Source organism: Emydura macquarii, unplaced genomic scaffold (genome assembly GCF_026122565.2).
Source record: "Emydura macquarii macquarii isolate MOO-44397 ecotype Brisbane River unplaced genomic scaffold, CSIRO-AGI_Emac_v2 contig_2948, whole genome shotgun sequence".
NCBI classification, from domain to species: domain Eukaryota; kingdom Metazoa; phylum Chordata; order Testudines; family Chelidae; genus Emydura; species Emydura macquarii.
In genome coordinates, this window is record NW_027133085.1 from 2,349,132 (window position 1) to 2,421,220 (window position 72,089).

The following is a 72,089-nucleotide window of genomic DNA, read 5'->3' on the forward strand; positions in this document are numbered from 1 at the left end:
TCCTCCTTTCAGGACAGAGAGGCAAAGGGGAAAGGTCTCTGGGGGCTGCAGCCTGCTTGGGGCAGGGAACTGTTTGGTTTTATGCAACAGTTTTGTTTTTGGGCCCCCACAAGTGGCTGGTTCTTAGGAGAATATTCCTACTTATTTATTTTTTCCCAGTCTGACCACTGGAGCCAACAAGCCAGAAGGAAGAAGAGCATAGGGGAGGGGACATATGACCTGAGCCAATTTAAGGAGCCTGAAAGAGCCCAGAGACACATCTGAGCCCCACTGAGGGGGGAGCCATTCGATGGATACCAGAAGAGTGCATATGATTGTATTTAAACATCTGTAAAAATTCCTGTGAATGGCATCTCATTTTGTCATCTCAAGTGGGTGGAGTTTTGTTTGCGGGCAGGACTTTGAAGAGTTCAGCTTCACTTTTTTTCCAAATTGACCCCTGCTTTCAGTACATCTTATGCTTCTCTACACAGTGATAACTCATCTTGTCATGTCCTATTTCTCAACCTGTGAAAATACAATAGTCAAAGAGTTTAACTTAAAAATGTATTTGATCAATTGCATTGTGGAGACCCTGTATTTCCAAAGCAAATATACTGAAAAAGCTCTTAGATTCTCAGATTGAAACAAAGGGTTTGGGATCTTTAAATTTTATGGGCCAAATTTTCAGCAATAGCCTCACAATGTATGCAACTACATTTTTACGTGTGCAGTTTCAGGCACTGGAACTTTTATACCTGTAAACCGAATAGTTGGACATTTAACTATTTGACTGTCGTATGGAAAACCAAGTTCTTTGATGTCTAAAAATATGTGCGGTCAAAAGTGCATTCTGTTTTATGGAGACTGCAAAATCATAGGCATGGTTGAAACCACTTTGAAAATTTGACCCAGAGGCATCCTTTCCATCTTTGGTTTCTTTACAAATGTAATAGCAAAGGAAACAGATGTACATGTGATTTTTGTATATTTCCCTAGGGAATGATCTGAGTCACTTGTGTGTGTGTGGAAATATATTGTATCTTTTTAGTATGTTTTCCTTGAAGTCCTGATTGATGTGCCACTTAGGTATATTTTGCTCATAATGAAGCTTGGCAGCTGATCGCAAATATTAATCTCTGCATACCCTGCTTTTGATAGTCACCTTTTTCATTCTAATAACACTTTCATTGAAGTCACTTTTTCATAAACATTTTCCCCATAAACCTCTATTTAAAAAGAGATTATTCAAACAGCTTTTAAACAATTAGTCTTTTGAGGGGTTTAATTGGAGAAAATAAACCTGTAGAGAATCTAACTGAACCAAAGATCTCCAGCATCCAAGATTATCTATCTGTCACCTTCTGACCTATTTCCTTCACACTACCTTTTAATTTTTGTAGCAATTATAGTGTATATGGATAATACCTATTAGCATATTTATGGTCATTGCTTCATATTTATTGTCTGCACAACTCATTAATCTTCATCTAGTGTGTGGGGCTGACAGCTCAATCTATTTTGCAATCTCTGGGCAGCAGCCATATCCAAAAAGCCTTTGTTTCTCTGTAAATAAACTGTGTTCAGGCGCAGAGGACAATGGTGCATCATACAGTGATTGACACAAGCCATGGCTGCTAATCAAAAGTAGATTTTATTACCAGCTGAGTCAAGTGCGTTATGGGGCCATTGTTCTAGTGCTGTCAGGGCAAGAGCATACGTAGTCAGTCACCTCCTCAAGATGGGTTGATTGTTCTCCAAGATTAGACAGAGTTGCCTTATTATCCATCCTAGACAACAAGGCATCTCACCCAAACAGACGCCTTTGCAGAAACTGCCTGTACGTTGAATTGATTTGAATTGCTAATGCGTAATCTGTCCGGCACAGATGTGCAATGAATATTTGGATGTTGTTTTGCATGTCAGTTGAGAAGGCTGAATGATGAGGTGATGATTATTCAATGATTGGTACTGGACACTCGCCAACAGTTGAGTTTGAGCACTCACACTGACAGTAATCAGATCAGCTTCCAAAGTCTCTTTCTTTCAGTTCGGTGACAATTTATGTTAGAAGATAACACAACTCTCTCATTGCTAACAGAGTTGGCAGTAATTTGCATTTTTTCAAATAATTACATTTTTCACTTCACCCAAGATAAGATAGATATAGGCAATATGCAGCTGAGGTATATATTCCTAGACACTTGTAGACCGACTTCATTTGAAACAGAAAGCTGTTCTGAGAAGTCCAAAAATACATTTTCATTCTTTTTTCAGAATCCTAGATGGCATGTGTTTCGTTAGTTATGAAACTGTGTACTTTTAAAGATGCAGATATAGTGGGAGAAGGTAGGAAGATTGTTATGAAAACATACTAGAAAAGTCATCCAAAATGACAAAATACTAATCATAGGTGTTAAAAATGTGAATATGACACTATGCCTGAGCTAAAAGATTAAAAGGGTACCTTCTTGGGCTGGTGTGATACAAATAGTGCTTAGTGGTTTTTATTTCCGGTCTTATCACATGTCATCAGCAAGACTAACACTACACATGAATGAAAGTGGATACTTTATAATGATTCAGACCTGAAAAGCAGAAAAAAATGTACATTTAGGATACAATAGTTTAGCAGCTACTTTTAGACTATTGTCAAACTCAAACAGATGTAGACACCTCTGTTTTTTCAAGACACCTCAAGCTTTATTCTTGATACTTTTTGCATTAGATCCCTAGTCACAAGCTTGCACATAATGCACCTGACTGACAGGCCAGAGCTAGTAACTCCATCTGCTCAGTGTCCTCAGCCATGAACCCTTTCTTGCACTTAGGCACCTAAACCAGGTCAGTTTAGTTAGCCTGTGCTCTAGCAGCTGAGACTGTTCCATGCACTTTCTTTCTCTGTCAATAGATCATTTTCAATACCTCTCTCATGCTTTACCCTACGTTTCCCTCTGCCCATGACAGTCTTTTATGTGGGTGCTGTACTGCCCTCTCGCACCTATCAGTGGCTTGCATCCAGTCTCCTGCTGCGGGGTCTGACTGGTATCAGGTCATAGGCATGATCAGAACATGGCAACAGGATTAGGCCCCCTGGCAAGATAAGCATTCTTCTCCTCCTCCCCACTCCCCTTTGAGAATCCCACTTCAGGGCTTGCAGGTCTTTGGGTTGGGGCAGGGCTCCAAGCCGATCATAAGCCATGGGGCCACGTCACTGTTCTGGCGCCTTTGTGAATGTCAATTGGCAGAAACGTAGGTGCCTAAAGGACTTAAGTGTCTATGGGATTAGGTGGCACCTGAACAGTGGTTTTGAAAATGTCAGTAGTGCCTAAATGGTGGACTTAAGTGCCTAAACAGGCAGATAGGTACCTAAATACATTTGAGGATGTGGGCCTTAACACCCAGACTGTGTCTTAATCACAAGACCATTGTTCGTCCCTGAAAACGAAAACTTTTATTTGCCAAAGTATCATGAGCAGCACATGACTCCTGCCTTTAGGGAGGCTGCATGGGGAGGCACCAGCTCGGACCGTGGTCCCTCCCCCTACTCTACCCCTCCCACTGAGGCCCCACCCATGCTCCGCCCCCAGCCCCGCTTCCACTCGGCCCCCTTCTCCAAGAGACGCAAGCGGCGGGCAAGGAGGCCTCAGGAGACAGGTCCCAAGACCCTCCCACCAAAGACATCCAGAGCCTGGCTTGTGCCCGACCTTTCTGGGGCCTGGTGCTGGGTGCTGAGGGGCTGCACGGGTCACCAGCTGTCTGTACAGGACCAGACGAGCGTCCTGCACTTTGAAGCCGGAAGTCGAGCAGGTCCGGGAGCAGTGAAGCGTCCGCTTCTTGCCTGGTGTCCCTGATGATCCGAGGAACCCCGGTGCAGGGCTCACGCCACTCCTTGGGCAGCTGCAGCAGGACAGAGTTGGGGGCATGGCAGAGAATCAGTGTGGGGAAGTGCTTGCAAATGGTCCTGGAGGTGGGGTGCTCCTGAAACACCTGGGGTCAGGGACTGACTGTGGGGGCTCTCCTTAGATAGCGAGGAAGGCAAGGGTCACAGTGGGGATAGGCACAGGCTGAGGACGTTGGTAAAACTATATCATCTGCTGATTAAAAGTTCCATTTGGTCTCTGGTTTATAATCTTCCCACATGTGAAAATCTCTTAACTAACTTCCAGCCTTAAGTGATATGCATGCTTATAGCCAGAATATTTGAAAGAAAAAGATGTAATAATCAGTTCCTGGAATCTGCGGGAACAGGGGCAAAGACAGGAGTGAGACAAGATATTATGATAATAAATCCTTCAGGAACCTAGAGGGCAAGCTCATGAAGCCAGAAGATTAAGTATATATGCCGCTAATTGGTTGTAGCTCTCCCCCAAGACATCATAAAGCTTCCTCTGCAAGAAATGTGGTGGAAGTAAATATAAGCGGTGAAGAAACTGAATTACTAGGTAGAGTATTACTTACTTGTTACAGTGCTGAGCTCCTTGCTGCTATTCAAATGTATTCAAAATTGCTTATTGACTGTAATCCCACTGCCAAATATGCTAATTGTGAACATTACATAATGATTTTCATATATATCAAGCTTTAAAACCAGAGTTCATTGGTTCACAGACACTGGATGAGTAACTCAAGGATATGGCACAACGTAACAAACAATAGGAAGTTGAAAGGGAAGTCTGACTCTCTAGCGAAGGTGCAGGGTGTTAGTACTCATATACAGCAGGCTTAGCAGTGCTTAGCAATCATTTAAATTGAGCGATATGCCCAGGTACTTTTGAAAATTTGCAAGATGTCTATTTACATCTTTAGGCATCTAAATACAGTAGAACCTCAGAGTTACGAACACCTCGGGAATGGAGGTTGTTCGTAACTCTGAAATGTTCATAAGTCTGAACAAAAAGCTCTGGCTGTTCTTTCAAAAGTTCACAACTGAACATTGACTTAATACAGCTTTGAAACTTTCCTGTGCAGAAGAAAAATGCTCCTTTCCCTTTATTTTTTAGTAGTTTACATTTAACACAGCACTGTACTGTAGAGCATGAGGATTCTTTCCCCAAGAATCAGGCAGCACAGATAATACTGACGAGGTTTAGACACGGCACCAGGAAGACTGACAAACAGCTTCAAATTCATGGTATTACAATAGTCACTTATATATACTTTTTTATCAATTAAGCAATCCATTTAAGTTTCTTCTATCTATTCACTTATGGATACAGACATTGTTCCACCCAGAAAGAACAGACATGATAGTGACAGCTACAGAACATACGTACTGAGATACTCTAATTACATCAAAGAATCCATGACTACAATTGGGGTGGGGGTCAGGGTTGGGTGGAGGAGAAGGGTCCTTACAAATAGGAGGCTATGTGCTAGAGGGCTTGTAAGGAATGTGCTGTCCTCATTGTGAGACAGAATCACTGAGTGGATATCTGGCCTTCCGAGTTATCAGGTATTTACATTCGCCATTGTCCTTGAGGCTTTGGTGTGCCTGCCTGTTAGTTATGTGCGTTTCGGCCTGCAGTTTGCTAGCTGAAAATTGCCTCAGGCCTAACAGTACTGGATTTCCTTTTATTTATTTTTTTTGTCTCTGTTGCTGCCTGATTGCATACTTCGGTTCCAAATCAGGTGTGTGGTTGACCTGTCAGTTCATAACTCTGGTGTTCGTAACTCTGAGGTTCTACTGTACCCTTAGTCTCTCTGGTCCAGATTTGTAGATGTATTTAGGCACTGCTCTACTCAGTGTTGCAAGGCCAAATACCCAGATCCTCAAAGGCTTTTAGGTGCCTCTCTGCCTCATTAGACACCAAAGTCCTTCATTTAGGCACCACTGACATGCTCAAAACTGCCACTCAGCTGCTTCCTAACCCCGCAGGTGTCTAAATCTCCTAGGTTTCTGAGTTTCTGCCGGTTAGTGCTTGCAAAGGAGCCTGAGCCCAGATGCCACCCTACTTGAGCCACAGGTCAATCTAAAGCCCACAGGCCCTGAAGTGGGATTTTCAACTAGGTGGGGGAATGCGTAGCTTGTCAGTAGGGCCCAATCCTGTAGGCGTGCTCTGAGCATACCTATGACTTGATACTTGTCAGACTCCACAGCAGGAGGGCCAGATGCAGACCACAATAAGGGGAGAGGCAGCACAGCACCTGCACAAAAAATAGCTGGGGGCACAGGGAAATGTAAGGCAAGTGTAAGAGAGGTATTGATTGAGAGCAGGAGACAGAGGAAGACCGATGGCTTTGGCTGCCAGAACATGAGCTGACTGTGTGTCTGACCTGGCTTAGGTGCCTGCTTCCAGAAGAAGGTTCACCACTGAGAATCCCAAGTGGAGGAAGGCACCTAACTCTGGCCAACCAGCCAGGCCAACCAGCTCAGCTGCTTAGGTACCTAAGCCCTCCTCTTTTCCCATCACTTCTCCTTGGCATTCCACTCCTAGCTAGCATATGCAGCTCCCCACTCAGCTCGCTGGCTTCTGTGGCTCTCTTTTTTAGGCTCCTAACACTCCTTGTGCATTGTATGGGGGGCCTGTGGGCCTAGCTCAGGACTGAGGATCCCACTAGCCAGCAAGCCACCTAGGGGTTAGGTGTTGCAATGCTGAATGCAGCAAAGGCTAACTACCTTTGAGGAGCTGGATCCAAGTGACCTAGACATCTGGGTCTTATTTTCAACAGTGATTTAGGCACGTCAGAGGGAAAGTCGCACTGAATGTCAATGGGACATAGGCTCCTAAGCCTCAGATCCTCAAGGTATCTAGGCACCTCACTCCTTGCAATGCTGAGCAGAACAATGCCTAAATACTTTGTAAATCTGGGCCTGTCTGAAATGGAGATAATAGCACTTCCCTGTCTCACAGTGGTGTTGTGAACATCAATCCATTAAAGATTGTGAGACATTCAGATGCTATAGAAATGGGGACCTTATGGATACCTGCAGTAGATAGAGAGATTGCAAATGCTACCACAGGTAAGTACTTGTGACAGTATTCGCACTGGAAGTGCTCTTGTGGCCCTTTGAAATGGTGTTGATATAATTGACACTGTCATGCAGGAGGATGGGTGAAATCTCATTGAAGCTGGTGGGCGTTTTCACTGCCCTTCATTAAGGATAAATGTAAAAAATCATTTAAATTCCTTAATGGACTAGATAGCTGAAACAATAGGAGCCATCCCCCAAAACACAGGCCATGCAGGGCTGGTCGGGAATCTGAGCTATGTGGGTGGAAAGGGTGTGTGACATGGTGTGGGGAGAAAACAGGCTGAGTCAGCCCCTGCCACTGGAGCCCTAACCCCCATCCGTGACCCCACAAAGTCGCGGGACCTCCTCGTCAACCTCCTCCTTGTCTTGGCCAAGGCAGCCATCTACAACACCAGAGAGAGGAGATTGGCTGAGGAAGTGCTCTGTGACTGTGGGGCCTCCTTCCATTCCTTCGTCTGCTCATGTATCCGGGCAGAATTCCTCTGGGCCGTGTCCACTGACTCCTTAGCTACCTTGGAGGAGCAGTGGGCACAGTCTGGGGTTCTCTGCTCGGTGTCCCCATCAGGTTCCCTCCATTTAGTCCTTTGACCTTCATGCCTGTCCCTGTTTTTTTTCATTTGTTGTCCCCCGTAATTAGTTGAGGCCAGGTTCAGTGGCTCCCCACCTCAGGCTAGAGGAGGAGCTTTCAATGGTGGGCGGGCTTGTGCCCACCCATGCCCTGGTACTCAAATAGTACTGGAGCCCTAATTGAGGGGAATTGGAACAAGCTGAGTAAGCCTGCACGGAGTGGGCTGAGGAGGAGCAACTGCCGAGCTTGTTAGCAAGCCACTATAAAGGCTCACAGGAAGGAAGTGCAGGTGGGGGGGGGCAAACTGCCAGAAAAGGGAGAATCAACAGAAGCAGAAGGGTGAGCATCCCTGGAACAATGAGACCCCTAGGGCAGTTAGGGTGGATTGTGTATTGAGAGATGGTGGTAGGTGACAACCTGTAAATAAAGAGCACTGATGGGAGCATGAAGTTGAAGTCTGCGAGTGGTTTTTGGGAGTGGAGGACCTGAGAAGAGGGGGGCCTTGCATAAACCCATTACAGGTCTCCCTTGGAACTGACTTAAAACACTCCTATTTGATTTCTATTTCATGCATCTGATGAAGTGGGTTGCAGCCCATGAAAGCTTATGCCTGCAGAAATTTGTTAGTCTTTAAAGTGCTACAGGACTCTCGTTTGTTTTTACTGGAGGCTGGGTATTTTGGGATGGAGCTGTGTGTGTATATATGGCAGATAATCAACAAAAACATCACAGAAGCATAGAGGGAAGGCAGGAGGAAGCACCAGAGACAGCCCTAGAAGCACTTGTAGTGTGATCCTGAGGAAAAAGATGAAAGGTTTTGGTTGAGTACTTGTTGGAAAGAAGCTTCGAACTGTGAGCAAAGAAACTGTCTCCTGCTATTTGATTCCTACTGTGCCCAGGGAAACAGGACCTTTTGTTTATTTACAAAGAATGTATATAGACTGTCAAAGAAATACCTGATTTCATTGTTAATTTCTTCTAAAGGAAACAACCCTCTAGGCCCTGATTATTGGTTAACCACTCTGGTCAAAAGTGGAAACAATAGGTTTGTCAAACAATTTCAAATGTTTGTGGATAAATCTTAAGGAGAAAAGAGATCCCTCCCATTTATAAAGCTAAGGTCATCCAATCGTGGAGGAGACACAACATCTTTTGACTTGGAGTGTGTGATCAATCACACAGCACAAACTGAATAATTATTTCCATTGACTTCAGTGGGTTTTGAATCAGGACCCAGATAAACTATTTACTGCAAATACAGGGATAATGCAAATACAGGGATAATACAAATAGAGGGATAATACTGTCAGCCACTCATTGCAAGTGCAAAGGTGGCAGAGTTAAAATATTAGAATTTGCTTACCTATTATCAGTGCAGAGAAAAATCTTCTGCAATGTGATTTGGGGCTAGAAATATTATCTATATTACACAACATGAGTATTTCAGCAGAATGGACTATTTGGGTGTTAAAAACTTCTGAGAATAAGACAGATTTGTTGCCAATATGAAGTAAATTGGCAACACTTTCATAATGTGCATATCCCACAACCATCAGTATTTCTCCATGTCTGAATTTGACTTTGAGCAATCTACTGTGGGGTCCAATAATGGGATCCATCTAAAACAAAATAGAACCAGATTGCTGGCATGTAAAAGAGTTTTTAAACTAAGGGCTGGGGGAAAGCCAACAGGTGCCGAGGACCACACGGTTCAGGCAGAGTCATCTCTTAGGGGAGGATTTATTAGAATGGATGCACTATATTCTAGTAAAGAGGAGAGGATAGAAGCTGATAAAGGACAGGTGGGAATTGAAGAGAAACAGTCAAATGGGAAGAGTCCCATTCAATTACATCACATGAAGGTAGCCAACTAAATTTTGACAAATTTTATAAGTACTTATATGCAAATACTGGAAGTCTAAATACTAAGATGGGTGAACTTGAATGCCTGGTATTAAATGAGGATATTGATATAAAAGGCCGCACAGAAACTTGGTGGAATGATGATAATCAATAGGACTTGGTAATACAGGGTACAAAATATATAGGAATGACAGAGTAGGTCATGCTGGTTGGGGCGTGGCACTGTGTGAAAGAAAGCACGGAGTCAAATACAGTAAAAATCTTAAATGAATCAAACTGTACCATAGAATTTCTAATGGATAGAAATTCTGTGCTTGAATAATAGGAGTATAGCAGCAGCAGGAGCATAATACTGGCCACCTGACCAGGATGGTGACGGGGAATGTAAATTGCTAAGGGAGATTAGAGAGGCTACAAAAACAGAAAATTCAATAATACTCTCTTTTTTTTCTAAACTGAAATCTCAACCATACATAAAATGTATAGGATCTAAATTAGCTGTTATCACTCAAGAAAGAGATCTTGGAGTCATTGTGGATATCTGAAAACATTTGCTCAATGTGCAACAGCAGTTGAAAAAGCTAACAATGTTAGGAACCTTCAGGAAAGGGGTAGATACTAGGGCCATGTTTACTCTAGCATTTATGTCAGCAAAACTTTTATCACTCAGGGTGTGAAAAAACACCCCCTGAGCAACATAAGTTTTGCTGGCATAAGTGCTCATGTGCACAGCGCTATGTTGGCAGGAGACGCTCTTTCGCTGATATAGCTACTGTCACTTGTTGAGCTGGTCTTATTATGTTGACTGGAGAGTTCTCTGCCATCGGCATAATGCGGCTACACAAGGGCTCTTATAGTGGCACAGCTATATCAGTACAGGTGTGCTGCTGTAAGCTTATAAGTGTAGACATGGCCTAACACAGAAAATATCATAATGCCACTATATAAATCCATGGCATGCCCACACTTTGAATATTGAGTGCAATTCTGGTCGCCCCATCTCAGAAAAGGTATATCAGAATTGGACAAAGTACAAAGAAGGGCAACAAAAATGATTTGGGGTCTGGAGCTACTTCCATATGAGAAGACATTAGGACTGGGACTGTTCCCAGTTAGAAAAGAGATAACTAAAGGGGATATGATAGTGGTCTATAAAATCATGAGTGATGTGGAGAAAGTGAATAAGGATTTACTCCTTCACATAACACAAGAACCAAGTGTCACCCAATGAAATTAATAGACAGCAGGTTTAAAACAAACATAAGGAAGTACTTCTTCACAACGCACAGTCAACCTGTGGACCCTCTTGTCAGGAGATATGAAGGCCAAAATGGGTTAAAAAAAGAATTAGATAAGTTCCTGGAGTATAGGTCCATTAATAGCTATTAGCCAAGATAGTCAGGGATGCAACCCCATGCTCTTGTTATCCCATAGCCTCTGACTGCTAGAAGTTGGGACTGGATGACAGGGGATGGATCCCTTGGTAATTGCCCTGTTCTGTTCATTCCCTTTGAAGCATCTGGCACTGGACAGTTGGAAGACAGACTACTGGGCTAGATGGCCCATTGGTCTGACCCAATGTGGCTGTTCTTATGTTCTTAATAATACTGCATGAGCATTTTGTTTTGAAAAGAGAGGAATACATTTCACATTTAAACAAATATCCTCTCACTGTTCTTCAGAAATATTCCTGTTTTTTCCATGGCTTGCCTACTTCTGGACTGAAGTGAAAAAACTTGATAAATATATATGTGTTAGCACAGAGTAGAGTAGATTCTTTTCCTAAAATAGCATTTCCAGATTCTTCATAGTCTAAGATTTCATTTTTTAAAAACTAAGTGTCTAGCCCTTTCTGTTAATGTATATTGAAAATGTAAATCTTGACCTGGCATGCGAATTGTCACCACCTGAACAAGGACTCTTTTAAAAGGGTGAATTCATCTTTCCCCAACCCTGTTTATGACAGGGACATGTGAATTTAAAAGATACCGGTGCAATTTAAATAGTAACACTGGTTAGTAAGGTTATTCCAAATAAAACCCTACAATGGCAATCCAGCCATCTGTTAAAGCATTGACAAGGTCAGTGGGAGGCAGGAAGGCCAGGGGAGGGAGGGTGTGATATTTGCTTATCGTTGACCCTCAATGTAAGGGGACAGGGGCCTGAATCTTTGTCTACACTACAGAATTTTGGCACTGCAAGCACCTGCCATATTTGTATTACACCTCGGCTCCACATACAAAAGTGCTTGGAAGGATGAGTTTGGCCTCCATTTGCCAGACTGTGTTTCTCCTAACTGAGCATTTCCTGGCCATGGGCTCTCCTCTCTCCCATTTCTCCCTGTCTCTATTGAGGCAGTTAGTATCCGGTGCCAGGCAGGAATGGTCTTGTGCTTGTGGGAATGCAAAGACTGTAGTTGTGGCTGATTCCCTACTTAGGGATTATGAGTGGAAGAGGCTCTTGTCACTTACCTGTGTACACCCAAATGGGCCAGGCCCAGTCTGTCCCTGTGATGTGGAATTTGTACTATTGCAGGGAGGATGATAGGATTTTTGAGTCTGGACTGATTTACTTTGCATATAAGTCTTTTGGCCTGTTAACTGTCTAACTCCTTGGTAAACTAAGACCCTTTGAGACACCATAGTCTGGAGGAAGTAACTGTCTTAAAATCCACTGTGGAAGTCTAATGACATCAATCACCAGTTTAATGCTTTTAAAGATTTCTAACACTCTGAAACAGAAACTGTTTTTATCAGTTCTAATTAGCTTTCTCTGACTGTGGTAAACATCCTTTCCTTTTGTGTGGGTGAGGTATTCTGAGGAAAGAGAGAGAGACTGAGGGGGATTCTGGGAGAAGGAGAGAGAAAATTGAAGGATGTCCTGGAGGCAAGAGAGAAAAAAGATCTGAATGAAGTTCTAAGAGGAGAATAGATGTCTGTCTGTCTCTGCCTCCTAGCTTGTCTGTTGATCATCTATTTACCTATCTAGAGTGGTTATCACTAAAAAGTCAGCATTCATACAGTTACCACACATTGGCATCAGAGTTCCATAGAACTTTCCCTATATTTAGCATAGGAAATAAATGAGATATAACAGATACTATTGTGTTGTAGCTGTGGGTAAATGTTGACTTTCAAATGACAACTACTACTTGTCTTTAAAGTGCTCCTAACACCATAAAATGAAGTATTATTGTTGCCTGAGACTATCTTCTTGCTCCTGTCTTGGTTAGGTTATATTCTTACATCTCATTCTAGGATTAATACATCTAGGAGAGGAAAAATCTCACTGGCCATTTTGTTGCCTCCTTTGTTGAGTAACAATCTACAGAAAGAGGTATATCTTGCTTTGTGCTACAGAGCAGCTGGGGGATTGTTTGTGGCGAAGAGGAATGTAAACTGGAAGGAAAGATAGGGGGACCTGAAGGGAGAGAGAGACAGAAGAAAACATGACATGCTGATACAAATATAACAATTTTCCCTCACAATGTGTGTTTTGGGGGTACCCATTCACAATGCCATACTGACTACCTTTTGTGCATTGAATTTTTCTTTTTCTACCTCCTTTCATCTCACAAAACGCTTTATAGCTTCACTCACCACTGAAAAGCAACTCTCTGTATGATGTATATGGTAGTTGCCTAACAGCCTACAGCCACACTATACAATAGTGTAGGGTAGGAAATGAAGAACATTACAGTATCCAACTGAATTTACAGGAGGAATTTAAGAAAAATCAGACAAAATGCAATTACGCCTTTGGAGCTGAGTGAGACATTCCATGACAACACTCCAACTCGTTAGAATGAATTGAATATAAGTGTGGGCGGGTGTAAATTTTGGTCTCCATTATAGTGGTGTAAATCATGTGTAACGCCATTTCAATCAGTCGAGTTACTCCAGAGTTACACTAATACAACTGAGATTAGAATCATGTCCATGATCTTTAGTGAATTCATGTGGTTAAAACCTGTTTTTTTGTCCCATTTGAAAGACAATGCCCTCCTGGGCATTGGGTCAAAAGGAAACGTACCACTTATTGAATTACCCAAACCTCTTCCTGCGATTCTGTTTTTTTATTTTTTATTTATTTTATTTATTTTTTTATTTATTTACCTTTGAGATCTACACAAATAATGATCTGTCCTGGATCAGTCATATCTAAAAAATTCCAGCCTTTGGTGGTATTACTGTAGGCCAGTGGTTTTCAACCTGTGGGGGTCCGCAGATTATGTCTAAGGGGTACGCGAAAGGTGACTATGAAAATAAAGTTTCAGATCCCAAAAAAGGCATTCCATTTTTCTGATCAATCAAAAGTATGTGAATACCCCCACTTACAGGTCAAAACCCAGAAATGTTGTTGTTACCATAGAAGCCCACAGTTGAGCGCCTTTTCTCAGGCTGTGTCAAAAGCCATGCCAAGTATTTACAACATTTATAGCTGAATTCTGTTCATTCAGTTTTCAATCTAAGGCTTCTGTAGTAGGGTCTGCAGACCACAGATTGAATTTCTAAAGGGGTCTGCACCTCCATTTGGAATTTTTTAGGGGTCCGCAAATGAGAGAAGTTTGAAAATCACTGCTGTAGGCCATTGTGTGTCTTTCCAAATGCACCAGCCTTCTTCCATGGCTACGGATTTTAATACTTCTTCCCATTTCACCATGTTCACTAGATTTTTTACCTCCACAAAATTTGCTTCCTTGAAATTTACTATCTGAATTCACTCTTTCTTCTCAATATTTTGTAAGGGCTAGCTAAACAAACTAGTGGAACCAATGAATCACTGGTCTTTGATCTTAATTTTTGAAATGACTGGAACAGTCTCACTTCACTACATAATTTTTTTTAAGTAGCTTTTGGGGACAGTAGTCATATTCAGATCCAAATATAAGCCAAGAGAATCTAAAATGAATGTGAATATTGGCCTCTTTGCTGTCAACCCACATGCACATAAAGAATATGAAAGAAATGTTAATGCATAATTATTACCATCAGATTCACACATACTGTCTAACTCTTCTGCGTTGCCCCTACTGTTCTTTTAAAATGTATGCCTCCAATAATCCCTGTTCTGCTGCCTCTGTTTGAAATGAGTGCTTTAGTATTTGTTCAAATTTACATTTTACGGGGCAATTCAAAAGTGTAGTTAGAAACAATTTACCTGCTTTTGGCTAAACAAACTGATGTATAATGTAAGACTTTAACTGGTCAAATATGAGGATTGGACAATCTATTGCCTTCTCTTACCAGATGAATCGACTACATGTGACTTAAGCTTCTCACCAATCAAGGGAAACATTTTGTATTCAGTATGATGAGACATTTGTTCCAGCTTCTAGAAATGTTAGTCTTTGTTAACAACTCAATATAAGATTAGGCCTTCTTAAAAACATAAGAAAGTTTATCTGCTAAGAATCCTAAATGGGGAATAAGTTACTGCTTTTGTTACTCTTTGCTTACAGGAAATTCACACAAATGTGCATGTGTGTTTTGCTTTTCAAAACATTTTATTGGTGACAACCTCTTTGGGCTCTTGATGTGAGTGAAATGAGACCATCTGTAGTCAGAAAGCCTTACATTTTTATCTTAACAAAGAGAAGATTAAGGGGTGACTTGATTACAGTGTATAAGTATCTACATGAAGAACAAATATTTAATAACAGGCTCTTAAGTCTAGCCAATGACTGGAATTGAAGCTAGACAAATTCAGACTAGAAACAAGGCATACATTTTTAATGGAGAGAGTAATTAAACACTGGAACAATTTACCAAGGGTTGTGGTGGATTCTCCATCATTGACAATTTTTAAATCAAGATTGGATGTTTTTCTAAAAGATATGCTCTAGTAATTATTTTGGGGGAAGTTCTACGGGCTGTGCTATACAGGAGGTCAGGCTAGATGATCACCAGGGTTCCTTCTCACCTTAAAATCAATGAATCAGCATGCCCAGGTTTGTTTGTGGACTTTCACAAATATTCACTAAAAATACTTGAGATTTGTTTTATAGTCAGTGAATCTGGTACTGATCATTACCCCTTGGTATAACTAAGTGACAACAAAATCACAGATGACATGATGATATTTGGCATTACTTCTTGATCTGTTCACAGTAAGACATAGATCAGGACGTCAATATGATTTGGAGCTGAAGTACTGGAGAGGAAAGAATTTTCTCATGGACCAGGGCTGGTGACAGAGTATCCTCCTGTAGCTCATATTTAAGACATGTTTAGCATTTGGTGAATGAACATCCATTCTCAGATAAACAGTCTGTTCTAGAACCCTCCATTTGTAGCATTTTGTATGATGTCTAGATTCCCTATGAGAGGATCTTCTCAAGGGCATGCAGAGGCATTTCTTTCTTTCCTTTGAGATCTGTATGTGTTGTTTTGGGGTCTCATCCTACCCATTGCAAGAGGAATTAAAAACTTAAATGAACTGGTAACACTTCAATTTAATGCTAATTTTAAAATAGGGTTAATTTTCAGCATTAGTTGTAAGCTCTCTGGGGCAGAAACCATCTTTTTGGGGGGCTGTGTGTACAGCATCTTGCACAGTGGGGCCCTGGTCCATGTAAGCCACTGCCACAATAAAAATAACAATAATAATAATGTTAAAGAAACACACTGTGCTCAGTTAATGCACAGGTCTATGAATACATAAAGACTCTTCAGAATCCCTGTGCTTATCTGGGGGAGTCTTTGCATATGCTGCATTTTATTTTTTGCCAGTGTTCTGTTTTGGGCTGTTCACTTATCTACGCAAGCACCAACCTTGGAATGTGCACACTTATATAAGTGTGTTTCAGAATTACTGCGTTACAGGCTTCCCCCGCTGGTGCAGAAGGAGCTGGTCCCTCCTGTCGTGAGAAACAAAGCTATTGCTACCACCTTCGGAAGACTGTTCTGGATAAAAGCGTGAAGAGCCTTTGCTACTGGCTGCAGTGACACCCATGAAGCCTGCACTCTGCTCTTAGCCTTGCTACAGTTTGAGAAGCAGCTGTTCACTACCTCTGTTAGTTTTCTAGAAACTTAGAACTAAAAACGTATCCTGTTGTTAACCCAGAGCTGCAAAGTTCAGTGCAAGCTCCATTTGTGATGTTTTACACAAATTACTTAATAAACTCATTTGCAAGTTAGCACATTTCCATAATTATGAACTTCTGTTTTTTAAAAAATGGCACGGTTGTAGTATTTGTGAATGGCAACCCTGGTGAACAGTCTTCTGTTTCCTTGTGGGGCAGTAGCAGGGCATGCTACTCACACGCAGTGTGCTGCCCACGTACTACAGCCCTGACATGAGTCGGAGGGGACTTAGTCCAGGGGGAAAAGAGATTGTTCTGTGTCTCTGGCCCACACAGTTCTTGCTATCTCTGCAAGACGCTACAAAGTGCAGTGGTGAGTTGGTGCTGTGAGATGTTCATGGGAGCTGGAACTGAGACTCAAGCTCAGATTGAAGGAAAGGGAGAAAGTTTGAGGGAGATGGGGTTGTGAGACGCTATCCCAGTTCTGCCCCTGCTTTTCCATTATCCTACTTCATACAGCCACCCAAATTCTGTTCCAGTTTCCATTATGTCCCCTTTTTAACTTTGTACACTTAGGTGGAAAAAGCAGAAGAGTGTGTTTTGTAGGGAGGTGGGGGGAAAGATATTTTTTTGAAATCTGGAGCAGAGTCCTGTGTATTTCATAGTCATGGAATTTGCCCTGGAATTCATCCCTTGTATTAGAAGTATGCTCCAGAATTGCAGCTTTCATTACATAATAATTATAAAAAATTCTCTCTTGCTGTAATGTTTGTGAAGTTAATCTTGAAAACATGAATCAAGTGTAAACTGATGCAGTCTTGCCTCCCTGAATCTGCAGACAGCATGAAACAACAGCTCTAAGAAGCATGAAATCCCCCATTCATTTCAATATATTGCTAACTCTAAAATCTAAAAATGACAATTTAAATCCCAATGTTAACTGTTTCACTGTTGGTCACTTAGCAGAAACATTTTAAGGTTATGGTACAGCTTCCTTAGAAGGAGAGATTAGAAAGACTGGGACTTTTTAACTTGCAAAAGAGATGACTAAGAAAGGATATGATAGAGGTCTAAAAAATCTTGACTAGTGTGGAGAAAGTGAATAAGGAAGTGTTATTTACTCCTTCACGTAACACAAGAACCAGGGGTTACCCAATGAAATTAATAATCAGCGGGTTTAAAACAAACAAAAGGAAGTATTTTTTCACACAATGCACAGTCATTCTGTGGAGCTCTATGCCAGGGGATGTTGTGAAGGCCAAAATTATAAAGGTGTTCAAAAAATAACTAAATATGTTCATGGAGGACAGGTCCATCAAAAACTTAGCCAAGATTGTCAGGAATTCAACCCCATGCTCTGGGTGTCCCTTGCCTCTGTTTGACAGAAGCTGGGAGTGGACGACAGGGGATGGATCACTTGTTAATTTCCCTATTCTGTTCATTCCCTTTGAAGCCTCTGGCACTGGCCTCTGCCAGAAGACAGGATACTGGGCTAGATGGACCATTGGTCTGAACCAGTATGGCTATTCTTATGTTATGTTCTTAAACTTCCAGCTAACGTACATAACCCACAATCCCACACTGCCTCCCATGCCTGTCCAGCTTCCAAAATTTAGGTCCAACTTGCCCTGGAGCACATGGAGCCTTGACTTAGGGCAGCAGAAAGGGTAAAACCATCACTGGCTAGATCACTTTTGATAGGGGTTGAATTGGGGAGACAAAAGTAGAGGTATTCTTCCAAGCTCCACCCACAAACTAAGCTCTGCCCACTGGAGACAAGAAAATGAAATGTCAGGCAAGTTAGAGTGTGCTGAGGTTCAAAATATGATAATGTATGCTCTGAAGGGCTTTTCTGGGCTTGGTCTTCCCCTCAGTGGGGCTCGGATACATTCATAGGCTCTCCTGGGCTCTCTGCGCCTGGCTGTCCTTGGTGGGACTCTACTGCCCTGTTAGACTTCCCAGTTTGACGCATGCTTGGTGGGGCTCAGGAGGCATGCTGGGCTTTGCTTTGTACTGATGGAGTAAAAAAGTAAGTGGTGGTAATCTCTCTCCCAAGTACCATCCACCTGACGTATCAATATGAGATGGCACTCCCACTAGATTGCATATATCCTCATAGTATATTCCTCCCTCATCTTGTAAAATGTACCCAGTGTAGCTAAGGATCTGATCCTGAAAACCCTGTGATTGGATTTAGTGCTTACTACCAGGCATAGCCACATTGACTTTACCTAGCAATAAACCTGATTTCAGGATCTGGCCCTAAGCCAAAAACAAAGTACTGAATAGAAATGAAAAAAGGACATGACGCTCTTACAATTGAATTTATGCACACATGTAATGCCAAGATTTACACTTAATTCTTCATTTGCCATTGCCAGGGAATAAATGAAGATATCATTTTTCATACATTGTAGTTTTTGTTGCACAGTGCAGAAGTGTGTTCGTATAATTGTAAAAGTAAATTTGTATTAAATTAAAATATGGTATGTGCATTTAATTGTATTACTGATTGTTTGAATAAGTCCATGTATGCTTATTTTCCAGTGTCTTACTTGAATGTCTCATGTAAAGTTTTGAAAAATTAGCAATTGTGTGATTGTTAGATTGGCGTTTCTGTTTTTCAATTTATGATCAGTTCTATTTTTAATAGTTCTATTAGCTCACCTCAGATTCATAGGAGCAAACTTGTTGGCCTTTCCGCATGACAAGTAGTGCTAAAACCTGGACTCAACTTGGTTAATCTGCAAAATATACAGCAGTGTAGAACTGAACTTTCATAAACCAATATAAACTGACCTCTGATTCCTTTCTCTTCAAGTCACATGTGCTGCTTTAACCATAAAGGCATACAAAGGTGATTATAATTAAAATATCTTTCTGCTAGCTGTGCTAATGTTCTTGTTATTGGGTATGTTAGTTGAATAATACCATATTTTCTCTGTAGTCTATAGCTATTGTTTCATTGAAAAATCCCTCTGTAATATTAACTATATAATAAATTACAAATCAAAATAGAATATCAGCAGTTTTGAGAGAGAATAATAAAGAAGAATAAAGTTTAACAATATGATGATGCAACATGAGGTTTTATAGCCTCTATATAAATATTAAAATCTATAATTTTTTTATATTGTGAAAAGTATCATAAAACAGTAACGAAAGAAAAAAGAAATCAATGTTATGAGACTAGTTTAACCTGAGTGTATGGAGTGTATGGTTACTCCACGTTGCAATTTCTTTTCATGGTCTGAAAAATGGCGTAAAAAATTATTATTTTGAATAGTTTATTCATAATTCATCTTATTTACCATCAGTGGTAGAAGCAAACTAAGTAAAACTGCTGTTTTTCACTTTGCAGATTAGGATATTAGAAAGTGGAGAGACCGTAAAACCAAATTGCTCTCTCTCTCTCCTTTTGTTCACTTTCAGCATCCCCCCATACCCACTCAGTGAGAAAACATTTTCCTACTTCCCCTCCACATTGTTATCCCTTATTCTGCTTAATATGCTTTTTCTCTTCATTGGTGTCGTCTAATAAACTGGGGTTGTATGCAGGCAAGTATCTGAGTTGGAGGATTTCCCCTTGCAACCGCTTTACTCTGGTTTCATCTTCTCACCCATCAGCTCTTATATGGGGTGTGAGGTATGAATTTAAATCCTTTATTAAGGATCAGATCCTATAATTAATTTTCTCACAAAACTGCTAATGCCTTCCATGGCAAAACTGGGCCTTATTAATATCAGTATCTTCTTTAGAGGCTATCTCCCGTCATTGTGCCTCTGTCTTTCTGTGCCTTTACTCATTCTCTCTCTGGTACTTGGTCTTACTGTCTCTCCTTTTTGTCATCTAACAAATGTATATGGCATGTGTAAGAAGTTACTCATTTTTAAAACTTTAAACAAAACAGAAAATATGAGCACAAAGAATGCACATTTCTAACCTGTAGTCCTGGGTCATTATAAGGATCTGGGAACTAGAATCCAAGTCTGTAGAATCTAGTAGAGACAATATTCCCACAGAGCTAGCAGGAGGCTATGCAGAAGTACAGCCAAAGTACAAGGAGTACTGCCCAAGAGACCCAGAGTGATGGTACCCTGCAGCCCTATGATTGGCCAAGCACTCTGTTTAACCCCAGGGGTTGCCTCAGAAAGTTGTTTGGGCAACCACACAGATTTTGGCCTGCTGTAATGCCACATTCAGCTTGATCTCCTATTCACCAGTCTGTACTTACCTTGCCTCCTGATTCCAGCCTGGTACTACCTCTGATCTCTGATCCTGGCCTGACTCTGACCCTGACTCTTTCCATTTCTCCAACTTCTGCTTGGCGACTACTGTCCCTAGAGACTTCCTATACCCTGGCTCTCATAGTGCCAGTGATGTATGAATAAAAATATAAATTTAGGAATAAAAATAATACTTTAGAAATTGTCATCTTGGAAGCGCTACACTTGCCTCGTTAGTTTGTTAATGTAGTCTAGAGATAGCATAACAAACTGGTTCTGTGAAAATAATATTTCACATCTGTATGACAGGTTGGTTCTTAAACTGTGGTCCCTGGAGCATCTCCAGATAGTTCAGGGAGCTGTTTCTGTTCAAATGGCAAAGCATCTGCTAATGGAGCAGTGATGTTTCCTGCGAATGATGGCACAAACCAAATCTCTTTTTGGATTTCCAGGGGGAAAAATCAGTACCAATTAATGTATAGTACTGTACCAATGGAGAGGAAATAAATTGCACAGACACAAAATAAGGGGATGTAATCAAGCATTTGCATCATTCAAAACAGAGTTTATTTTAAACTTTTCTTCATAATGTTGTCTTCATGTTGTTTTTTTATGTTTTTAAACATGGAAGCTGCCAAGGGAAGGCATGGGATCGGGATGAAGAAGTATCCAAGAGAGCACCTCTGTTTTAAAAGGTGGTCCATAATCTGAGATTTCAGAAACCTTGTACCTTTAGTCTCAAAGTATAGGCCAAACATTATATACCTGATTCATCTCACCAGTACAAAGCCGAGTCACTTTTTGTCATGCACAGCAACTGTATTCAGTAATTTAGGATAGAAAATAAAGATGAATACTTTAGCCAGTGGAAATGCCAGGGGAATTTACATAGGCTAAATGTTCTAACCAATATTGGAATTCACCCAGGACATGCACAAACATGGCTTTAACCCTCAGATACTCTGGGTCAGATTCATCTGCCGAATGTGACATCAGTCAGAAAACAGTGAGAGCAGAAAATTTCCGCACATTAATGATGTCAGTGAAAGAGCGCTGACTCATATTTAAGTGTTTAATCATAATAAACAAATTACTGATTCACCTTGGAAAATAGATAATTCCCGTGTGCATTTCACAGAGGTCTTGTCTTCACTAGGAAAACAAGGTGTGTCCTTTACTCATTACCTCACTAAAAGTAAAATCCTAGTGAAGGACAAGGCAGTTTGCATATGAATTAGCAGGTTTGAAGTACAGACTGTGAGGGAGCCTACTCTTTCCCTCCATCTATTAATTATGTGTAAACTACAAATTGCCTCCTCTTTATTAGGATTATACCATGAGTGAGATAACTCAAGTTAAATATATCCCTTTTTATCCTAGTGAAGACAAGGCCCTTAAACGACTAGCTAATCTCCAGATTTTTATTTTGGGGAACTGGGCTGGGTAGCAGGAAAGTTTTCAATCTGCTGGAAGTTGGCACTGTGTTGGGACTCATGCTTGCACCCTGCTGCGATTCCCCCATTCTCTTCATATCTGACCTTCCAATATACCGTTCTCCCCTCCTACTAGGCTGGGAACCAACAATGGCTAGCTTGTGCACATCATGACAGACAGGGCAGGGAACAACTGACACAGAGCTTCCACCGACTGTGTGGGAAGACGGGGCTGGCAGCAGGGGAGAAATGAAGCTCTGTTTCAGATTTTCTTTGAGCGGGGAAGGGGTTGGAGTAAATCATTGTCTTTGTTGCACGGAGACATGGAACAAGACATGGGAAGGAAGGCAGCTCTTGTGGGGAGCAGAGAGAGGGAATCAAAGCAAACATATTTTTCCTCAGGCGGAATGAGGAGGACAAATTGCAAAGCCAGCTTGTGGAACTCATTGCCATGGGATGTTGAGCAGGCCAAATGTATAACTGGGTTTTTAAAAGTTTTAGATAACTTCAAGGAGGATAGGTTCATCAATAGCTATTAGCCAAGATAGTAAGGGATGCAACCCCACTCTCTAGGTGTTCCTAAACCTCCAGCTGCCAGATGTTGAGATGGGACAAGGGATAGATCACTTGATGGATGGATGGATCAGTTTTGTTCATTTCCTCTGAAGCATCTGGCACTGGCCACTGTCAGAAGACAGGATACTGGGCTAGACGGACCATTGGTCTGGCCCAGTATGGCATTCTTATGTTCAATTAAACTTGCCTTCACACTTCTGAATGATTTAGGATCCTTTAATAAGGCCTGGTAGGCAGCATAGGAACAGATCCTCAGGCTTTAGCCAGGGAAGTCTATGGCAGCTGTGGAGGGAGCATACAGCCCAGGACAGTGTTTCTTTTTAAAAAGCATACAAATTCTAAGTATTATATGATGAAATCTGCTCACTGTATAGTTTCATAAAACTACTTGTAAGTTCTGATTTTGTTTTTTCAGTGCTTATTTATGGTCCTGATCCTATAAACACTTATTACCAGTCACAAGTACTTGCTTCCAGGAGTAAAAGTCATGGTAGCAAGCGCTACATTCAGTAGTATTGGCTGGATTGTTCCCTATTTGCTTAACCCTAGAACTTGAAAAACCCATGGCAAAAAGAAGTTGGAGGTGATAAATGAGCTGACTGGGGCCAGATCACCTAGAGCTGCTGGCTTCTTCTCCTGAGGCAAATGAGCAAGCCTGTGAGTGCTGGTTAGGTTACTGCTTTTTTGAGAGATGGGGAGGAGGAACAAGGAGCAGAGAAGCTCAGGTGCTTACAGTTTTCTCACGAGGGAAATCAAAGAACGAGAGCAGGGAAGCTATTTCTTTTAATGGGAACAAAAAGCAGAGCTAGGAGCCTGTAAGAAGATGGCTGCAAACAGGTGTGAGAAACTGGGTGCATGTTAGTGGGTGTGTAGTTGGCATGCAGGTGTGACCGGAGCAGATGAATGTGAGGTGGAATGAGAGGATAAATTTAAATATAGGATAGACTGAAAACTCTTTGGGGAGAAAAAGAGACATAATGTGTAGGGGAGACTGAAGAGAACAGAAAACCACATAGTGGGGAGGAAAAGGATATGATGGGTGGAGAATGCAGAAAAAAATATATGCTCTGTAACAGGAAATAAAAAGCAGTGTGAAACACAATATAAGGATCAGGAGACAGAGAAATGTACTTTAAAAAATGTATTAAAAGAAAACTAATTGACAATGCTACAATGATGGAGTCCACAGATGTTTTGTTCCTTCAAATCACAGGGACATGGTATTTTGGGGGCTCAGTGATGCAGATGTTTTCAAGTGGGCTGGTAGGTGTCAGGGAAATTTTTCTATCCCTGGATGATAACACTATGTTAAACTACTTTAATCCCAAAAGCTTCCTGGGCTGAACTGGGACAGGTCCTCCATCCCTTCTAGATGGAATAGGCCTTTCCACTCAAAGGTAAGTGTGAAGTCTTTGGTCCATGCTCCATCCCAGCTGCTGTAGTCCATATGATTAAAAGCTCACCATGGACCATTATTGACTTTAGAAGTACTGCGTGCCAAAGACTGCGTCTGCTGAGCCAAATTCCACAATAGACCTTGAGGATGTGAGAAGCATCAAATAGTCTGGGTCAGCGTGGAGATGAAGAGCCATTCTTGTCTGAGAAGTGACAGCACAGAACAAAGGGATAATGAAGACTCTTCAGAAAATGTGTATGTATTGAAGTCCTCTTACAGGAATCACTGTAGCTACGAAGCTTTTCCTGTTCAAACCAATAGGAATGAAGTTATACCTGCTCACATCCATTGACAAATGTATTCCTCATATAAAAGCTTATATATAAAGCTTTCTAAAAGAAAAGGCACACAGAGATTTTAGATGTCGGCTTTGACAACGTTCTGAACTGACATGGGGTTTTTTCCTCCTCCTTTTGGCTTTGACGCTAAAAATACTAGTCCTTGGCATGTTTTTTCATTAGTGGCTTCATTCCTGGTTTTTGAAAAATACTAGCTGTGAAAATTTCCTTTTGTTTGAAAACTATGATACACTATGGTGGGAAGTATTTACTAATTCCTAAAATATAATTTACTTTAAGGAAATAAGAATACAAGAAAATATTTTTTAAAATGTCTGAAGTTTCTAATAAGCGGTTTAAAATCTCTTTAGCTGGAAAAGTGTAAACTGAATTTCCTCCAAAATTTCAGGAAAAAGCCCTTTTTCTCCTAAGAGTCTATCTTAAATTTTGAAAACATAAGTTTATATTTTTCTTTTTTTTAAAAAAAGGGGGCTTTGTAGTTAAACCCTGGTTACATTAATTATTCCCTAATGCCTTTGCAGTTGTCACAGAAAGAGGATAACAATCTATACGCAATACAGTACATCACCCCAGCAACACTGCAACTGTCGGTGATAAACAATTGCATCATTGAACCAGGGTTGGTGCAAAGTCCAGCATCCAATTTCAGCTGAGTATATAGACCACTGACAAGTTTGTATGACTCATCTTAAATTCAATAAAATGCTGATAATTTAAAGTTGAAACTGTCATTGATAGCAGCTATCTAGTAGGTATTGGTGTACGTAACACTCCATGTTATCTATTGTCAAGCCCTGTGAGATGTTAGATGTAAATTATGCAGCAGGAGGCCTGGATTTGTGTGGAAACAGGCACCAACCACCCCAAACTCTTTCCTCTTCAACTCTCTCACCATCCATATCAATTGGCTCCTGAAAGTCTATTCACTGGAAAAGGTGCCTGCTTAGCAGAGCATTAAAGTCCAGCTTCCCCTTCTTCCTCTTACTAGTCCTTTTTACTCATTCACTGTTACGTTAAGGTATGAAAAGTTTTTATCAAGGCTAGGCAATTATTTTCATCAAGGTCCAGATTTCTTGGTCAAGGTATAGTCAAGGTCCAGATTCCAGAGAAATATTTTTCACACTGCAATACCAATAACAATAAGCAAATAAAACATTTTTGCAGTCTGTTCAAAAGTATTTGGCCCATGTTCCGCCTATTGACCACCCTGCTTTACATGTTTAAACTTTGTCAGCTTAAAGAGTCAGTGAATGGAAAAGAGGTGAAGAAGGAAGGCTGAGGCATAAGGGACAGCAGACCACTGTCTGCATGGAGGGGGCTTACTGCAAGGACACACATCAATGGTAGAGTAGGGAATAGAATCCACGTCATCTGACTCCCATTCCAGTGCCCTAGCTCCTGCAGCATGCTGCCTTCATTGGATTATATTTAGTTAAAAACTGAGGAAGGTAAAACAAACCAAAAAACTTTACAGTAGAAGCTAGGCTGCAGTTTTAACAACTGAAAGATTAAAATTTCTGCAAAATTCAAACAGCAATTCAATTTTAAAATCTGAGAACTTCTACAGCCAGCTTGGAATAAAAATTAACTATCCCAAAAATGTACACACAATGTGGTACAGAGACCCCATATAGAATAAGTACAGAACCTTAACCTCAAAATATGAGGAAATTATGCAAATTACATATCCATTTACAAAATTAAATTCAATTTTATTACATTACATAAGATTATAATATTGTAGGTGAAAAACCATCTAGGACAACAAAGTTCAATAAAGTGAATTGAGCCTGCAAAGATCAATAAAATAAAATAAACTGAGGTATTTATAAAATCAGGTATTCCTTGTCCTGAGAATGAGTTATTGTATTATGGACTTAACATTATTTCCCCTCAATAGGATTTTAGACCAAAATACAACTTTAACTTGTATACAATGCATAAAATAATAACTTAGAAGCAAACTTCTGGCAAGCCACTACAACATCTAACAGAATATAGTCCCTTAGTATCTTTTCAAGTGATGTTCTGATACATTGCACTGTATGAGAACCAATACATACTAAACACAGCTAAGGCCTGCTCCCAACAGAAGTCTGCTTGCAGAGAAGCAAAATCTACATCTAAGGCTGTTCTTCAACTTCATGCATCTATTTGTTCTCCATATGTCTAATTTTCTAAAACCAAAAATGAGGCCTGTATATTTTTCTCATTATGACTTCATCCACCACCTTAGTTTTAAAAGGTGTAACTGAGCTTTTATGTATACATACATACATACAATCATACTACTTTCTCTTTAAAAAAACCACACAATTTTTGAAGTTTTCATGGTGGGAAATATTAATTCAAACTACCATTTTTGCACAACCCAGACTATGGGATATATCTTTACAAGGAATGGAAGAAAATTGTCAAAAATTTTTCACACATCTAGCTGATTATATGGGGGAACAGCAAAGGAAAACTGTATTAAGACATGCTTTTAATAGGCAAAATGAAATGTAGTACTTTAAATACATCTTTATTTGTTCCTGATTATTTTTACTGTAGCAAGATGCAAACCCTATTACCCATATAAATTTATAGGAAATATAAAAATTAGCAAAAATAATTTGTCACTGAAACTTTGGGGTCAGAAATTATATTTATATTTTAAAAGCTCTTAATTATAATAGGGTAATCTACAGTAGAAGTATTCAGTATGACATCTGATATTCAAGAAGCTTTCAGGGACTTTTGAGAGGGAGACGGGGTTAAATCCTGACCCCCGTTTTGTCTGAGGGATTTTGACTTTCTTGGTTTCATCCTTCTCTCGCCTCCCTCTACTACTGCTCCAAGAACAACAGCTAAGTACTGGGATTATGACATCAGAGGTGATCCGGTGATACAATTTAAGAAAAGTTCATAGACAAATATAGTTTAAGACTGTTCAAGATCACCAGACTAGTGGTTGGAAATTGAAAAAAAACCACACACTCTTGGGACTTTATTGTGTATGTATAGCTCATTGGCTTTTCAATGACCATGTCCACACCAGAATTGGTGGAGATCTGGCAAAGCCTTTCAGCAGAAATTCATTCAGATGGAAAATTATAGTTGAGTATTACAACAAAAGAATTGCCCTGTAAAGTTAATTTTTTTCTTTAAATTTTCTTCTCTACACTTCCTATGGAAGTTAATATTATAATATAATAACAGCATATAACAATATTATATAACAGTATCAAAAGTGTAGTTTAAAGATTAATTCACATTTTCTAAATATTTCAACATACTTGTGCTAGTCTATGTTTGTTTAACCAACAGTTTCATATATAAATGACAAATATTACAAAGCAGAGAGTTACACTATGGAGGGTATGTTATTGTGTTAATCTACATATGTATTGATACAGCTGTTCTGTAAATGCTTTTGATGAAAATTTTTCTGAAACTCTGGCTCTTCCAGCTGCTCCCATTGTATTTTTTAAGGCAGGGTCTTTCACAAATTTTTCCATGGCCTCAGAAAATCGTGTTGGAAGAGGGTCACACAAAAACCCTGTAACATTATTTATAACAGATTCCAAAGGACCACCTGAATTAACTGCTATGACTGGACATCTCATATACATAGCCTCCAAAGGAACTATGCCAAAGTGTTCATTGCTTGGTGTGTAAAGCACACACACAGAGTTATTAAGAAGAGAGATTTTTTGTTCATCTGTAAAAGATCTCACAAAAGTGACTTGCTCGCTAATATTAAGCTTGGTTGAAATATTCTTTAGCTCTTCATAGTGTTCCACGTTTTCCAAAACCCTTTCGTCATAACCACCGGCCAAAACTAAATGAACTTCATTCCACTCTTGAGCATCCAGTCTTCCACGAAGATCATGTAACCCTTCCAGAGCTAATGCTAGGTTTTTTTTCCTTTCAAATCTATTGATTGAAAGAAACAAATATTTTTTCCCTTTGGGAATTATATTAGCTATATCTGCAGGAACAATTGTTTCAAAGCTACTGACATGCAATGAAGGGTATAGGACATCTGGTTTAATGTGATTTAAGGTTTTAAATGTATCCTTGAAGACATTTGCTGTAAAATTACTGTTGACAACAATGCAATCTGCCATGCCAGTAGTGTACTCTTCCAGCCAGTCAAGCGGAGCTCTATAGATGCGTTTAAGGAAAGATTCTCTCTTGGTCAGAAGCTGATCAGGAAAGTGACAGTAAAACAAAACCTTCTTATGAGTTCTGGCCAGTCTGAGAATTGGGATACAAGCAGACACCTAGATAAACCAGAGAGGGAAGGAGAAAATAAGAGAAAATATTATTTAATCCCAGTTTCTACAATAAAATCTATTCTGGAGCTACACCTACGGATTCAAAACCAAAATTTTAACTATGGGGAAAACGTGGGTGTCTGGTCAGTTTTACCGAATCTGTGTTTACTATTACTGATGGGCTGCTGCAAAGGGTATTTCAGATGACGGCGACAATCCGTCTCTCATGTACGCTACCAATACGCACACACCAGCAGAGCACCTGGTCACAGCACTGTGCTGATGGGTCCCATACACGGGCTTGCACCCGAGCTCCAGCCCCTTCCTGTGTATGGGGCACACAGCAGCAGCCCTGCCCCAGCTCAGGGCCCTTGTTAACCAGCTCCCCCGATGCCGGGGTCTTCAGGGCTGCCACCCCCCAGGCTAGCAGGGCTCCTTCCTCCCCACCTGCCAGGTGACGGCCCCGACGGGATGCGGGAAGGCCTGGGGCGGGTGAGGGGCTGCGCCAGGCTGGCGAAGGGGAACCCGTTCTTCGCGCTGGGTCCTGCCCAGGAGCTCGGCCCCGGGCTCGGAGCAGCAGGGAGCGGGTCCAGGCAGGGCGCTGCTGCAGGGGAGGCCGCCAGGGCTGGGCCGGTGTGTCAGGGGCTACCTTCCCCCGCACGCACCTGGTCGCACACGACCACGTCCACCTCCTCCCCGCTCAGCAGCAGCACGTAGAGCGCCACGTAGGCCATGCGCAGCGCGGCGCAGAGCGCCTGGCCCCGCCCGAGGAGGCTGCGGGGCAGCCAGTCCCCGGCGCTGCGCACCGCCAGCCCCCGCGTCTCCGAGAAGCAGCGCGCGGGGTCGTAGTGCGCGGTCCAGATCTGCACGCGGCAGCCGCGCGCCCGCAGCGCCAGCGCCGCATCCACCACCAGCCGCTCTGCGCCGCCCAGGCCCAGGTCCGGGTGCAGGAACAGCACGGAAGGCCCCGAGTCTGGCCCCGCCGCCATGCTGCCGCGTGCAGCCTCCCTCCAGCCCCGCCCCGCCGGTTACTGTCTTCACAGGCGGCGCGCGGAGGGAAAAGAGGCGGAGCCCGCCTCGTGGGGAAGTGTCAAGTGATCCTCCTAGACCTGCCCAGCAGCCACGTGTCCCTGTGCAGCGCGCAGGCGCAGCTCCGCCCCCTGCCTGTGCGGACGGCTAGGGACACATCAGCCTTATATTAGTCTCTATAGGCCGTAGGTGTCCTGGCGCTGCCTGCTGCCTTAGCCCGTGCATCCTGCGGTGTCTCTGTTGCAGGCGGGGTTCGGGCAGAGAAAGGGACCAGGACTCTGGCGGCAGGAGCCCTGGGCTGGGATAGCTGCTCGGGAAACTGTCGCCAACCCTCTCTGAGCAGTCAGGCAGTGCTGTAGTCAACCGCGGGGGGGGCCTGGCAGGAGGCGAGCCGCCCGTGACGGTCCTGGGGCGGGGCGAGGCAGCTGCTACGCTGGACTTCTGCAGCGGAGCCGGGCCCGGGCGTTCTACTACACTGCAGCCGCAGCGAATTTTGGAGACTGCAGAGTTCTGATTTCTGAGCCCCGCGCGCGCTTCCCCGCCTCGAACCCGGAGTCGCTGCCATGGTGAGAGCGCGAGACCCCGCTCGCTCCCCGCCTCCCCCCCCGCCGAGGCTCGTGCCGGTCCCGTCTCACGCGCTGTCTGTTTCTCTCCGCAGCCCGGCCCGAACCCCAGCGGCACCAGCGTCGGCGCCTCCGGCCGCTCCCCCAGCAAAGCGGTGGCGCCTCGAGCTGCGGGATCTACCGTTCGGCAAAGGTACCGGCTGCGCCGGCCCCCTCCCTCCCTCCCGTTAAAGCCTGGCTGCGGCGGCCTTGGCTTTGTGGAGACACCCGCCTCCCCGGCCGCCCGGGGGACCCCGCGCTGAGGAAACCTTGGTGGGCCTCGCTCTCCCCGGTGCCAGGCCGTGGGCGGGCGGTTGGGGGCGGAGTGCCAGCCAGCTTCTCACCAGTGCTATAGACCTGGACCTGGCATAGCCCTGTGGCCGCCCCCCCGCTTTCTCCCCTCAGCAGGGTGCGTGGCTGAGCACGGTGGCAGCGGGCCTATGTCTGAGATGCGCAGAAACGTGGTGTGGGGTGGAGGGTTTCTTGGCCAAGTCGGTCGTTTGGGTGCTCAGCTGATTGTGGATGCAGGTCAGGTTCTGATTCCCCTGTCTCTCCCTCACAGGAAAAATGCCAGCTGTGGGACTAGGAGCGCAGGCCGCACTACTTCGGCAGGCACCGGTGGCATGTGGAGATTCTACACAGAGGACTCACCTGGGCTCAAAGTGTAAGTCAAAAAGGGAGAGAAAGAGTGACCGTGTTGTTTTTAATCTGTATACCGTCGTCCAGGCTCCATGAGTCATTTTGTTCTGATGTGCTGTGCACGTTACACATGGAAAAGCGGAAAAACCACAATTGCTTGGATAAACCAAAAAGAATGCCTTGAGGAGACTTGGATATAAAAATAGAAAAGATTAATCTTATAGATAGGTGTTTATGTACATTTAAAACATCCCAGTGTTACAAGACTAACCTCAGCCTTGGCTCACACCGATTGCACAGGTTTGTTTTATTGCCTCATATCTTCTTCCCATCTTTCCTTGGCCTTCTGTAATTGGGCTGAAGACATCCAGGTGCTCTCAACCAGTCTCTTTGCCCATTACCCTGTATCTTCAGCACTCACCTTCTCGGCTACCTTAAGGTAGTAATCAAAGAGAGAGGCAGGTGCTGCAGCTGGCCTTCAAAGAAAGAACTTCCTGAGCAAGCAGCAAAAGCAATCTAAAACAAAATGGCCATTCTGATAGCGATATTAAAATATCATTCCATTCACAAAGTCTTCTATACACTTAGACCTATAGTTTTCTCACTTCTGCAAGTGTTGAACACTTTTCAAGATAGTCTTGTCCCTTTCAAAAAAGTGATAGATGCCCCCCCCCCCCCCCCCCCCAAACAAGGCTTTTTCCTTCCATCCTCATCCAGGCAGGGGTGATGGACAAATACAGTCAAGGAGTAGAGAGAAACAGCCTGTTTCTATGGAGTCAATTCAAAACAGAAGCCAGGGATGGCATAGTATATACCAGAGCTGATTTTTACCAGGTAAAACTGTGGTTCTTTAACAACCCAGGGAAAAACTAGTTAGAAAATGCCTTAAACTGGAATTATCTTAAATACTTCCATTAATATGCAGCACTGTACACTTAGTTTTAGTTATATATTCAAATTGTGGTTACATGAGGCAATAGATTCAGAGATTGTACAAAAAAGTAAAACTGCAGTGGGTTTAATACTAATAGGTAACTATAATACTGAACATTGAAATGTTTGTACAGTTAGGTTCAGTATTTTCTCAAGGATGTTGTACATTTCGACTTAGTTTTCACTGATATGTAAACAAAAGTCAAACATTTGATTAGATGAAAATGACAATAACGCAGAATTTCAGGCTTGAAGCACTAAGCAATCAGAAACATGCAGAGTTGCAGACAACCGCTCCAAGTCCATTTGGGCATATGGCATTCTGTAGCAGATGACCGACTTTAATGTAGTGAATAGACTGAGCCTATTTTCCAGGTTTGAATGGATGTATACAAAGTTTGAAAATATTCATTCTGTGCTTGCTCGAGGTTGGAGTTGCACCAAGTTAGAAAGAATATCAGCATTCCTCAGATTTTTCCACTGTTACAGGGACATTTTTTTCTTGATAGCAGATGAAAATATTATTTGCGGTTGGGTTTTTTTTCTTTTTTTTTGTGGATACAGAGTTGCTTCTGCTTGAAATGCAAGTATATATGGCAGAAAGCTGAGGTGTGTGGGTTTTTTTTTTTTTTTTTTTTTTTTTTTTTTTTGCTGCGCAGCCACTGCCTTGCAATTTCTTTTTGTTGAGCTGACAATTCCTTTTCTACATATTTTGGATGAAGGAGTTTGGCCAAGATGTGTACATGAGTAATTGCCTCATGAAATCTTTTTGTACTTCTGCTTTGCATGATGGAGCAAGATCTTCATTTATCATTAGATTCAACCATACTTTGCATGCAACAGCAATTGTTGATGTGTCCCTTTTGGAGTGTGTCAGGTGTTATAGCAGCTGGTTTTAGTTCTTCACTTCTTGGAAGCTCTTTGATTATCAGTTATACTGACCATTATCTTCAAGTTCTCCCTCAAGATGATTCACAATCCTGAAATAATGTGCCTGATTTTTATCAGAGGTTTCCATGCATGTTATTTGACTGTTCTATCATATATCACCCAGGGAATTGGGGTGTTATATATCTTGGTATTCTTTTAACCAGCCTCGAGTCTAATGGTGATTATGAAAATATTTTTGTAAATCTACAACGTTTCATCAAAGCACTTGGTATAAGGTCTGGCTAAATCTACTTGGACAAATGTGCTGTGCATCAATATTTAGCCAAAGTGTCATGATTTTGTTCCAAATCACTTCTCATACTTTGCATCTTTTTCCCATCTTGTATTAATGTAACTGCTTTTCCACTTAATTCATTGCTTGCTTCCACCCTCCTGCCATCAGTAATGGTGTTTAACAATTCACCTGCCACTTGCTTTTGATTGGGTGCTTTGTAACCTGGACTTAGGCGGCTGATGATTACTTGAAAAGTTTGATGCTCAATAACAGAAAAGGGACTATTACAGCCATTTAAAAAAAAAAAAAAAAAAGACTTGAAAACTGAAGAATTTTATCTTTTGTTTCAGTTCTGAAGTTGTTTTTGTTACAAACATATCCATTTGTGGTTGAAAAACAGTGATACTTCCTCCACGTAATCTTTGGCTGACCTGGATCTGGCTTTCTTTTGATGTACTTGTCAATGGCAGTGCATTTTAGCCAAAGTCAGTGGTTCTGGTATTTTTCTTCTTTCCACTGCATGTTGCAAAATGTGTCCTCATATGGTCTGTCTTCCCACTCACTTTTTCTTTGCAATTTGTGCGTCAAAGACTCTCCTCGTCATCTTTATGAACTTTCTCAAAATAACCATGAATTGAGTCCAGTGCTCATGTTCAAATATTTTGACTTGAGTCTCTGTACTCAGTTTAGTTACAGCAGTTGCATTTGAGCCAACTAGACAGTTAGTTTGGCAGTCTACCTCAAACAAACTGAAACGTCTGAATCTGGGAATTCCCCTTCTTTGCTAAACAAAGAGGAGAAATTCCCAGATTAAGAAGTTTTTGTTTGAAATAGCCAGGGCAATTGCCTATATCTTTAAATTAAGGCTCTTTTTTGTTTTATTTCCTTAGTTTAAAATTACACATATTACTGCAAAACTATTATCAAATTGCTAAATATATTTCATTAATATTCATTAATATGTTCTAATATTTTTCTCCATTTCCTGGTTTAAACTGGCATTTACTAGCACACTGTCCTAAACTAGTTTTTTCAGGAAATTACCAATGCTGACAGAAGGGACTGTCTGTTCCCACCTCATCAAGATCACCAAAGCCCATATCCAGAAAGGAAAATTCCTCTTTTCTCCGTGCATGTTTCTGACCTCCATAGGCAATTAGTAAAGATATGAACTGTGATCTCTTAGCCAGGAACTTTTCAGCATGTGATGGTGATAGTATTTAGGTCTAAGGGAGAATGGTGAAAACAGCCATTACAAAGAAACTCGCTGGTGAACCTTTGACGTCTCCTTTCTAAGTGCTGGCCCCTTCTCTACCTCATAATTATGCCCTGCATCATTAGAATTTCACCAACTCCTGCCCCCATTCTCTGTTAGTGACTAGTTCAGCAGACAAACTTCAGTGCCCTGTTCCTGAAGGGCTTCTTCTCCCTTTCACTCTGGGTGGAAAAACACTTCAATATGTTGGATCCGCACGAGTGTCAGCACCCAGGTGCAGTTCTGCAGTGGCTTAACAGAGGTTCCTTTTTAAAAGCATGTTCCCTGGTGTGCAGAACATAGTCCAAGTAAATCCTTAGTTTGAATACAAAATAGCTTCTGAATGGTTTCACTGAATGCCTGAAGCACCTTTTCTAAACACTGTTGAGGAACCAATATTGTAGCTTTAAACATTTTAGGAAAAGTTATAAACCATTGTAAACAGTTTAAAAGGAAAGTGTCCTTCAACCATTAATAGCATAACTAGTTTTTCATTATGATGAAAGAATGTCATACATGTGAAAAGACAGATTTTGTATTATCAGTAGTTCTGCTACTGAAATACTGCATTATGTTTTATCATCTGCATTTAAATCAGGAATAGTAACAATTAAAAGATTGACAACCAACTTAATTTTTGTCCTGAGAAAATGATCCTGTTTATTGGAGAAATAGCTAAACAGAAACCTTTTAAAGCAACATAAGAAAAAGAGTTGTTTGAAATGGATTGTGTGTGTTACCAAGGAGCAGTGGGCTAAAGTTGAAAAGATCTTGGTTATGTGGGGTGGAGAGAATATTTTAATGGGAAGGATAGTCGGAGCAAAATAATTTGCTTGAGACTTGTTGCCCTCCTTTGTGGCACTCTGATCGCTGAGAATTTCAAGACTGTATATGGGAAATCTTGAGCATAATGGTTTGGTTTTTGGCAAAGCCAGATTTGACTTAAAATGATATTGACTGCATGGAGCTTTAGATAACGGAGTCACAACTGTAGTTATTTACCTTTATTTTTCTTCTTAAGGGAGTTCGTCTGGTTAGACAGAAAAAATGTTGAGCGTAATGAGGATGAGAAGAAGGTGTGTGTTGGTGGGGAATAATGGTCAATCTCCAAGGACCTTCCATGAGATTGGAGAGAGTGCAATGGAAAATGCAATGATTTGTCAGTACTGAGTAATTTTTTTCTTTCTTTTTTTTTTTTTTTGTAATGAGGTCTGTAAAATCAGTAGATTATAGCATCAGGCTTTTTGGACTCCTTGTAGCCAGTAATGTTCCTGTGTATTGCCACTGTGGCATAATGAAGTGCAATTTATGCAGCAGATTATTCTTCAGGAAAAATTAATAAACTAATACTTTCTTCACTGAAGTTTAGTACTCTTTAACGGTGATATTAATTAGCAAGGCACCAAGGTTTTCCGTGTAGGTTAATGCACTTGGGAGTCTTTGGTTTTGCATATGTTTATGAAGAGACAGGGCTTACATAAGGTCTCTGTCACATGCAGATTCTTAAAGAGCGAACCCATAACAAAGTTGTCTGATTTAAGGAGGTCCAGTTTGGCTGCCTCTAAACGCTAATATACTTTCACCAAAGTAAGATTTAAAAAAATAAAAGGCTTGTATTAAAAAAAACCTAAGACTTCACACCAACATGTCAATATAATAAAGTTCCTTTCCCACCAGAGGATTTTAATACTCTTAACTCAGATTTATCTGTATGTTTCACATGCATTTACACAAAGTCCTTTTTAAATGACCATGGGTTTGTCTTGTTACACTCTTTCTTTGGTCATTGTGTTTGTCATATTTCAGTCAAATCAGTTGTTGAGAGAATAATTTTTACTTACATGTTTACCAGTAGAAGCAACTGCTTTCTGTCAGTTTTGAGAATCTTTGAGATTGTATACTTACTTTGAAGCAAAACAAATGAGCTCTTTAAAAAAATTAAGGATTTCGTGTGGTCTTGATCCTGAGAATATAAGAACAAAACTGCTTTACAATATTTCCCACTGCTTAAAAAGCTTGAAACTAAGCTAGGCTTCTGGACAAATCTAAAATAAATACAAAATTCTGTTGAGACCAGAGTCAACTAGAGATCAGCTTTTTTTGGAAAATAGTCTGTGATTGTCATCATTTACCATGTGGAAGAACCAATCTGTCTTAACGGAAATATGGTAGATAAATTGTAATTGTTCTATGAGGAGATAAGCTGTTGTATTTTTGGAGAGGATGAGAGAGAGGAATGATCTGAAGACTTTGTATTTTAATAAGGATCAGAATGATCTATTGATTCAAGTGGCAAGTCAAATATGTTGCTGGGTGGTTCCTCTTAATTTTTGTTCTTTGTTTTTATGATTGTGGAAGATCCTAGAGCTTCATTAAATATGAATACATAAAATTCTACTTTTGGGGTCTAGAAGTAGATTGTGAAGATGGGAGAATGATGGATTGGTTAAGAGTTACCTATGGAATTGCAGTGTGTGTGCAAACTAAAATATGTAAGTGCACTCTCTTAGTTTGATTGCTAAATGCCTCTACATGCCTATATCCTGCTAGATAAGATTCAGGATTCTCCACAAAAGCCAAATTAAATCATAATTGCTATCTACTATGCATAGTCTAAAACAGTTTGAGAGGAGGAGGTTCAGAAACCTATGAATCAGAAAACTGGGTTGTTGAAAAATCTTGAAGCCCGTAGCTTGAAGGGGATCAGTTGTTTCAGTTTCATTCTTACATTATGGTCAAGTATGATTTGCTTGATTATAAAAACTTTATAGCATGAATCATACTTTTGGATGTCTGTAATGCTTATTATGATTTGAAGTTTGGGATAGGTTAATGAAGGGAAATCCGGTACAGTGTTGTGTTATGAGATGTACAATAAGAAAATGGTGTTTTTATTGTGTTGTAGAAGACTCACGTTAACTTGCTTGGAATCCCCTTCAGACTAGTCATTGCATAGAACAGCCAGTTTAACACAATCTAAAACTGAAACTGTATGAGAAGATTTTCAAAAATATACCCGAATTGTAATTTCTTAAAAATAGAACCAGTGAGCATGAAAGATTCCAACATGAAGTTCAGATTGGAAGTTTTAGATAAGGATTTTATAATGGACAGAACTTCTGCTTGTGATCTTTTCAGTGTCGTTTGCAATAAATTTAATCAAACTGAAACTGGTGTAACTAGTATAAAAAGCCTACTTGAAAAATGTTGCCTCACTGCATTTTAAATTCTGTTGACTTCTTCACTTCTTAAAAACTGGGGAGTTGGCTATAAATTACTTTCCTAAGCTAAAATATTCTGATTTTGAGCCGAGGGTTTGACTAGCTGTTGGGGGACTCTAGTGTTACTTGTACACACACAGAGCATAAGACTTTTCAAGTCATTAACTCAGTACTAGACCCACCAGAATGGGAAATGGAAACCTGAACTGAAAAACGTGTAGATAAAGTTTACCATCTGTGAGTCCTTAAATCCTGTATACAAGAAGTGTTTATCAATGAATGACTAAATACTTCCTGTAATGGAATACTCAAATGGAAGCATCAATATCCTTTTGGCAATTCAAAACTGAGGTATTAAAAATAAATCTTAGATTTCCAACCTAATGTGGCAGATACCAATTCTGAGAAAACGATTTTTATTTCTGTTAATCTGAAGTGTTTATGGAATTCAGATGTTAATTGTACAAGTTATGTTTGTTATCTTTGCACTAGATGAAAAAATAATCATCACTCTAATTTGTGAGGGGTGTGTGTGTGGGAGCAGGAGGGAGCTTTGGTATTAAGTCTGTGTATTTACTGAGGAATTTATTTGGATGGTTCTACCTAACCTTCAGAACAAGCTATCTTTATGTATTGCTGAGGTTAACTGACTTTTTTTTCTTTATTTCTAGTGGTCCTGTTCCAGTTTTGGTTATGAGTCTCCTCTTTATTGCTTCTGTATTTATGTTGCACATCTGGGGCAAGTACACTCGCTCATAGACTCAACTGCATCCGTATGTCTGCCAATATAAAACGTACATCTTGGACCAAAAATATGGAGGATTTTGTTTGTTCATGGAGAGAGAATATTTGGAAAGCTTCCTGTTTAGCTATTGAGGGAGTCCCTTGTCACTTTTATTTGGCGTTGGTGTTGAATGAAATATTCAATTTTTCTCTTTTGTGCAGGTTTTGAAGCCTTTCTAGAATGGTCATTGTGTGTCTGCACCTGTAGACTTACAAATTACAGGTCTTGCAATAAAATTTGTATACATAAATGGAAGTAATGTATTCTTTATTCCTCTCTCCCCTCCCCCCTAAAATGGAATTTTATATACTGTACAATGTATGTAGAAAATAAAATCGTACATCAGAACTTTTTGGAACAAAATTTGTGGAAGACATGAAAATATTTGAAATGACACATGCGAATGTACTTGGTCATTAAACCTACTGTGCTAAGGGTGCTGGTAGATTACATTATCTTTGATACGGAATGTCGTATCAAAGATGTGGTGCAATCTGCTTATATCCTACAAGGGACAGAATAAATTTCCTGAATATAAATTTAATTATATTGTATTCATTTCACTGTAAAGGATTCAGCATACTTGGTTCTTAAACTACAGTTTGTGGAAACACCTCGCTTGTTACCTAGTATGGTTAAAAGAAAATGTAACGGAGATGACTAATGGGGGATTTGATAGATGTCTATAAAATCATGACTGTTGTGGAGAAATTAAATAAGTGTTTACTCCTCATAACACAAGAACTAGGGGTCACCAAATGAAACTAATAGGCAGCAGGTTTAAAATAAACAAAAGGAAATATTTCTTCACACAATGCACAAAGTGTGGAACTCTTTGCCAGAGGATGCTGTGAAGACCAAGACTGTAACAAGGTTAAAAAAAAATTAGATAAGTTCGTGGATAATAGGTCTGTGATGGTATGCAGAACCCCTGGCCTATAGCCTGGGAGCTGTGGAACTGCTGGGTGCCCGTATCAACTATTTAGCTAGAGGCTGGCTCTCCAGCATGCTCTGGCTGATGACACGCAGTCTTTCCAGATTCTGGTATCATCCAATCTGACAGCAGGTGGTGACACACAGCCAACTTTGTTCCATGAATGCTTTCCCCAGCCCCTCATGAACGAACAATAGAGAAGCACTAGCTAGCTCCCCCGCTCACGACTATACTGTCTTGCTTGTTCAAAAGCCTGACCATTGAAGTTTATTGTCCAGTCCGCCCTTCCTTCAAAGTGGAAGAGACATGCTACTGCTTTTCTTACTGAGCTAAGATTTGCTTAAACACTTGACTCAAACGCACTGGTTAAGATAAAACATTAAATGAGTTTTATTAGTTACAGAAAAATAGATATTAAGTGATAAGTTGAAAACCTAAAGAGACTAGAAATAGTTATTAAAGGAAGAATAAAAATAAGAACACAGTCTAAATTCTAACAGGATTTGAATCTGGAAATCTCACTTTGAGAGGTGGCATAAGCAGGCTACAAATTTTCAATTCACACAGGCAGACAACGAGTGCTTTGTTTCCCTGCCTAGGACTCCCCTCTCTCAGTCCACAGTTTCTTATCTTTCAGCTGTTTCTCCAGGTCAAGGAGTAAAGACAAGTGATATTACTACTCCCAGCTTGTTGGAATAGTCCATGCATGTGACTGGGCATGCTGCTCTCCATTGGTCAATCAGTACCCCAGTGTGAACATGCTCTTAATAGTGATGCCTTCACTGTAAACTGTGCCTCCTAGTGGATTGATGGCCTATTAGCACATCTGGCCACTTCATTGTTGTACCTGAAAAGCTGGTTTAGGTGTTTCCCACCTCACAATGTGTTCTAGGAGCATTTACAAAAATATTTTTATATCTTCCCATATAATGATAGCATATAGTGTCCAAGAGAATATTAACGTTTAGCAGATCAAGACCTTTAAAATGATATCAAACAAGGCATATGTTGTACAGAACATATAATTATATGACGGTGGTGAATATGGAGGTTTCTGGGGTATTGCTTTCAGCTGCAGAGGGTCAAGGTCAATCAGTGGCTGTTAGCCAGGATGGGCAGGGATGCAAAACCATGCTTGGAAGTGTCCCTAGCCTCCCTTTGCTAGAAGCTGGGTATGGGCAACGAGGAATGGATCACTTGAGTACTTATTCTGTTCGTTCCTTCTGAAACACCAGGTATTGGCCGCTGTCAAAAGACAGGATACTGGGCTAGATGGACCATTGGTTTGATCCAGTATGGCTGTTTTTATATTCTGTCAATGATGACTCAAATAATCATTTAAGTGAGGCAAGCTGTAAACTACTTCAGGACATTTCATGTCCCCTGCCCCTCAAATCCCCCCCAGAAAATCTAGAAATGTTTTGAAAAGATTAGAGAGGCTAAGAAATAAGTGGAAAGAAACTTAAAATAAAATCCCTTGCAAACAATCTCAAATATAGTTAAGACTAGCAGATAACACTTAAAGTTCCTGTGCCAATTTTGGACAACCGAATAGCCTTTTCCCATCCACTCCTCCTTCCCCAAACGCATATATGTCTCTTCTATCATTACAGTTACTCATACTGCACCTTGTAAATGCTTATGATTGAGAACTGGTTCACTTATCTGTTCTCAGTATTGGGTAGAATGATGTTAGCCCACTGCCTATGCTGAGGCTCCTTTTTGAAGTTGCCTAGCCAAGGGCACTTAAACTTGTTGTAGGAGAACCTAAATATATGCTTTTGTGGCTTCTTTGATATGTAGCCCTGAGCTGTCTTCGGGCAGTAGACTACAGCAGCATCATAGACTCATAGACTTTAAGGTCAGAAGGGACCATCACGATCATCTAGTCTGAACTCCTGCACTTTGAAGGCCTCAGAACCTCACCCACCCATCTTTTTCTCTTTGAAAACTCTTGGCCTGGAGGCTGATAACTATTTTTAAAGTGATAATACGATAGAGAAGGGGCAAGTATCTCCTTTTTGTCTGAAGAGACATCTGGCAACTTAATTATACATGCATTTCTGTTAATTAGGGTTGGAGCCCCGTTGTATTGGGGGCTGTACAAGAACCGCTAGAGACAGTTGGGGAGCTCACATTCCAAAAGCGGCAAGAACAGATCAATAGAAGAATAGATTTTCAGTGATAAGTTGCAAAGGCTGGGGACAGAAATCTAATGCACAAGCAAATGAACATGGAATTGTTTCAGCAAATGCATTAGTAAAAGGATGTATTTCAGGAAAGCAAATTCTGGGTCATCAAGTATTCAGAACACAGAGTGCAGTAGAAACAAATATTTAAGTCTAACCGGCTAATAAAGTTAGAGAATCCAAAACCACAACAATTAGTTCTACCGCAGGCCTAGGTGCTCAACGGCAATAAGCTACTGTGGCTGCGCAAAGCACTACTTTCAGATGTGAGGCAAAAATACCCAGTTTTGGAAATGAAAATGGAGGAATCACTTAAACAGAAATACTCAGTCTGTTAAGTAAGGCCTGTACCCAAGGGGAAAGGATTGCAAAATGACTTCATATTAAGGGGAAGTAAGAAAGTTATTTGTATCAGGAAAAATTGATAGGGAAAAAATAGATCTGTTAGACAGAAAGGTGAAATTCACACTGGCTCAGCAGGTTGCAATAATGAACTCTTGTTTAAACTTTGTGTTCATAAAGAAAAATATAGAAAAAGATTTGTGCAGCTAGGAAGGCACACTAATCATTGACACAGAACAGGAAAAGGAGTATGTGGAAAATAAAAACATCCAAGTCAGTTGGACTGCTGGACATGGACCCTACCTAAAGGAAAGTAAATTTACCAATTTTCTTATTTGGGGGAGAGCGGAGAGAAATAATGGACAACTAGGAGTTACTGAAAGAGTGAAGGAAAGCAAATGTTTAAAAAAAAATCCTTACAGCTACAGTTCCATAAATCTAACTTCCCCCCAGTAAAATCATGGAAGAAACAGTAAGGAATTACTGACTACCCAAACTGTGGTGGAATTATGAGCAGCAAACAGTATGTTTTTGTATTTAAAAAAAAAAGATCATGTTAAACAATTGTGTATTTTATAGAATTACAGTTTGTGGACAAAGGAAATGTAGTTGATTTTTACAAAGCATTTCAGATTAAATAAATCTGAATTGAAAAATCAAGTTGGCTTGGATGGAACAGAAATAGTCTGAAAATTTACAGGAAGATAGGAGACAGAGGAAAATGAAAAATTGATTAAGTAGGGAAGAAGGGGAGAGAGTTCTCTAGTATATGCTATTGGCCTCACCAACGGTAAGCACTGAAACATCCTGTGTTTGCACAGATCTAATAATTTTAATATGCAAATAATTGTAATAGGTTCCTTATGTTATGGGCTTATAAAAGATACTGTGTGAAACTACTACTGACTCTTTAAATACAGAAGGAAAACTTTTAGTCAACCAAGTCCAATTTGCATGGTTTTTCCTATATGAAGATCTGTTGTATGAACTAGAGAATGCTATATTTGAATTTAAAGCCCTTGCTAAGTTTTTAATTGATTTTTAGTTCTCAGTGGCCTAAATCCTGAGTTCCTTTCTCTGAAAAACACCCCATCATGCCAATGGGCTTTTGTCTGAGTAAAGTTCTGCATCATTTTTAAACTTTCTAGGAGCTATTCTTTTTCCAGCAATGCAGTTGTAGATCACCCTATAAGCCAAAAAAAATATATGGATTTTTAATTAAAGCATCAGGAAATTTATCATTAAGCTTCCTTTAGCAATCTTACCTATTCCCTTGGTAACACATGTTTAGAGCTAATTTGTATACTGTGCTGTGTTGGGAGCCTCTTCTTTCAAGAAACCACTTGAAGAAGCTGCCATCTGACAGACTACATATCATAAGCCTTAGAGAGCATTTACTTTACATCAGCATCTAGTCTCTCAGCCACTTAGCGTGTATCCTAAGGACAGTGCTAAACAGTAGCTGGAGGTAGATAGGGGCACGCTATGGTCTGGTTCAGAGGAAGTGACCATCACATTCCCTCTAGGTGTGCAGCAGATACCACCCATTTGGTTGATTTAATCTATCCTCTCCACACACATGCACATCATACCTCATTTGGAAGCTTTATGTCTACTTTAAGGTGAGATTGATGTGGAGCTGTCAGGTGTGCCATTATCATAGAAATAGGGATAAACAATGACACCAACACAGTAAAATGCCCATTTTGAAATATTTGCTTTTGTTTCTGACTGACTGTGTGTCATTTCAAGACATAAAATTGGATTTCTTGGTGAACTCAAAGTATGACAGCAACAAGCTCAAGGGTAAAACAAATATAATAATGTGTACAGGTATCATTGAAATGTAATAGCACTGGTGACATTACTAGTCAATATCATTATCATCTTGTTCATCATTATGATCTGTGTTGAGAGTGTGCTGGTTACTGCAGTCTTCATTGCCTTAGCATGTACACAGTTCCATGCACGGAAGATTATTCTGACTACAGACACAGTTGATTATGCAGTGACCCCTACTGGTGCAGGCACAGATAAAGTTTTGTAGAAGCTCGGATGCCACTGGGCCCTTGAAGCATACGGGAAGTTGTTCATCATCCATGTTTTTCCATCTATATAACAATGGTGATCTAATATCCAGTTTTCCTCTGCACGAAGACTTGCAAACCTTTGTTTGCCAAGATGTCCTTTTGACATGCTCTTCAAAACTGTCTTCACAGGGTGGGAGTTTGGCCAGTGACTTGCCTTTTTTGATGGCTAGATTGAGGGGCAAGCAAATCAGGTCTCCTTTCTTTCTCACTCTGGTCATACAGCACTTCTATGAGCCTCCTTGCTGCAGTAATTGTGGCTTGTCCATTACTCTCGCAATTTGGCAGGATCTCTGAAGTGGTAAGTTTCCATTGTTTTGACATTAAACACAGATATTTCTTCCCATTACCAAATAGGCATGAGACAGAGTCACATTCTGTTAATGTGTGTACAGCAGGAAGTATATTGCAGAAGTCAGGGAGTGACCGGATCACAAATCGCATGCACAGGTATGAAGTGACGCTTGTCAGTTGTGCTGATAATGGTACTTGTTTGAATCCACATGTTATTCCATGTGTTCTCTTTTTGGAAAATAGTGAATAGCAAGGACCAAAACATCTGTACTAGGTAACCAGACTACTATTGTCCTTTGACACCAAGAGACCTAAAAGCCATATTGGCACATACACCTTTCAGAAGCATCCTTGTGTCTGCTTCCTCTTGAATACTGTACAAGTCTTGGGTTTCTTCAGCACCTCTACTGGTGATGGATTTTGCTACTTCACCGCTGGAAAAGCTTCCAGCAAGAAGGAGTGTTTGTGGTGGGTGTGCTACACTTTCAGGTGTACTTTGAACCATATATTCCCAGAGGAATTTTACAAGTGACTGTTGGATGCCATGTTTAGAAACTTTTTCCATGGAGGTGCAAGGCATCCACCTGGTATTTCTTGCATCTAACCTTAGATCCTGTCCAGTGCTGTTGTTCTGCAGTCTTCAGAGTTATTAGAGAATTACCTTTGTCAAATCCTTTTAGGACCTGCCTCAAGTACTCAGCAGCCAATTCATCGAATGTGTGGAAATTGTCTTCAGCCATCATTTGTATTACAGCCTTGGCATTTCTGATATGTACTGTGGTTTCTTTGTTGCATGCTCTTAACTCATGGATTCTTTCAGCTTGAGCTTTCAGCTGATACCCTAATTCAGCTTTTCATGCAGTGTTGTAGCTGTCTCAGAATATTAGAGAGACAAAGTGGGTGAGGTAATATCTTTTATTGGACCAACTTCTGTTGGTGAGAGAGACAAGCTTTTGAGCTACACAGAGTTGGTCCAATAAAATATATTACCTCATGCACCTTGTCTCTCTAATTCAGCTTTGTCTGTTCTTCTCATTGTTACATCATCATGGAAGAGGGACATAAACACAGGTCCTATTGGGTGACTAAGGACAGTTGCCATTGAAACATCATCTCTACATTTTGCTAAGGACAGGGCTCTGCAGAAAACAATTTCTGGACTGATAGCTGCTGTGATTGTCCCTCCCTTGTTGGGACAATTTGGTCTTCTTGGTCATGTCAGGAAATGTTCTGATGCCAGATTTCTTGACTGTGCTGAAGAAGTACTCCTCTCACAAATCTTTCCATTTGTCCTTCACCAACATCTGTTGTTCTCAGCAGAGACTCATACATCTAATGTTACATGCAGTCCAGTAGGTATGTTGCTAAGCACCTCTGGATGTGATTCAGAGTCAAAGGGTTTGTCATATTGTTGATGACATGGTTGGGAAGAGCTGATATTATCATCTATCGGTTACTTCTGGGGAAATTCTGTGCCAAAAAATTTAAAAATTCTGCACACAGTATTTTAATATTCTGCAAAATTCTGCATATTTTATTTGTCAAAAGAACACAATATAATCATGCTATTTTCAATTATTTTGGTAATTTATTTCAAAATACCAGTCAGCAACTACAATACAGACGACAAGAAAAGATTCAGGAAATGTTTTTTGGCAAATAGATTCCTTACTAGGCATATTAATACAGAACATTGAGTAATAATTCATTTAAACTACAATACAGAAATGTATTTCCCACAACCCACAGAGGCAGTGCAAAGGCTTGGGAGAGTCAGTGGTAGTGGAGGAGCTGAGGGAGAGGGAAGTAATTGCTGGGAAGGAGCCTGGGAGTGAGCATGGAGGTTTGTTGGGTGTGGGTGGGAAAAGTATGGAACAGGGTTTTTTTGGGGGGAGGGGAGGGATTGTTCAGGAGTTATGGAGCCTCCCCTATGCAGTCCCTGGTTGACTCCTAACCTCTCCATTTCAGTTAGAGACATCTGCTCATCTTCATGTTTCCCTGTGCCCTCTCCTCATCCTCATGTGTCCTTGCACCCCCCACTCAGCCACCTCCTCCTTTATCCCATGTGTCCCTGCACCCCCACTCAGTTCCTCCATCCCCATGTGTCCCTGCACCCCCACTCAGCCACCCCTCTCTTCCTGTCCTCATGTTGCCTTGCATTCCCTCTTTTTCAGTCCCTAGCTCAATGCTGTCACCTCACTAGCTGCTGTGCCCTGAATGCCCCCCCACACTAGCCCTCTGAACCCCAGTCTGTGTGATCCCCCAGCAGCCCCATGTGCCTCGCTTTCTCCATCTCCCGCATATCCTGTACCTCCTCATCTGGCCTCTTCCCCCTCCCTCTCTGTGGCTCCCTCTCCAGCCCAGAGCCATCTGCCCCCTCTTCAGGCACCACAGCAGTCCCTGGTGGGTGAAAGGTGTTATTGCAGTGCCTCTCCAGCAGAATGTATTTTCTGTGGGAGGAAAAATATCTGCAGGGAACATGAATTCTGTGTGTGTGCAGTGGTGCAGAATTCCCCCAGGAGTAATCAGTACCATAAGCAGTTTAAATCTCATAGGACAATACTATAACAACAAAGCAAAAAAATTCAATCCCTTTGGTTTTAGCAATAAACCCGAACTAGGTAAACTTTGCTCTGCTCTGCTCTGCTGCTGAAGCATAGTTCAACTCAGATTGTCTAAATGGCAATACACAATGATCTTTTAGATATTTCCAAATCTGGTTTGCCACATCACATTACGTTTCACCCAAACTAAAAATAAATGAAGCTAAACTAAACATCTTAATAATCTATAGGCCAAAATTAATATTATGTTCACTTCAAATGAAATAAATAAGAAAGGATTATTGCTGGACTATCTGCATTTGCCCAGCTGGTTAGAACTGTTACAGCTACTCCTTTAACATTTTGGAGCTCACCAGTCCATTACATTTCATATACAAACTAAGTGTTATTCTTAGGGCCAGATTTTCAAAGGTATATAGGCTCCTAACTTCTACGGAAATCAGTGGATTTCAGGGACTGCTTTCAGTAGAAGTTAGGAGCCTACGTACCTTTGAGGATTTGGGCCACTGTCCTTTAATGTTTTATTGCCCACGTTTCAGTGGGGCTTTAGAGACTTCTATCAAGGGGTTCTGTAGTTTTTTTAGTTTTATGCAAATAATCTTCTCTGAAAAGACTACCAGTCCAGCAAAGAAAGTGCACCCACCTATCACCATCTGTGTGCGTTTAGGATTCTTTCAAACATTAACAGTACTGGCTCTTGAGATGGACCATTTAAAAAGTGTTGAAATCTTGAGATAACAAGTTTTGGATTCATGGGAATTTTATCTTTTTTATGAGAGTTCAATATAAGGAAATATCATAATCTAATATAACACATTTTGGACATGTCTGGCATATATGAAAGAGTCCTGCACTTAGGGTGGAAGAATCCCATGCACTGCTACAGACTGGGACTGACTGGCTAAGCAGCAGTTCTGCAGAAAAGGACCTGGGAATTACAGGGGACAAGAAGCTGTATATGAGTCAGCAGTGTGCCCTTATTGCCATGAAGGCTAATAGCATATTGAGCTGCATTAGTAGGAGCATTGCCAGCAGATCAAGGGAAGTGATTATTCCCCTCTATTCAGCACTAGTGAGGCCACATTTGGAGTATTGTGTCCAGTTTTGGGTCCCCCATTACAGAAAGGATGTGGACAAATCGGAGGGCAACAAGTCCGCTCACTATAAGCAGATTTGGGCTTCTTTCATAAGCCAGTCACTTGTTACCTTCATGAGTTGTGTATTGTGGGGTTTGGGCTTATTTTGTGCTTACCTGATGTTACATGCAGTCCAGTAGATATGTTACTAAGTACCTCTGGATGTGATTCAGAGTCAAAGGGTTTGTCATATTGTTGATGATATGGTTGGGAAAAGCTGTAATATGCTGTTCATCCCACTTCAGTGCAGAGGCAAGGACTTGTGTGTGGACTTTGTGTTCACTACTTCTTGTTAAGCCACTTCTTTCTCTTCTGGCTTTTGTACACTCAGAGCATGTCTTGTGAGGGTCCATCTGACAAAGGCTGACTTCTCTACTGCCATGTAGCTCACATGGTGCGGTTTCATGGAACAGAGGAGTGGCAGGGGCAGAGCAATGCCATGGAGGTAGTGCTCCTGTTTAGGGCTCTCCTGTGTTTTCATCATCTCTATTAAAGTAGGGATAGGAAATGATAGTTGTGCCAATCTCAGTTTTTCATTAAAGTCTACGACTGCTGGCAAAGAGTCTAATTCCAAGTCCTTGCTAGAAATCATAGAAGATCTGAAATACAGTATCTCACCTTTCTATATTTCCAGTTTCTGGTAACTAAATAATATGTTCTCAACAACATTTTCTAAAATATTTGGGAATCTGTATTTTTAGACAGTGAAGATTGTTTTAAGTCTGGGATTAAACAGTTAACACTTGCATTTATTTATTTTTAAATGCTCCAGACTTGACACTTTTTTATGAGGCAAGATGCTGTCTTATGGCCCTCCTGTTATTTAAACTTTTGGGTGGGCAGAATAAACCCATTCCCAGGTTTTTCACATGTAAATAAAATTTTAAAATATGTGTATTATAAATCTGAAATTTAGATGCAATTATTTAATTCCTTACCATTTACCAAATCCCTTTATCTTCCAAGTGGTCCACAGAGGATTCCTATAGGTGCTCCAGGAAGTTCCCACATCTTCACCATGGCATGATTCATAAATGACAACCTTTCTGATGTACACAGCATCTAAATGAAGAAAAAGGTAATATTCCTAGGTCTTGCAGGTGCATCATCATTAAAAATGGAAAATTCTAATGTCTCCCCTTTATCTTACATCTCTAATGGAAATACCCTATAATCTATGTGATTCCAAAAATCTAAACCAAGTAGGAGGTTCTGAGAAATTTAGCTGAATAAAAATTAATAAACATGGACATTGCTTTGCAAGCAACAGGATGTCTTTCAAATCCTGGGAGGGCCTGGTCTGTCCTTTCTAAGGAAAAAGCAAGTTGACAGATACTGACTGTAGAAGCTTTAACTTGCATATAGTTTTAGGAAGTAGATCATCAGCTGTGTAAGATGACATAGGGCCATCAAGTTCTGCTCTTAAGAATATTAGATTTGTTATATAAATTATGTCTTAATGTGACTGGAAGATGTGCAATACACAGAATAACCTAGGATGATTTATTTTAATGGACTGATTGCTTCTTGGCCTTCTGGGATGGACTTCTTTTGTGGCAGTAAAAGTACACAACAACGTGCAGTAGGGGGAGTGAGGAATGACTTGTCTGAAGCTGTCTGATGCTATAAGGGGAATTTGAAATAAGGAGATATAGAACTGGGTGGTTAGTGGTTAGTTTGTATTGCATTTCTCCTACTACTTCTTAAGAGAATCCATGATCTAAACAAGTTTTTAATTAATCTATGTATCTAATCTAATCTAATCTATTTTATTACACAGGACACAGTAGTGATTCAAAATTAGGGACCATATCTGAGAATCTTGCTTAAACACAGTTTCAGCATAGTTCCAGCAAAATGGTTCTAGCATAGGAGGGGACCAACCTGTTTTAGAAAAAAATATTAGAAACCATGTTGTATCCTAGGTAAATCAACCAGATCATCAACCAAATGTGGCAAAGTATTAACAAAAAAATTAATAACATGCAAAATGTTTATAAAGGCATATGAAAGCTTTTTAAAAAGCTCTAAACTGCAGAGAATTTTGTGATAAGATGCACAATTATGTGACCATCATCTTAAGAGTTTTCAGTTCAGCTGAATTATTTTACTGAGCTATCTATTCTCATAAGAGCAACCCCCAGATGCTGGGTCACAACCACTTGTCCAGACCTTTTTCAAGTAGGATGCACTTAAACATGATAAAAATCAGAAAACACTTCCAGAAACTGAAAAATCAGACTGTTGATCCTGTGTCACTGATAAATAGGCTGCCTTGGATAATCTTTCAGCATGTTTGTTGTTGTTGAAAGGGCTACATAGAGGACAATTGCTCAAGTACATGAATTCATTAGGTAAATAAATCTGTTTCATACTGAAACAGTTCTTTGTTTGGAAGCAGCATGATTTTTTTTCTTTTATCACATCAGACTAGGAGTTTACCCTCCAACAAGAAACTGTCGGCTCTTTTCATTGCCTCTTGTATCGTCCACTCTATTGCAACATCTTTGAGCCTATCAGACAGTAACACAGCATACTGTATATATTGCTCAAGACCCTTCAGTGTTCCTTCAGTGTTAGGATGTCTTTACCAAATATGCAATCTCATCATCTTAAGGAACGAAAATATGGGCAGCTGGAAATGTGACATGACTTACCCTCATGAGAATAAACCGTGGGCAGGTCTACACTACAAAGTTAAGTCGACAATGTAACTTGACATCCAGCCATCGCAGTAATTAAGTAGGTCATGTGTGTTCACACCACGCTTCTTGTGTCAGTGGAGTGCAGCTTCATGAGCAGTGCTTGCATCAATGCACAGAGCAGTGCATCATGGGTAGCTCTCCCACAGTTGCAACTAGCTGAAGAGGCTTTTGGGAAGGGCTTGCAATGCCTCATGGGACCAAAACATGGTCTCGGGAAGGAATCTTCTTTCGTATGGGTTGGGTAGGTAGCAATGATTACAAATTTATATCTAGGTTTGATAGCCAGCACACTGCTGCAGCAATGAGCTGGTGAATGTTCTTCAGGCCCCTGGTGAAAGAATGAAGGGGACATTTAGATATGATGTGTTCCACCATTTGTGACTGGTGACAACAATCACATACAGATGTTTGCCTCATTTTCCATTTAAAGAGGGTTTGTCCACATCTCCCATGAGATGTCCTGATGCGATTCAACCTGCACCAGCAGAGGGGTAACGGGAACATGGCTTTGGCCTCCCATGATGCAGTTTCCTCCCTCTCTACCCCGATATCAATGGCAAACAACCCAGACTTTCTTGTGCCTTTTTTCAGAAGCCTGGCTTAGCCACGCTTACGCCATAGCTCGATAAGCATGGACCTTGGTCAGCTGTGCACTCTTGTTGTGAGCATTACAAACACCTCGCACCTTATCCTGCAGTATTGTACAGACCCGAGCCAGGAGCCACTGCCTAGAACATTGTGATGTCAGTCAAGCAGCCCTGCTGCAAGCCAAAGAATGAAACAATTCCCGGCTGCTGTTGGCAGTCGCATAGCAACTGAACATGGTGGAGCACCATTTCTGGTCCTTGGAAACAAGCGCTGACTGGTGGGATCACATTGTTATGCAGCTATGGGATGATGAGCAGTGGCTGCAGAACTTTTGAATGTGGAAGGCCACTTTCCAGGAATTTTGTGCAGAGCTTTCCCCAATACTGACGCACAGCAACACTAAAATGAGATCTGCTCTGACAGTGGAGAAGTAAGAGGTGATTGCACTGTGGAAGCTTTCAATGCCAGATCGCTACTGGTCAGTGGGGAATCAATTTGCAGTTGATAAATCCACCATAGGAGTTGTTGTGATCCAAGTGTGCAGGGCCATTAATTGACTTCTGCTAAGAAGGATAGTGACTCTGGGCAACATTCAGGACATAGTGGATGGTTTTGCCATGATGGGGTTTCCTAACTGTGGTGGGGTGATAAATGGCATGCATATCCCTATATTGGCACCAGACCACCTTGCCAAAGAGTACATAAACCAGAAACGATACTTTTCAATGGTATTGCAGGCACTGGTGGATCACAGGGGGCGTTTCACCAACATCAATGTGGGATGGTCAAAAAAGGTGCATCTTTAGGAACTCAAGTCTGTTCAGAAAGCTGCAATCAGGAACTTTCTTTCCAGATCGCAAAATAACCATTGATGATGTTGAAATGCCAATAGTGATCCTGGGAGACCCAGCCTACCTCTTGTTCCCATAGCTCCTGAATCCGTACACTGGCCACCTGCACAGTAGTAAGGAGCAGTTCAACAATAGGCTGAGGAAGTGCAGAATGGTTGTGGAATGTGCCTTTGGATGTTTAAAGGGTCGCTGATGCAGTTTGCTTACTAGGTTAGACCTCAGTGAAAGCAATAATCCCCAGTGTTTTTGCTGTGTGCTGCATAATATCTGTGAAGCAAAGGGAGAGAAGTTACCACAGGGTTGGGCGTAGAGGCAGATAGGCTGGAGGCTAATTGTGAGCAGCCAGATACCAGGGCAATAAGAAGAGCCTGGCGAAGATCTCTGCGTCTCTGGGAGGATTTGAAAACCCATTTCAGTAATGAGCCATAGTAATGTGCACTGTTTATCTGTGTTGTGCCTTCCCATACCATCCCCTCCATTGCATCAATTTCCCTGTACCTCCCTTCCCCCTAAGCCCCAATGATTGTAATAAATAAAGAGGATTTGATCATGGGCAAATGATGTGATAAAATTGGGAGGAGAGAAACAAATTCAGCTTGTCTATGAAAGCACAGAAGTCTTGCCCATCAAAGGTCTTTGAATGGCCACCTTTTGTTCTTAGTATCCTCCCCTGGCGGTGAGTGGAAGGGTTACTGCACCTTCCACCCCACCCATCTCTGCCTCCTAGAATGTTTGGGGGAGCGGGATTGGGAGCAGGGCAATGCTTGCAGGCCATTCTGCAGGGCTGTGCAGGCAGTCTAGCCTCAAGCTGCTTTTTCTTGAAGTTCAAACAGATGCCTCAACAAGTCTGATTGGTCCTTCATAATCCACAGCATCTCACCCTGTGTGGCACACTCATGCTCCTGGGCTGCTCCCCTGCTCTCTCTGTCCATGTCATTTTTCAGACAATGACATTCTCCAGATTTTTAGTTCTGTGTCAGCTGTCCCAGAAGCATTCATTAGCTTTGCGACCATGTCATCACGTGTCCTCTTGTCCACCATCTAATCTGCAAAAGCCTCTCTGCTGGTGTGGGGAATATGCTGAAGGCCAAGCTTTCACTCTAAGGTATGCAAAGCATTGTCAGCACATACACTGGGTCTAGTTCAAGGTTGCTATTTAAAAATACTCCCCTTATTACACTCAAGTGCAAGCCAGAACATAATAAGAATCGCTAGGTATTCAATGAATCAGTTTGCTGTTCCAGCCATGCTGAATACTGCCCAGCACCATGGGCAATGGGACTTGCGCTGCAACACATGGGAAACCCACGTTGGGAGCACAGGGGGACAGGTGGGCAATGACACCTCCCCTTAGGAACATGGTTGTTGTTTTGAGATGGGGGACCAGCATTAAGCCTCCCAAAGTGCATTCTCTGAGGCAGCTCCAGGGGAAGGAGCGGTTTACAGCTAGAGGGAACACAGAAAGCCCATCCCCTTAATGCTGCTGGTAGTAGTCACCCTGGACTTGCAGAATCTGAGGTCAATGCCGATCCCTGCCAACCAAACCACTGGCATGTTAGGGAAACTGTGGTTGAGGGACCCGAAAGTCACCATGGGTGGTGGATCACATGCTCTACTGTTTGCAATACAATCACTTGTAATGAAAACTTCTACCGTTTCCCCCATGTGACCCTACTTGATATCTTTCTCCTGAGGGTAACAAAGGAGACAAGGGAGGAGATGCTGCAAGTATCTGGGTATAGAGCTGGTCCTTACGCTGCTATGCATAGATGCCAGCAGAGTTAATACTGGAGTGGTGTCAGAAAGTGTCCTGCTGTGGTGGAAAAAAATAAGGCAACCCTCCCCAGAAACCTTCTGCAAAGGATTTCAGAGTACCTCCATGAAAGTTCCCAGAGATCTCTGTGGAGGATTCCTGGGTCAACCCTGTGCACATAAACAGTCTTTTTCAGGGAGGCAGGTGGGGGGTTGGGGCACCTTCTGCGTAGCTGGAGCAGTCACTGGGAAGCAGATATCCACTGCACCTCACTTATTCTTCAGATTAAACATAAAATATAAGAGCATGTAACCCTTACAGTTTGATTGGAATTGCATACTCACCAGAGGTGCTTTTCCCAGATCACGCTTCGCCACCATACTGTCCTGCAACCAGCTGGCTCCAGGGTTAAAAACGGTTCTTGGGGAGAATGGATCCACCACTCGCCTGTCTCCCATTCTCCTCCTCCTTATTATCCAGAATGTCCTCCTTGTTGTTGCCTAATGTGGCCCAGGGCTCAGACTCCTGGGAGATATCCATGCTGCATTTAGGGTTGATGGGGTTGCCATCAAAAATTGCATGCAGCTCATTGTAGAAGTCGCATGTCTCTGGTGCAGAACCAGAACAACTGTTGGCCTCCCTTGTCTTCTGGTACACCTTCCAAAGTGCTTTGATTTTCACATGGCACTGCTGTGTGTCCCTGCTGTAGCCCTTCTCCCCCATGCCCTACACAATCTTTTTGTAGATGTCAATGTTTCTATGGCTGGATCGGAGCTGTGCCTGCACAGACGCTTCTCCCTGGAGACCAATAAGGTCCATCACCTCCCGTGTACTCCAGGCTGGATCATGTTTGTGGTGTTGAGTTGCCATGATCAACTAGGCTGGTGAGCTCTCCACACTGATCAAACAGGAAATGGGAATGCAAAAGTTCCTGGAGCTTTAACAGTGGAGAGGTTGTTTCCTGTGTACCTGGATACTGTGCAATGGAGTTGAAAACAATCTCCAGAACGTTCACAGTGGCCATTGTGGGACACACCCCGGAGGCCAATTTAGTTGATTTATACAATGCTGCAACTGCACTGCCTCTCTGTTAACTCATCAACATCGAATTAAACACTATGCCTGTTATGGAGGTGGAGTAATTAAGTCAACATTACAGGCGAGTTACGTTGGTGGCAGGGACCTGGTAGTGTGGATGCATACCTAGTTAAGTCAACATAAGGCAGCTTCCATTGACCTAAGTTTGTAGTGTAGACCAGGTTCATGACATGTTTAGTACGCATAAGAAAGTAAATTTAAAAGCCTGTATTTTTCCATTAGTCATGTTGGTTAGAGATTAGTTGGTACTTTGCGCAGCTGATGCAATGAGAGCTACATAATGACATGGATAGACAGAGTGATAGATTCAGGGATAGGTGACTGGATAGCTTTGTCATATTTTTTCTGGAAAAATTATACAGTTCTTGTTTCCTCTAAGGCAAAGTTGTTTTGATATTGCTATACATATGATAGTGATATACATACTTACCACTCTGGTAACAGAAACAGAAAGGGTGCCATTTTCAACTGTTTCTCAGTATTTATTCATATTGTAAACTCATTTATTAAAGTGGCCATTTTCCTTTTCCTCAGAGCAAATTATATTTCAATGTTAAAGGAAACGCAAGCAATCTACTTCATAATTGTGTATCAGCAAATTTTGTCCATTTTATTAGAAATCTGGTTAAAAACCCTTACATATGTAACAGCACTTCAAATATTATTATTCGTTTATTATTATTATTGTGATCAAACCTGTATTCCTCATCCAGGCAATGCCTAAATATAGAGCAAATGACAATCCCTGTGTCCAAGACCTTTCAATATAAAATCTAGTTGAACTTTTACTCATGGAAGTGGGGTGATGTTGGATTAGACGTTTCTGGGCCAACCCTGAATAGCACCATTAAGGGATGAATGCAGAAGTGTTTGAATAGTAAACATTGGAGGGGTATGTTTAAATAAGAAGCTATTTCAATTATATCTTTTAAAAAATCATAAGAACATTTATTTAAATTAGTTTTGTACAAACATTTATTTTCCTGTAAGAATGAAAGCTTTTTGGGACAGAGCACTAATAGTCGTTTGGCAAATTTATGTTTTTACAGCACCATGCATGTAGGCTTGACAGTGCTATTAATGTTAATAAGAACTTAATTAACCTGAATTTTGGGACTGAATTAAAGTGTTTGCCTATCAGTTGATTTTGACCTTTTTTATTGGGAAAAAAATGGTTATATGACTTCTGTTATTTCTTTGTTTTCTGAATTTTATTCAGTGAAAAGGCAGGCATACCAAGCACAGGTTTTTTGTAACTCTTCTGCACACAGCTCATTTCAGATCTGCAACCTCCTTGTTCCACCTCATGAAATGGCCAATTACACTTAATTGTGCCAAGTAGTAGAATAGTGTTTTGATGCAGTGCAATGTCAACTGGTGACAAAAATTAACACAACAAACCCATTTCACTAGGGACAAAATCCGTGGTTGAACTCTTAGCTCCAGAGATCTGATGTGTCGATCCATTCTGCTATAGCACATAAATAACCACTCTTCCCAATGTCTAATTTGGAAGGATTTTAAAACCAGTTACTTCCTTTCACAACATTATGTTTGAGAATTAGAATCTGTCTAAATTACTTATTTTAAAAGCCTTCAGATTTGAGATTTTTAATGTTGATATGTGACATTCAAGTTTGTCTGGTCTGATCTTTAAGGTCAGGCTCTATTCACTCTATTCACTCTATACACTGCCATGCTGGGTCGGCAGGAGATACGCAAGCTACATACTGTAGAATTAGTATCTCCCGTCTATTTACTTACGCTCCCTTACCGCAGCATCTTTACTGTGCTGCACCGACGGCAAAGGCTCTCCGGTCGAAGCAGCATTACTCTTTTCCAGGGTGTGGAGTTATTGTATTGACTGGCGAGCACTTCCAGGATCGATTGAGCAGGTCTCCATTGGCTGCTCAATCGATCCCATTGTGGCAATCCTTGGAGCCCGATGCAGCGGAATCAGTGTAGACATACCCTGAGCTGCACAAACCTAGCTCATACATTGCTTCTGCTGATACCACAAAGAAAAGTTAATGAATTGCAAGAGGTGCAGAAATAAGCAATTGTCTAAAATACTGAAAGGCTTCCAGAACAGGGTGATAAGGGCTCAATTTAGCTCTGGAGCAGGCTCAACTGTTATTGAAGTCCATAAGAGTGGCACTCATATCAGCAACGAACTGGGTCCCCACTGTCTATCAAATGTGCATCATTATCGTGACAATATGTTCTAGTCCTGGTTAATTCTGATCAAACTCAGTTTGCTGACTGGCCAAATCGCAGGAAGCACCAGAAAATGTACCCAATTTGGCACTGTGTTCTGCATTACTGATGCTACAAGGAATGTTTTTTCTCTCTCCTCATATGGATACGGTACAATTAGTATGCAGTGTAATACTGGAGTCAGTGCAGAAGAGTAGAGTGTGTGTTCCCTCTATCAGGAAGATGATGTTTTGGAAGGAAATAATTTCACCCCCTATGTTCTTGTAATTGAAAGCTAAACTGTATTGTACTGTTCAGCCACGAGGTGGTGCTGTGTGTAACATACATTGTTTACATTAACTTCAGCCATACCTGGCAGAACATTAAAATATCTTACACTGAGCATGTATGGTGTGTCTCTTTCTGGGAGAAGGAAGCTTTGTGGCCAGTCCATATCTGGTACAGAAGCTTGGCCTGCTATTAGCAGTCCTGCTACTAGCAGTCCTGCAACCTGTCATGTACACAGTGCACAAGACAGTTCTAAATAGAGGGACTCAAGCTGTGAAGTTCTGAACCTGAACTTTCTGCACATGTGAGGATGGCCAGCTCTGAGTTTTTGGTTTATGCCGTTATTATAGAGAGGTTGTATCCATGGTCTCACTGAAAGGCTGATTTTTTTAACCCCTTGTAAGTCAAAACCAAAAAAGCTTAATGCTTTCAAATTTAGGGAGGTTAATGTCTTTGAGGTTGATTTACAGGTGAAAGCTTATAAATAATGAACTTACAACTGTGGGACATGACACTGAGGGAGAGACTTTTGTCCAGGTACAATGAAATAACCTCCCTGTAATCCCCATGTAAGACCAACTTTCTTCACAAGTTCCCCTCTCCCAATATGCTGAGGTTCTGTGGAAGGTTCAGAGGCCTTCAAGCCTCTTTTGGTGTTTAAGGTATCTTTGCTTAGGGCACATTATCCCACCCTGGCTTTTCAGGGAGAATCTGCTTGGCAGGCCTGTTTGCTGAAGTCCTCCCCGTGGCTTCCTCTGGGCAATGGGTGACTTGCTCAACCTCTCTTTCTGTAGGAACAGGTCCCAGAAGACTCTTAAATGTTTATACTGCAATAAAAGAGCCACGACCTGGCTCTGGCTGTCTCAGGTCAGTTGACTTGGGCTCACAAGGCTCATGATGCAGGACTAAAAATTGCAGAGTAGACCTTTGGGCATGGGCTGGAACTCAGGCTCTGAGACCCCCCCAAGATGGGAGGGTCCTAGAGTCTGGGCTTCAGCCTCAGGCTGATCATCGACACTGCTGTTTTTAGCCTTGCAGCTGGAGCTCTGCAAGCCTGAGTCAATTGACGTGGGCTCTGAGCTTTGGTGCTGCAGGTGTTTTATTGCAACGTAGACATACCCCTACAGTCCAACAGCTGCCAGTGCTACTGATCCTTTAACTCACTCTGATGCTGAAGTAACCCCAGGCTGTCTGAGGCTGACAAGAAAGCCCCATGACATACACACTTTGTAAGGCATGTTCATCAGAGATGATGCCCCCAAAACAAAAATGCCAAACACAGCAAAATCAGGAAAAAAATTACTGACTGTAAGGACAAGGGTTTGAAATAAAGCCTGATAAGTAGTGCTGGAGCTATTTTTTTCTGGTGTAAATAACATTGAACCTGCTCATTTTCCGTTGCTCCCTGCTAGCTGTTCCTGCACAGAATTAGATTCTATCTGATAGCAGCACAGCATTGCTAGGCAATGTTGCTAGGCAGCGTCATGTGCTACATATGGGTGGTCAGCCACCCCGTCGTGACGGTCAAGAACTAAACTAATTTTGTGTACACTATACATGCTTTTAGCTTTAATTTTGTATTGAAATAATGGCGGAACAGATTAGGAATAAATGAAAACCACTTAGAGAGGTGTTAGGGAATTGTTCAATATAGGCTTGATCCTGCACCCATTGAAGTCAATGGTATAACTCCCAGTGACTTTAACAGAACAGGATCGGGCACTACTTTGATGAGTGCAGCTAACTGTGCCTCTCAAAGCAGGCGATTTAGTGCTTAGGCTGATCAGTTTCTAGACTTGTTCCATGCTGTGAGCCTCACTACCTGACAAAAGCCGCCTGAAATTAGCACCTAGAAACTATGATATTGAGTATTATGTATTATTGTTGTTATTTGTATGCCCTAGCACCTAGGAGTCCTAGTCATGGACCAGGACCCCATTCTACCAGGTACTGTACAAATACAGAACGAAAAAAAAAGGCCCTAACCCCAAGGAGCTTTCAATGTAAGTATAAGACAAGAAACAGTTGGATACACCGGGCGGGAGTATAAGGAAACAATGAGACAATATTGGTGATAGGCATTGATTACACAAATTAAATTAGAGAAGTACACCCGTCTTTAATTTATGGTAAGGAATGAGTTTTAAGAACAATTTGCTCCTTTCAAAAACCTTAATTTTTAATTCTGCCCAAATTCAGTATCTGGAGCAATACAGAGATGAGGGCAGGTGCATGAATATGTCTTATTCTAACCCATTCTTATCCAGAGTTTGTTCCTAGTTAGAGTTGAGATGTTTCCAGTGCATATATGTGTGTGGTGGGGAAGGGGGCAGGGTAACTTTTGATACCTTTTGACAATTGTTTTTCCATTTGTGGGTACAAAGAAAATATATCAAACTCTAGCAACAGTTTATGTTCAGTAGGACAAATTCTGCCCTCAGATGCATGAACTTGACTCCCTTTCAAGCATATGGGAGTTGCTACAACAAATACAGAATTTGACCCATTACTTGAAAAACACATGTTTCAGTTTGAGTCAAGCCATGAACGTGTTTGCTGGAGAGCTCCCTGGTGTGATAACAGACACTATTTGACTCCACAAATAAAATGGTTGGGCCAAATCCTGAATGATCCTCAGTACCTGACATCAATGGCAGTTGCAGTGTCACAATAGTTGTTGTAGTGCTTGAACCACTAACACAATTGCATCACTGAATGGAATCAAGGTCTTTTGATTATGATTCTACAGTTTGACATAAGCCATGTCCTTGTACAATGCTTTCGAAGACATGATTTGCTGGATAGTTTGTTAAATCAAAAAAGTGTTTCTCTGTCTGTGTGCTTTGGGGGTTTAAATGTAGACTGCGAGAGATATAAGAGTTCTGAGCTTCACAGCACTTTATTTCACAGGTGGGATGAGGCCCTGCTGATTGTGAGACAAAATGGTTAAAAAGAAGTGCAGTGCTCTCTGGGAGATTTTCTGTGTTGATGACTTTAATGCAGCACAAACTTACTGCAAAGTGTGCAAAACACAGCACAAGTGTCAGGCTACCCTGTATCAGCTATGTATGGGTATATATCTGTCCAGCACATTCAGGAGTATCAAGATACCCCACTATGAAAGGATCAGGGAACTCCACATCTCAAGAATAGTTATTCAACTTCAGCCATTCACTGCTCAGGAAAATGTACAGCCCAGAAGATGTTTTGGAAATTAATTTCTCAGAGGCAAGGATAATTTACGGACATCCTTCCTATTTCAAGAGTGGATGATTTGTGCTTTGGGTGGATCATAAAACTACTGAAATCTCATTACTGGCTGTTTATGAACAATTTTTTTTTTGCTAACAATGTTATCCATGTGTGTGAAAAATTTTGCCAGCAAGTGATCATTCCAATTTTTTTTTTAAAAAAAGCATGAACTGCAACTCATTTTCTGCCGATATGGTGACACAAAGAAACATCTTGCAGTCTTTTCTGGGACTAACATCAGACTAGATAGACAGACAATGAAGTCACAAGAGCAGTAATGCTGTACTGTGAGACTTTCAACAGCAAAGCCTGTTTTGGAGCCAATTCTGGGCATGTATGATAAAAGGCAGATTGCCAAAGATTCTATTTACATGGTGCTTTGAGACAATGGGTCTGACAAAACAAAAGCTTTTAGTGACTGAGTTAAGGATGCTTTATTAGAACAACCATCTGCTCATCCATATTCAGCCAGAGGCTGGTCAACATATTTCAAGGAATAGTCAACTGTGAAATAGGTGAATCTTCATGTTATCTGAAATTTGTGTCTGCCCCATATCCACATGATTTAGTTGGAGGGGAGTTGGACTAGATGACTTCCTGAGATCTCTTCCAACCCTAATCTTTCTATGATTCTATGAAAATACACATTGGAACTGAAATGTGTCTCTACGAATTCCCACGTTTTAGGCCAGTTTCAGATCTCCTTCTCTGAGACAATTGTAAACATAAGGTTTATCTGTACTCTGCTTCCACTGGCTCCAAAGTGCACAGTAGAAGTGCACACCTAGAAAATAATAAGGTAACATTCAGCATGGATTTGTCAAGAACAAATCGTGTCAAACCTAATAGCTTTCTTTGACAAGGTAACTAGCCTTGTGGATGGAGGGAAGTGATAGATATGGTTTATCTTGACTTTAGTAAGACTTTTGATACTGTCTCACATGACCGTCTCATAAACAAACTAGGGGAATACAACCTAGATGGAGCTACTATAAGGTGAGTATGTAACTGCTTGAAAACCATTCCCAGAGAGTAGTTATCAGTGGTTCACAGTCAAGCTGGAAAGACATACTGAGCATGGTCCCATGGGGATCAATTCTGGGTCTGGTTCTGTTCAATACCTTTATCAATTATTTAAATAATGGCATAGCTATTACATATACATTTTGAGGATGATACCAAGCTGGGAGAGGTTGCAAGTGCTTTGGAGGATAGGATTAAAATTGAAAGTGATCTGGACAAACTGGTCTGAAGTATATAGGATGAAATTCAATAAGGAGAAATGCAAAGTGCTCCACTTGGGAAGGAACAATTAGTTGCACACATACAATATGGGAAATGACTGCCAAGGAAGGAGTACTGCAGAAAGGGATCTTGGGGTCATAGTGGACCACACGCTAGATATGAGTCAACAGTGTAACAGTGTTGCAAAAAAAGCAAGCATCATTCTGGGATGTATTAGCAGAAGCCTTGTAAGCAAGAAGTAATTCTTCACTCTACTCTGTGCTGATTAGGCCTCAACTGGAGTATTGTGTGCAGTTCTAGGTGCCACATTTCAGGAAAGATGTGGACAAATTGGAGAAAGTCCAGAGAAGAGTAACACAAATGAATAAAGGTCTAGAAAACATGACCTATGAGGGAAGATTGAAAAAATTGGGTTTGTTTACTCTGAAGAGGAGAAGATGGAGGGGAGACATGATAACAGTTTTCCAGTACATAAAAGGTTGTTACAAGGAGGAGGGAGAACAATTGTTCTGGTTAACATCTGAGGATAGACAAGAAGCAATGGGCTTAAATTGCAGCAATGGCAGTTTAGGTTGGACATTAGGAAAAACTTCCTAACTGTCAGGGTAGTTAAGCACTGGAATAAATTGCCTATGGAGGTTGTGGAATCTTTGTCACTGGAGATTTTTAAGAGCAGGTTGGACAGACACCTGTCAGGGTTGGTCTAGATAATGCTTGGTCCTGCCTTGAGTGCATGGGACTGGACTCAGAGACCTCTTCAGGTCCTTTCCAGACCTACAATTCTATGATTCTATGAGTATACAAAAAAGTTAACTGACTCTTGATTGCAGATGTTGTAGCCAAGTGGAATTTCACCTAAAACATGCTTGGACATCTGCTGGAAAATAAATGGGATCTCATTCTTTTAATGTGTCAGTAGAGTCTCTCAGGGACTGTAATTCTAGTCCTGGAGTAATAAGAAGAATTAACCTACAAAAAAACCTTTGATCAAGCCTATGCTTGTTTACATGCACACTTAGTTCATAGCAAGCTGGGGTGTAAATCAACTCTGCATTGGCCTGCCTCATGGTAAGTGTCTATGTAGACCCTTCTGCTGCACCCTAAAATTCCCTAGTGCACGTTGATCTACCCTACTTTCCATTTCAGAGTGAGAGCTCACAACAAACATTCCCTAAAACACCCACGAGGTCTTGCAGATAAACCAAAGATCAGATTTGACATTTCTGATATTTCTAAGATTGAAAAACATGCAGGTGGGGGAAATACTTTTAAAAAACCCAATAAACCAAAAAACCTTTTAGGCCTTTTCTTTATCTATCATAAAGAAGGAAAAGAGAACACAATTTAAAAAATAATTGGCAGATTAGCTGTGAATCCCTCAGGATCAGAATTTCTTAGGCACTTTGCGAATATAGTGCTGTGAAGATCCAGCTATGTCTTCACTGCAAAAAATAGGTGTCTTTTTACATTGAGATACTTAACAGAAGTTAGTTATCTCAATGTAAAATCCTAGTGGCGACAAGGTGCATATAGTTTTTACTTTGATGTAACCAGCCGATGTCAACTCTATACTCTACCTGGATGAGCTACTTAGAGATAACTACCTGTGCATTGTCTCTACTAGGATTTTACACTGAGCTGGCTATCTCAAGTTAGTTACCTCGGTGTAAGACACACCTTTATTGCAGTGAAGACATGGCCTTAGTCAGGTCAGACTTAGTAAAGTTTGCAGGCAATTCACGATGGTGTATAGATTTGGGCATACTCTAGGAAGCTGCTTCTGCTCTAAAAAATGTATTGCCTAGCCACCACAGTGAACTTCTGGAAATAAATTGGTGTCTATAAGGTCATCTAATCTCCACACCTAAAAAATACTGTGACGTGCCAAGAGAGTTGCACTACTCCCCCTCCGTGACATCTGCAAAGAGATAGTGGCTCTCTGTTAACAATTGCATTGATGGAGAAAAGAAAAAAAAATATTGAGTGGATTGTTGGTAATTCCTGGGTCCAATGTCTGGAGAAAAATGTCATGAAAACTCATGGATCCCCGTCTGAGCATCCCATGTCACTTTACAGTCTCCTCAAATTACTTGATCCAGAAAAAGCCTGAAGGGAAGGAATTAAATGATTAAAATGACTGAACTGCAAGCTGTAGAATGCTTCATGTGACTCATTGGCTTTATTGTATACAGTGTTGTTGTAGCTGTATTGGTCCCAGGATATTAAAGAGACAAGGTGGGTGAGGTAATATCTTTTATTGGGTCAATTTCTGTTGGGGAGAGAGACAAGTTTTTGAGCTTACACAGAGCTCTTCTTCAGGTCTGGGAAATGTATTCAAAGGGTATTGTGACACTGGCAGGCCAGGTGCCAGCTCTGATCCAGACTGCAGGCATTAGCTGAGAACCTTGTAACTGGAGACCAGACCAGGTCACTTTTATGTTAGTTTTGCTCAAAATAGGTATTAGTTTTATAAAAATTAAGTTCTATTAAATGCTTGTAAATTGCTGCATCATTAATCTCACTTGTAATATTGATATTCCATGCTATAAGAAAATATGTAAGTTTTGCTTTATACAGTAGAATCTCAGAGTTACAAACACGAGAGTTACAAAATGACCGGTCAACCACACACCTCATTTGGAACTAAAAGTACGTAATCAAGCAGTGCAGCAGAGACCGAAAAAAAACAACAGCAAATACAGTTCAGTACTCTGTTAAACATAAACTACTTAAAAATTAAGTGAATGTTTAAAAAAAAGATATGACAAGGTAAGGAAACTGTTTCTGTGCTTGTTTCATTTAAATTAAGATGGTTAAAGTGGCATTTTTCTTCTACCTAGTAAAGTTTCAAAGCTGTATTAAGTCAATATTTAGTTGTAAACTTTTGAAAAAACAACCATAACGTTTTGTTCAGAGTCATGAACATTTCACAATTATGAACACCACATTGCTGAGGTGTTCGTAATTCTGAGGTTCTACTGTAACTTTAAAAATGTTTGCCCTGAACTTGTGAACTCAGGCACAGGAATTGTGATGTGACTATCAAAATCAGATGAGCCATCAAGAATCATCACAGTACAAAGGATTGGTTAATAGCCCTATCGCACCTGGGAGATGCTACATGCAAGAAAGCTCATCCTGTGGACTTGGAAGCTGAATGAAGAAAACAAAGTCACAGGAAAATTTTCCATCTTTTTGGCTGTTTGAAATCTGAAGGGCCAAAACTGAAGCCACTAGCCAGAGATACCCAAGGGCTGCCTTGTGGGTCTGCCCTGAAAGACACTTTGAATTGACAGATTACTCTGTGAATTACAACTCTGTCACTTTTAGGATTTAGATGGTAACTCACTGTGTGTGTACGCTTGTTTGCTTTAGCCTGTAAATAACTCTTATTCCTTTTTTCTAGCTGATAAACCTTTAGATAGTTTATTACATGATTGGCTACAGATGTTGTTTTTGGTGTAAGGTGAAGGGTATCAATCGATCCAGGGCTAAGTGAATGGTCTCTTGGGACTGGAAGCAACCTGAATGTTGTGTGATTTTTGGTGTTAGTGACCACTTAGGCCAGGTTTACACTACTGTTGTGCAAAATTAAGCACTCGGGACTTTTTCAAGGGGAAAAGGCAGTATGCCGCATTTATTGACAAAAACTAAAGTAATAACTAACTTAAACCTACACACACACACACACACACACACACACACACACACACACACACACACACACACACACACACACACACACACACACACACACACACACACACACACACACACACACACACACACACAGAAAGCGTTCTATAGTTATATATAGCTACCAGTCCTGGTTGTGGCTTGAGATCGTAGCTAGGGTCCGTTGCTGGAGTTCGTGGCTCGTGGCAGCTACCTGGCCAGGGAAGCTGGGCACGAGGAGAGCAGGGTCCTTGTCGGGTGCGCACCGACGCTCTTCTTTAGATGATGTGTAGAACGCTGTTTTTCCCCCCAAAGCCTTGAGATCTCACCCAGTCTTTTATAGGTTTTTCAGTTCTGCTGTGTCACGTCGCTTCTCTGTGACCCTTGATTGCTGGTACAATAGCAGACGTAACTTTCAGCTTGTTCTTTGATGTCTTTGATTAAGTTTGATTAAGTTTTTCTGGGGTGGATCCTTCCTTGCTTTTTGGGGCTATGTTCACACTCTTCAGCCTAGGATGGACTTCACACTTCATCAGGACAACTTCATCAGGACAAGCTGGCAGTTTGGGTCTGACTCACACACACATACACCCTCCATTCATACCTTGTTCAGATAACTATCTTATTCATCTAAAGGTTTAGAAAGGGTTTGACACAAGATGGAGTACATAGGGTCAAAATGGGGTTTTTACACAAGATGGAGTACATAGGTCAAAATGGGGTTTTACATTCACAATATGGAGTATGACTGAGAGAAGTTCAAATGTTACATGATATCAATAATAACCATATAGAGGCTGACACAAATAAGGGTATGAATTAAAAGATATGAATTAATCTACAGGGTTACAATTACAATTAAAAGCTATGAATTAAGCTACAGGGTTACAATTACAATTTTATTCCTACACTACACACTTATTTTGGTATAACTATGTCACTCGGGGGTGTGAAAAATCCACATCTCTGTAGTTATCCACAGCCACGTAGTTATACTAACCTTAATCTCCCCATGTAGACAGCACTATGTTGGCAGGAGAGCTTCTCCTGCTGGCATTGGTACTGCCTTTCGCAGAAGTAGAGTTATTAAGCCAACAGAAAAGCTCTTTCCGGCCAGCTTACATTATCTTCACCAGAAGTGTTACAAATTTGCAGTGTACACCTGCCGTAAGTCCAGTTTGTATGGTGGCAAGATAGATTGGAAAGGACTGTCTGTGACTCCATGGTAAAACGTCTATAGTGATCCAGGAGTTCACATTTGTTACTGGCTTAGTGAAATCTAATTATAGATTAGGGTATAGATTAGATTTGGGGTGTCTGCCCTGTTTTTCGCCATCTGCCCTGAGGTAGATGCTCACAGTCATGAGCCATTCCAGACACTGACAGGTATGTCTACACTGCAGTTAGACACTCGCGGCTGGCCTGATCCAGCTGAGTAGGGCTCATGGGGCGTGGGCTAAAGGGCTATTTAGTTGCGCTGTAGATGTTCAGACTTGGGCTGCAGCCTTAGCTGTGGGACCCTCCAACTTGCAGGGTCCTAGAGCCCAGGCTTCAGCCCGAACCTAAATGTCTACACTACAGTTAAACAGCCACAGGTTTTTAATTGCTGACCTGAGTGCCACAGCTAAATACAAGGTGGAACGGATTGTTTAGCATAAGTAGTTAACACATATAAGGGACCAAGCAAGGTGAAGTGGCCTGTTAACACCTCTTCAGTCATGGGGGGAAATCACTGGGGCTGTGTGGGGGTTAATGGCTTATAGATTGTTGTAATAAGCCATAAATCCAGAGTCTTTGTTCAGTTCATGATTTTTAGTGTCTTGTGAAGTTGTGAATTTAAGCTCCCAGGCTCATCTTTAGAAGGTATTGTGCAGGTTTCCTTTGAGGATGAGGACTGATAGGTTAGTTATGGAGTGATCGCTTTGTGAAAAGTGTTCACCTACAGGTGATAGGGTGTTTTTGTCTTTTATCATTTTCAAGTGTAAGTTCATTTGAGTGTGTAGTGATCGTCTGGTTTCACCCAGATAGTTGTTATTAGGGCATTTAGTGCACTGGATGAGGTATACCACATGTTGTGATAGGTACATGTAGTATCCATGGATTTTGAAAGGTGTGTTGTGGTAGGTGTTGATCATTGTAGCAGTGGACATATGTATCTGTTGTTCTGTCAGGGGATGGTACTGCTTTAAGTTGGTTTGTCCTGGCTTGCTTCTGATGACAAGCTTGAAGAGGTTGGGGTGTTGTTTGAAGGCGAGAAGAGGGGTTTCAGGAAAGATTTCTTGCAGGATGTGGAACCCATTGAATATGGATTGTAATTGTTTGATGATACCCATACATCATTACTCTGTCCAGTTTTGGGTCCCCCACTACATAAAGGGTGTGGACAAATTGGAAAAGGTCCAGCAGAGGACAACAAAAATGATTAGGAGGCTGGAGCACATGACTTATGAGGAGAGGCTGAGGGAACTGGGCTTGTTTAGTCTGCAGAAGAAAAGAATGAGGGGGGATTTGATAGCAGCCTTTAACAACCTGAAAGGGAGTTCCAGGGAGGATGGAGCCGGCCTGTTCTCAGTGGTGGCAGATGACAGAATAAGGAGCAATAGGCTCAAGTTGCAGTGGGGGAGGTCTAGGTTGGATATTAGGAAAAAAAATTTCACTAGGAGGGTGGTGAAGCACTGGAATGGGTTACCTAGAGAGGTGGTGGAATCTCCATCCTTAGAGGTTTTCAAGGCCTGGCTTGACAAAACCCTGGCTGGGATGATTTAGTTGGGGTTGGTCCTGTTTTGAGCAGGAGATTGGACTAGATGACCTCCTGAGATCCCTTCCAACCCTAATCTTACATAATTCTATGCTACCTTGCATGGGTTCCAGTGTGGAGTTGTAGGTGACAACTTGGAGTGTGTGGTTGGAAGGGTTTTTGTTTCTGTACTGAAGCCCGGTCTCTTGGGGTATTTGGGTGCACTGTTCCATGATGCGATCTATTTCTCTAGTGGAGTGTCCTTGTTTGTTAAAGGTGGTTTTGAGTGTGTTCAGGTGTATATCCCGGATTTTCTCCTTGAAGCATTTTTTGGTGTGTTTGGGGTGGTTACTAGATCTGTGAAGGTAGATGTGGTGATCCGTGGGTTTCTTGTATGGAAACCCTGTGTGTAGGGTTCCATCTTTGAAGCTGATTGTGGTGTCCAGGAAGTTGATGCTAGTGTAAGAGTGTTCTAGAGAGAGTTTAATGGATGGGTGGTGGCTGCGGTGGAAATCTATGAGGGAGTTTAGATTGCTTGTCAAGAGGATGAAAATATCATCAGTGTAGCTCAGGTATATCATTGCTTTCATGGTGCATTTGTCCAGAACTTCTTCTTCAAAGTGGCCCATGAAGAGATTGGCATATTAGCCAGTTCTCATGGCTGTTCCCCTGGTTTGGACACACCTTTTTTGTTGTTGAATGTAAATTGTTATGGGTGAGAATGAAATGGATGAGTTTGGCAATGTGTTTGGGGTGAATATCTGAGTATTGTCCATTATCTTGTAAATACTGAGCTGGTAGTGATGCCACCATGGTGAGGGATGTTGGTGTATAGGGAGGAGACATGCATAATGGCAAGGATGATGTTCCAAGGGAGGTTGTTAATGTTACTGAGTTTCTGGAGGAAGTTAATAATGTCCTGGAGGAAACTAGCCCTTTTGTGTGTTGGGTGGTTTGAAGATGCTTTCTATGAGTCCTGATTTTCCTTCAGTAAGAGTGCTGGGGCAGATATGATGGGTCTGTTTGGGTTCCCTTATTTGTGTATCTTGGGAAGGATGTAAAAGGTCCTTCGGTGGGTTCATGGGGGATGAGTTTGTACAGTTTCTTTTGGAGTTGTTTGGGGAAGGATTTGATGTTATCCTTAAATTCCTGGGTAAATTGTGGTGTGGGGTCTTCTTTAAGTTCTTTATAGTAGGTGGTGTTGGAGAGTTGTTTGATAGTCTCGTTAATGTAGTCATCACAGTTGAGAACTACGGCTACTATTATCAATACACCCGCAACACATCTTTCATGATCTATGCGTCCTACACGTGCCTATTACAACATGTGGCGTACCTCATCCCATGCACTAAATGCCCCAATAACAACTCGGTGGGTGAAACCAGACAATCGCTACACTCTCGAATGAGATCACACAGAAAACTGATAAAAAAAGACAAAAACTCCCTATCACCTGTGAGTGAACATTTCATAAAGAGATCACTCTATATCTGACCTCTCAGTCATCATCCTCAAAGGAAACCTGCACAATACCTTCAAAAGACAAGCCTTGGAGTTAAATCCATAACTTTGCTAGACACTAAAAATCATGGACTGAATAGAGACCCTTGATTTATGGCTTATCACAACCATCTATAACCTACTAAACCACCCCAGAATTTGGAGGGCTGTTAACTGGTCACTTCACCTTGAAGGGTCACTTGAAACATATGTTAACTACTTATGCTAAACAATCTGTTCCATGTTATATTTAGCTGTGAATGCATTTTCCAGATCTGAACAAGAGCTTTGTGTAAGCTTAAAAGCTATCTCACCAATAGAAGCTGGTCCATTAAAATATATTACCTCACCCACCTTGTCTCTCTCATTGGCTTCATTGTAAGCTGGGAAATTCGTGGAGTGAAAGTTGAGGTTTCATGTGCAGAGGCTCATTTTTCACTTTGTATTTAACACTATCAGACTTCAGACTTGGTGTTGCTAGTGTAGTGCCTAATTAATATGCCTATGCCAAACGTTTCCAACACCTGGTGTGACAGAAGAGCTTTCATGCAAAGAGACTCACTTCTTGCTTTCCACTTCACGCCCTCAGAGTTCACACTGTTAGGTAAAACTGTTATTGCAAAGTCTCAATGCAACATCAGTGGGATACATTGGAAGACAACAGTTTACCATTTCAAACAGACTTTTATTGTCAAATACAATCAACTTAAACTTTGCCTTAAAATGAGCTATGAAGGAAAGAAAATAATAACGATGCCTGTATCCCCTCTATTCCCCCAAGCCTGCCAATCTTTTGGGGCTTTCTGAACATAAATACAGAGACAAACAGAAACATCCAGCCAATAATGTTCTCTTTTGTGTCACAGCCCTACCAACATTCTTGTTATGCTTCTATATTCCACAAATAAAAGGACCTTTCTAGACAAAATTCTTTACTGAACTGGAATTAAGCTTTTAAAAATATATCAGTAATTTAAGGGAAAAACAATTAAGAACTTTGCCTTAAAAAAGTCAAGCAAGCAAATAGACGAACAAAAGAAATAACACAGATATTGGAAAGTCAGGAAGGATGCTAACTGAAATTGAAAGCTAATCTTAAGGGCAAAAAAGAATAAAAAATCACACTCACGCAACTGTTCAGGCTTGAAGGTTGTCTTTTCTTTGCTGGCATGACACCATGCACACCTGTGCACTACGTCCTACAAAGCTGCTACTTTTCATCTAAAAAATATACCAGTCCATACACCTTGTCCTCCACTATAGAGCTATTCAGTGAGTAAGGTTGCAAAACTGGGCCCACTCAATGACCAATTACCAACTATCCCTTTAAATATTACTATCATACAGTTAATATTTCTAATAACATGAATGGAGTTAAAATAGGACATAAAATCCCTTACCTCTAGCTACAAAGGGTAGGAGAAAGCTTAGAAAATGACTAGGAAACAGAGTAAGGCTAAAAGGGACTTCAGCTATGGAGTGCTAATTTAGTGCAATTCTTTTTGATTAATTTATGTATTAATAAAATGTGCACATGTAGTAGAAGTAAGCAAATAATACATTGTAAATAATTCACTTAATTAATTTTGCCTGCATTTTTACTTGCAGAACATCTGCGAACAGATCATGTTTTTCCTCAAACTTATTTATTATTCAGTTTTACTCAACAAATATTTTTGCATTTTAAAAAAACCTATGCATTGATAACAGACATTTTGTTATGATATTCTCTACTTGACACATGACAGTCAAGTGGTTCTATTAGTTTTGATTGGTCACATAATTATATTGCTTCCAGTCATAGAGGGAAAGGGTGTAACTGTTATAAATATAAGGTGTAGGCTGAAGACACCACTGGGGTTTTGAATCTCTCAGGGAGAGGTAACGGGGAAGCTGCAGTAGGCAAAATTAAGGATTTTTAAAAGTAGCTTTCTCTTTCTGTGACGTCTTGGGCTCTGCTGAGGCATTAGTCCTAGAAAAAAGTCAGTTCCTGTCAGGTTTGTTGGCTGGGAGTAGAATTAAAATTAAAATTTCTCTCCTCTCAGTCACACCCAGTAATTCTTTGCTTGTGCATGGTCCTACTTCAATGGGTGTGCTCAGCTCTTTGCCTAACTCATTTCACCATCTCTTTCCCAGGGCTCTGTTGAGGGTTTTTAGGAACTCCATCCTGCTGCTGTAGTAAGCAATGTCCCGTCCTATATACAATATCTGTGAGTACTCAGCTTGTGAACTTACAAGTCCATTTCCATGAGCCTTCATGTGAGAAAAATTCTACATCAAATATCTGTGGAAAACAGATACAAAATAGGGGCAAGCATGGCTGAAGCAAATTCATCTTCATGTGTTAGCCCATACCGTGAAAAA

General features: G+C 41.1%; 2 protein-coding genes across 2 annotated transcripts; one reads left to right on the top strand and one right to left on the bottom strand.

The window, feature by feature from the left end:
* Positions 1-27,118: 27,118 nt before the first annotated feature.
* Positions 27,119-29,916, bottom strand: ALG2 (ALG2 alpha-1,3/1,6-mannosyltransferase). The gene is made up of 2 exons (XM_067569840.1): positions 29,329-29,916; positions 27,119-28,669 (listed from the first exon to the last, which is right to left on the bottom strand). Exons 1-2 carry the CDS (start codon positions 29,650-29,652, stop codon positions 27,767-27,769), a joined length of 1,227 nt encoding a protein of 408 aa, XP_067425941.1. The 5' UTR covers positions 29,653-29,916; the 3' UTR covers positions 27,119-27,766.
* On the top strand, positions 29,857-38,639 carry SEC61B (SEC61 translocon subunit beta). Its single transcript, XM_067569841.1, has 4 exons — positions 29,857-30,258; positions 30,351-30,448; positions 30,857-30,958; positions 38,179-38,639. The coding sequence occupies exons 1-4, from the start codon at positions 30,256-30,258 to the stop codon at positions 38,264-38,266; spliced, it is 291 nt and encodes a 96-aa protein (XP_067425942.1). The 5' UTR covers positions 29,857-30,255; the 3' UTR covers positions 38,267-38,639.
* Positions 38,640-72,089: the final 33,450 nt, after the last annotated feature.

Bases quoted from the DNA above. Each gene is read 5' to 3' on its own strand.
- ALG2 (XM_067569840.1), bottom strand. From the start codon at position 29,652: ATGGCGGCGGGGCCAGACTCGGGGCCTTCCGTGCTGTTCCTGCACCCG. The intron at 28,670-29,328 runs GTGCGTGCGGGG...TGGTTTATCTAG, and splicing joins ACGTGGTCGTGTGCGACCAG to GTGTCTGCTTGTATCCCAAT.
- SEC61B (XM_067569841.1), top strand. The intron at 30,449-30,856 runs GTACCGGCTGCG...TCTCCCTCACAG, and splicing joins GGATCTACCGTTCGGCAAAG to GAAAAATGCCAGCTGTGGGA. The intron at 30,959-38,178 runs GTAAGTCAAAAA...CTTTATTTCTAG, and splicing joins GACTCACCTGGGCTCAAAGT to TGGTCCTGTTCCAGTTTTGG.